This window comes from Dromiciops gliroides, chromosome 2 (genome assembly GCF_019393635.1).
Source record: "Dromiciops gliroides isolate mDroGli1 chromosome 2, mDroGli1.pri, whole genome shotgun sequence".
Classification (NCBI taxonomy): Eukaryota; Metazoa; Chordata; class Mammalia; order Microbiotheria; family Microbiotheriidae; genus Dromiciops; species Dromiciops gliroides.
In genome coordinates, this window is record NC_057862.1 from 654,920,608 (window position 1) to 654,983,727 (window position 63,120).

The 63,120-nt window shown below is 39.8% G+C and overlaps 1 protein-coding gene and 2 pseudogenes across 1 annotated transcript; 1 reads left to right on the forward strand and 2 right to left on the reverse strand.

Moving 5' to 3' along the window:
• Positions 1-5,381: 5,381 nt before the first annotated feature.
• Positions 5,382-6,438, reverse strand: LOC122742172 (annotated as a pseudogene).
• A 13,781-nt stretch (positions 6,439-20,219) lies between these two features.
• Positions 20,220-35,158, reverse strand: CHST4 (carbohydrate sulfotransferase 4). The gene is made up of 3 exons (XM_043989129.1): positions 35,095-35,158; positions 26,301-26,307; positions 20,220-21,384 (listed from the first exon to the last, which is right to left on the reverse strand). The coding sequence occupies exons 1-3, from the start codon at positions 35,156-35,158 to the stop codon at positions 20,220-20,222; spliced, it is 1,236 nt and encodes a 411-aa protein (XP_043845064.1).
• Positions 35,159-38,309: 3,151 nt separating this feature from the next.
• On the forward strand, positions 38,310-42,920 carry LOC122739478 (annotated as a pseudogene).
• Positions 42,921-63,120: the final 20,200 nt, after the last annotated feature.

Genomic DNA, 63,120 nt, shown 5'->3' on the forward strand with positions numbered 1-63,120 from the left:
AAGTGGTATAGCATCCAAATTCTTAGGGGAGAAGTTAAATGAATTACAAGACGAAATAGACAGCAAAACTATAATAGTGGGGGATCTGAACCTTCCCCTCTCAGAATTAGTTAAATTCAACCACAAAAAAAATAAGAAAGAAGTTAAAGAGGTGAATAGAATATTAGAAAAGTTAGATATGATAGCTATCTGGAGAAAACTGAATGGATATAGAAAGGAATATACCTTTTTTCTCAGCAGTACATGGCACATATTCAAAAATTGATCATATATTAGGGGACAAAAACCTCATAGTCAAATGTAGAAAGGCAGAAATAGTAAATACATCCTTTTCAGATCATGATGCAATAAAAATTACATATAATAAAGAGCTATGGAAAGGAAGACTGAAAATTAATTGGAAACTAAATAATCTCATCCTAAAGAATGAGTGGGTCAAACAACAAATCATAGAAACAATCAATAACTTCATCCAAGAGTGACAATAATGAGACAACATACCAAAACCTATGGGATGCAGCCAAAGCAGTGCTTAGGGGAAATTTTATATCTCTAAATGCTTACATCAATTAAAAGAGAAAGGGGAGATCAATGAATTGGGCATGCAACTACAAAAGCTAGAAAAAGAACAAATTAAAAATCCCCAACTAAATACTAAATTAGAAATCCTGAAAATCAAAGGAGAAATTAATAAAATTGAAAGCAAGAAAACTATAAAATTAATCAATAAAACTAAGAGCTAGTTTTATGAAAAAAAAACAATAAAATAGATAAACCTTTGCTTAATTTGATTAAAAAAAAGAAAGAAGAAAACCAAATTACCAGTATCAAAAACGAAAGGGGTGATTTCACCACCAATGAAATGGAAATTAAGGCAATAATCCGAGCTATTTTGCTCAACTGTATACCAATAAATTTGACAATCTAAATGAAATGGATGAATGTTTCCAAAATACAAATTGCCCAGGTTAACTGAAGAGGAAATAAAATCCTTAAATAGCCCCATTTTAGAAAAAGAAATTTAACAAGCCATTAATGAACTCCCTAAGAAAAAATCTCCAGGGCCAGATGGGTTTACAAGTGAATTCTAACAAACATTTAAAGACCAATTAATTCCAATACTATATAAACTGTTTGGAAAAATAGGTGACAGAGTTCTACCAAATTCCTTTTATGACCCACATATGATGTTGATACCTAAATCAGGCAGAGCCAAAACAGAGAAAGAAAATTACAGAGCAATTTCCCTAATGAGTATCGATGCAAAAATCTTAAATAAAATATTAGCAAGGAGATTACAGCAAGTGATTATGACCAGGTGGGATTTATATCAGGAATGCAAGACTGGTTCAACATTAGAAAAACTATTAATATAATCAACCAAATCAATAACAAAACTAACCCAAATCATGTGATTACCTCAATAGATGCAGAGAAAGCATTTGACAAACCATAACACTCATTCCTGTTAAAAACACTAGATAACATGGGGCAGCTAGGTGGTGCAGTGGATAAAGCACCAGCCCTGGATTCAGGAGTACCTGAGTTCAAATCCGGCCTCAGATACTTGACATGTACTAGATGTGTAACTCTGGGCAAGTCACTTAACCCCCATTGCTCTGCAAAAAAAAAAAAAAAAAGAAAAGAAAAGAAAAAGAAAAACACTAGAGAGCATAGGAATAGGTGGAGCTTTCCTTAAAATAATAAGCAGTATCTACCTAAAACCATCAGCAAACATTATATGTGACAGGGATAAGCTGGAGGCATTCCCAATAAGATCAGGGGTGAAACAGGAATGTCCATTATCACCTCTATTATTTAATATTGTACTAGAGATGTTAGCTATAGCAATAAGAGAAGAAAAGGTAATTAAAGGAATTAGAATAGGCAAGGAAACAAAACTTTCACTATTTGCAGATGATATGATGGTATACTTAGAGAATCCTAAAGAATCAACTAAAAAACTGCTTGAAACAATTAACAACTTTAGCAAAGTTGGAGGATATAAAATAAACCCACATAAAAAGAAAGAAAGAAAGAAAGTCTTTAATCTTTGGACCACACTGTCCAAAAACTTTCTATAGCTTTGGCTTTAGTCCAATACAGTAAGTTTTAGACCACCATCTGGCAGTCCTGTTCACACCTTTCAGGATAGGCTGTAGGAAAGTCCATGTTATAAATCTAACACTATGTAAATATTGGTTATGGTAAAAAAAAAATTGGATATTGTTATCTCCGACTATTATATAGGACCATAAGTGTTTCCTTGTATTGTTTAAATTGAAAATTATTTAACTTCTTCTGTAAAAACTTTTGAAGGTTTCTGTCTGAGGAAAACTAACCACACCCTGACTACATCTACATCAGATTTTGTCTGAACCAAAAACCAGTCCTTCAACTAGAATCTGATAATATATTTTTTTAGAATCTGATAATATTTCAGCCCACCACACTATACTAACCTGATGATAACAGGTGTGAATTTGAAATGGGAACCTTTATATGTATTTCCTAGTATGGTTAAAATATGTGTCTATATTGTAAAACTTGGTAATGCCAATATAGTTAGAAAAATCAATTCTCTTTTAATTTGGATATTGTTACATCATACTTCCAATGTAAAGAGTATTTTATTTTATACAGATTATAATAATGAAAAAATTGTCCTTGTTGTTTTTATCTGTTTTTGATATGGTTATAAGTTTGTCTCAACTCTCCTGGTGAAATAGTATAGATTCCATAAAGCTTGAATCTAAGAGCCACCAAAGTGTAAATACCTAGTACACCTAATTAGAACTGGGGAATTTCATACATCAGCTTTATGTAAGTTCCACTTAAATTTTTTTCAGAGTGATTTTCTGTAAAAAGTAATTTAGGAATGCAATTGACTGAATTGAAGTACCTTTGCTAGAAGTGGGTTTTGTTTCATGTTTCAAATCCATAACACTGTTTATGATATACTGTTAGAAACATAGTGTGGTGGGGTGTTTTTTTCTAATCTGGATAATGCTACATTATGAGTTTAACTGCTAAAAGAAAAAGAAAATCAGGGGAAGCTAGGTGGCACAGTGGATAAAGCACCAGTCTTGGATTCAGGAGGACTTGAGTTCAAATCTGGCCTCAGACACTTGAAACTTACTAGCTGTGTGACCCTCATTGCCTGCAAAAAAGAGAAGAAAATGCTAGAAAATTGTTTACATTTTGAAGTACCTGCCTATAGCAAAAAGGAAGTTTTATCTAAAATCATCTATCACTTATGAAAATCATAAGATTACTGGTTAATATGATAATACCAATCTAATTGAGTATATCTTTGGCAATGCTTCACTTTCAAAACTGAGTCTTCTCCCCCACTGCAAATATATATATATATATATATATATATATTTTATGTATTTTTAATTTTTTCCAATTTCATGCTTTTTTGAGTTTCAAATTTTTCTCCCACCCTCCCTTCCAACCCCATCCTGAGGCCAACAAACAATCTGATATAGGTTACACATTACAATCATGTTAAACATATTTCTACATTAGTCGTGTTGTAAGAGAAGGATCAAAACAAAAAGAAGAAAAAATACAAGAAAGAATAAAAAAGAACAATGACAAAAATGCAACAACAAAAGTGAAAATAGTATGCTTCAATCTGCATTCATATTTCACAGTTCTTTTTCTAGATGAAGAGGGCATTTTCCACCATAAGTCTTTTGGCATTGTCTTGTATTGCTGAGAAGAGTTAAGTCTATCACAGTTGATCATCCCACAATGTTGTTGATATTGTGTACAATGTTCTCTTGATTCTGCTCATTTCACTCAACATCAATTCATGTAAGTCTTTCCAGGTTTTTTCTGAAATCCATCTGCTTATCATTTTATAATGTGGCAAGTAAAACTCTATGTGGTCGCCCTATTTCTGTCCCAAGTGTAGGGAAAATTAGCTGGGGTTTATTATATATTTGTTGCTTAGAAATTAGAAACTACTGCACCAGTTTGGGGTATCAAGCATTTATTAAAGCATATTAAATATTAATAAAGAGAGTATACATGACTCTGAAAGATAGGAAAGCCTAGCCAGGAAAGGGAAGAGAGAGAAAAGAGAAAATGGGGATCCCTAGTGGACTGCATCTGCTCTTACTAAGTTCCCGGGCCAAAAAGAGAGATCAGCAAGTGTAAGTTGAGGGAAGGGGCAGAGCCCACCCTTACACACTGCTTAAAGCTAATTGGCTAGCATCATTCAAATCTATTGGTTCACTGGATTTGAGGGTGATTCGGTACAGTCGTGCTGATGTCAGAGCCCAGAGAACCGATCCTCTTGCAAGAACAAGGCTTTCAAGTGGTTTTGAGTGAGTGAACTTACTGACTCTGGGCTGGCCTTAAGAAGGGTCAGGCCAGGCTCTCTCAGCAGGGGCCTCTGAGAGTCCCAAAACCCCATTATTTTCTCACAACAATAGTATTCCATTACATTCGTATACCACAGTTTGTTTAGCCATTCCCCAGTTGATGGGCATCCCCTCAATTTCCAATTCTTTGCTACCACAAAAAGAGCCGCTATAAATATTTTTGTACATGTGGGTCCTTTTCCTTTTTTTATGATCTCTTTGGGATATAGATCTAGTAGCGGTATTGCTGGGTCAAAGGGTATGACAGTTTTATAGCCTTTGGGGCATAGTTCCAAATTGATCTCCAGAATGGAGAGCAACACCAACATATAGTGTTCCAATTTTCCCACATTTTCTCCAACATTTATAATCTTCCTTTTTTGTCATATTACCCAATCGGATAGGTGTTAGGTGGTGCCTCAGAGTAGTTTTAATTTACATTTCTTTAATCAGTAGTGATTAGAACATTTTTTCATACGGCTGTAGATAGCTTTAATTTCATCATCTGAAACTGCCTTTTCATATCCTTGCAAATACTTTTTTTAGAGTCTTCTGTGTATTTATTGTTTTACAGCAGAATGCCCAACACAGATCATCATGACTGCCAAATAGTCAGGTGTGCAAAATATATATAGTGCTTAAGTATAAATGGGAGACATGATTTTTTTAAAAAAAATACTTAAACAAAAATTTATGGTCCTACAAAAAGATCATTTAAACTAGATGGTCCAAGTTGATCTGCCTCCTGGGACCCACAATAACTGTTATTTTCCCCAAAACTAATAGAATCAATATACTGAATCATCATCAGTTCCACTGTGTGAATAATGGATCACAATAAATAAGTCCCTTTTTCTAAGAACTTTCCTGGGCTCCTCTACAAACATGATCTGGCCTGGATAAAAAGACAACAGGAATTTCTTGAAGGTCAGTGGTCCAAAATGCTAAGTATGGTTAATTCTACATGATCTATAGTCACTGGTTCCATTTTTAGTTATGGTGTACTTAGATTACTTTCTTCAATTCATCACACAGGACAAGCTCGAAAGCTCCACCCATGCCTCTAAGAACATTGGACCAGGCACCCTTGTAGAAAGCTTTGCCACCCTCATCTTTAGCAATCTCCTTCCAGCAATCAATCATCCCCGAGTACGTGATATCAGCTCCTTTACGACCAGACTGCATCATCATTCACCGCCTTACTGTATCAAAGGGATAAGAAACATACCTGCTACAGCAGTCACTGTTTGTGCAATCATTCACCTTATCACAACATGAGTGTTCTTCGGATCTGGGAGCATACCTTTTTTTTTTTTTGGTGAGGTAATTGGGGTTAAGTGACTTGCCCAGGGCCACACAGCTAGTAAGTGTCAACTGTCTGAGGCCAGATTTGAATTCAGGTCCTCCTGAATCCAGGGCCAGTGCTCTATCCACTGTGCCACCTAGCTGCCCCCGGGAGCATACCTTTTGCTGTATTATAGATTCCAAAGTAGGCTGCTCTTTAGATAATGATACCCTGCACTGAGACATTGAAACCTTGATACAAGCCACGGATTCCATCAGACTTGTTGATTTTCACAAGGCACTCTCCCAGGCCTTTAAATTCTCTTTCAGTGCCAGATTTCCCAACATCAGCTGCCAAGTGAGTTCTTGCAAAATCCAAGAGGTAGACAAAGCAGAGAGAAGTGGCTCCAGCTGCACCACCAGAGGCAAAATTGCCAGCAAAATACCTCCAAAATTGTGTGTGCTTGTCCTCTCCTCCCTAAAACACCTGCTTATACTTATCCTTAAAGGCAAAGTTAAGGGCCTGGGTGGGGAAATATCTGATGACATTTGCTAAATTACCCCTCCAGAAGGAAAGCATCTCTTGTTCCTTTGGAATTCGGACTATACAATCCATTATGCCTTTATACTGCTTATCTGTAGCAATTTGTTTACTTGCATGCTGCACCTGCAATAGTAGCTTGACTCTCTCGATGGGGGCCACCTCATTCTTGAAGATAGCAGCAGCGGTGCCACCAGCCAGAAAGTCCTTGGTGAAGGAGATGGCCTGTTCCATCATGGTTACGGATGGGGAAAGTGTTGGAGTTGGAAAAAGAAAGCCGGTGAGAGAGGGCCAAAAGCTGAGGAACTCGTTGCTGTCTGCACAGCCATTTGCTACAGCTCTGACCAAAAGGCCTTGCAAATACTTTTTGATAAAAGGGGGTAGTAATTAGGAATTTATCATATGACTATTGTGAATTATGAAGTGATATCTGGAAAGGTCAATACTGAAGTTTCATTTTGTTCAACTTAGTCTTAAACATTAAGGGTTGAATAAGAGGTAGATATCTATTGGTTTAGAGGCTTCCAGTTATATTACTTCATGAAAGTCATGATTATCTTTTTATATTAAGGATATATTTTAGCCTGTTTGGGAGTAAGGGAAATACTAGTAGAAAGGAATTTTTTTTAAAAAGAAAGGAATATTAAGTAAAAATCTTTTGTGTGGTTTTTTAGAAGGCCTGATAAAGTTTATTAGTTAGCCAATTTATTGCAACAACTTGAGAGTATTGATAATAATTGTGTCCTGCCCCACTGTGATTAGTGAGACTTTACTGTTTGAGGTGAAACTTTTTTGGGAACCTGAATATTCTTTCCGACCTTCACTCTTTGGTTTTGTAATGATTGGAATGACGCCAGATAATCCATGATTTTTTTTTTTATGATGAATCTCTGTTTTCATTCTGAGACTATGGTCACTGCTTGTTCTCAACGATATATGATCCTTAATAACAGAATTCATCCAAAGCTATGATTATTGAAACATAACTGATTCTGATTCCAGGTATGATCATCAAGAAATGCTACTAAGTCAATAAAATTTTCAAAACAGTATATATCAAATAAGTTATTTACAATAAAACTTGTTTGCACTTCAAGATATATACTGTTTTGAAATTGATTACTCAATGGGTTTATATATCCTATTCCAGAACCTTTTGTTAAAATTGAAGCTAATTGGGGCAGCTAAGTGGCGCAGTGGATAGAGCACCGGCCCTGGAGTCAGGAGGACCTGAGTTCAAATCCAGCCTCAGACACTTAACACTTACTAGCTGTGTGACCCTGGGCAAGTCACTTAACCCTAATTGCCTTGCTAAAAAAAAAAATTGAAGCTAATTTGGCAACTTTTAAATGAATTCATTTTTGTATCAGAGGTCATCTTCTTATAAAAAATGCTCCTTTATTCCCTTAGCAAAATCTCATCCTCTTGAGGGGCAATGATCAGCTGAAAGTAAATAACTAGAGTAAATAAGATTTTGTTTTTGGTGAAAATTTTATTTTCAAAATAATAATAACAAGATCAGATAATTATATATGCCAAATATAAGACTGGGGTTCAGAATTCTCGAATTTTTTGGTTTGTATTTGAATTTCCCAATGTATTAACATGGAAATTTGCTAAGCTATATCACAAGGCAAATATATGTGATGAACTAAAGTTCCTTTGTTTTCTGGAACTTTAATCTGAAGTTAAGAATGAAATAGATGGGGCAGCTAGGTGGCGCAATGGATAGAGCACTGGCCCTGGAGTCAGGAGTAGAGTACCTGAGTTCAAATCCGGCCTCAGACACTTAACAGCTGTGTGACCCTGGGCAAGTCACTTAACCCCAATTGCCTCACTAAAAAAAAAAGGAAAAAAAAGAATGAAATAGATGAATGTCAGAAGTGAAATGATGGCAGAGTCTATGCCAATTTAAAAGGCACCTTTTAGCTTTAACTATATTGTATATAGCCTTAACTATATTGGCAGATTCAAATTCATAATTAAAAGGGATCATTCTATAAGTCAGATTCTCATACATTCTTTTTAGATTCTCCCCTCAAACTTGAATCATATTAAGATCTATTTTGTAAGAGATTTTAACACAAAAAGGAATTCCCAGAGAAGCAAAGCTGCTAGAAGCTTCTCTGAAACCCCACCCATTCCAGAATGCCTGAGAGATTTCCAAAGGACCAACAGACTGCATTAAGAGATGTTCTTGGGGGGCAGCTAGATGGTGCGGTGGATAGAGCACCGGCCCTGGATTCAGGAGTACCTGAGTTCAAATCCGGCCTCAGACACTTAACACTTACTAGCTGTGTGACCCTGGGCAAGTCACTTAACCCCAATTGCCTTACTAAAAAAAATATGTTCTTGGGAGCAGTTAGGTGGCACAGTCCTGAATTCAGGAGCACCTGAATTCAAATCCAGTCTCAGACACTTGACACTAGCTGTGTGACCCTGGCCAAGTCACTTAACCCTCATTGGGCCCATCCCCCAAAAGAGATGTTCTCAGAAATCAGATGACTTTATGAGATGTCCAAGATATGATGGACTGATAAAATGGACCCTTCCCTTGTTACTTCTTGCCTATGTACCTCTGTTCTGTGTAATGTCTACCTGCTTAGTGGAGATTGCCCCCAACAAGTTCTTGTCAATGCATCTCTCTCCCCATTCCCTATGTTATTGAGTGTTATAGCAGTTAGTGATTTATTGAGAAGACTCCACCTTCTCAGAATTGGGTGGGGATGGAGGGAATGACAGAAAATTGTTAATACAATTGTCGGTATAATGATAGAAAATTGCTAATAGCACTGCCACTCTCTTAATTGATCCCAGTAATGTCAGACTTTCCATAATGACCTTACATTCCTACTTGTAAGATATTTATTCTTGATTAGGTTGAGCTGAACCACATCTTAAGTTCCCCCACTCTGGAATCTTACCCTGTAAACAAAGGTAGGCTTGAGCTGGACCAGTTTCCAAAGTGGCTCCTAATGTCTTTACCCCTTCTGTTCGGATTTATGGCATGAAGGGCAAAACAGCCAGAATGAAGTGTTTTTCCTTGCCCAGGTTGCCAGGGGTGACTGGGGTCTCATGACCAGACCGTGCTACCTCATAATACATCCTCCCCCTTTTCTCCTAAAAGTATAAGAACCTTTTTCTGTGAGTGTGATGGCGGAACATCCCCCAAGGTGGCAGGTTTGTTACCCTGTTATCTTTTTTTTTTTTGCAGGCAATGGTGGGTAAGTGACTTGCCCAGGGTCACACAGCTAGTAAGTATCAAGTGTCTGAAGTCAGATCTGAACTCAGGTACTCCTGAACCCAGGGCCAGTGCTTTAACCACTGCACCATCTAGCTGCCCTACCCTGTTATCTTGATTAAAGATACTTTAATCCTCCACTTAAGACTTTTATTTATTTCATGGCTTGACACTCCTTCTGCCTTCTCTATTCCTATTCCACCTATGAATGATTTCCCTAACTCTGTGATACTAGTGCGACTTGGGGTTTGCCCCTGTCATTCCTATGGTTCAGGGAGCTCCAGGTGAACTTGTCTCTACCTTCCATTTTCCCCACAACATATACTATATATACCTAGTGATTTATATGTTGTCTTCCCTAATAGAATGTAAGGTCAGGGACTTTTTAAAGCCTTATTTTGTATTTCCACTACTTTGCACAGTGCTTGGAGCCCTTAATAAATAAATTTTTATTGACTGACTAGACCAATGAAGATCAATACCTGTAGGAGTTGCCAGTGGGCACTTAGAAGTCACTTATATCTAGTGTGTATCAGAGACAGGTCTTGAATCTAAGTTTAATTGACTCAGAAGCCAGCAGTCTATGTACCACACACCATAGTAAACCTCTTGATAGCAAGAGAGAACAGAAAAAATGCCCAGACTGATACAGAAGGAACTAAAGCCACAGCTTTCTCAGCCCTCTGCTGGTAGTTTTCAGAAAGTGCTCCTTTTTTCCTTCATTTTCTAGAATGAGGTACTCCTGGGAGGGGGGTATTTGTGAAACACTGTTTGAGGTTCTTTACATAAGACAGCCAACATTTGAGAGGAGCATAACCTCCAATAAGTCATTATTAACCTCTTCAGGCTTCAGTTTCTTGTGAAAATCTGTGAAATAAGGGATTGGAACTATAGGGTAGCTTCCAATGGGATTCATTTCAACAATAAGCACTTATTAACTGCCTACTATGTGCAAAGCATTGTACTAGGTGAAGACAAGGACAAAACACAAACAATCCCTACAGGCATGGAACTTACATTCTTCTGGGAGATATATAGTAGGTACAGAGTTAAGTAAAAGCAAATCCAAGACTTTTTGAGAATGTAGGGAGTGGGGCAGCTAGATGGCACAATGGATAGAGCACTGGCCTTGGAGTCAGGAGTACCTGAGTTCAAATCCGGCCTCAGACACTTGATACTTACTGGCTGTGTGACCCTGGGCAAGTCACTTAACCCCAATTGCCTCACTAAAAAAAAAAAAAAAAAAGAGAATGTAGGGAGTGCTCAAAACTAGAAGGATCAGTTCAAGAACTTACTAGGAGTCAGGCATGGGCAGTATATGGCATTTGAGTAGGTACTCAGAGCATTTTTTTTTTTTACGGGGCAATGGGATGTTGGTTCAGCTGGTGAGGAACTCATTATGTAAGCAGTACCAACAAACCAGGAATGGAATACATCTTTATGGTCACTGGGTAAATGTTATAAAAGAGACGTTCTGAGTGTCAGATGCATCCTTGACCACTGAGGGGTCTTGGATCCAATTTATTAGTATTTGCTAGCCATGCTAATAAATTGACCATGCTTGGAACTTTGTGCCTTAGTTTCTCTTTATCACAGATTTTAGTATGCATATTGTCTGCTCCATTAGAATGTGAGCTCTTTGAGGACAGAGACTATTTCCATTTTAAAAAAATTCCCAGTCTTTTGTACAATACCGAGCACATTGTGTTTAATAAATACATTTAAATATTTGATGAATACATGAATGAAATAATTTTATAGACATACCTTAGTGATATAGTTTGGATATAGATAGGATCATAGAGTCAGAACTGGAAGAGACCTTGGAAGTTCCTTGGTGCTTCCTTTTCCAGATGCAATGAGGCCCAAGGAAGTTGTGACTTAAGTTTAAACAGGTGGCAAAGCCAGTGTCTTAAGTCAGGACCTCTGACTCCCAAGTGTTCTTCTCTGTAATGCTTGATTCTGTAGTGTGGATCATGGTTATATTGTGAGAAAGGAAAGATTGGGTTCTGGGGCCAAGGGAAGAAACAGATGGAAGGCATAGTTAGATAATAAAAATAACCAATTCTACAAAAGAAAGAACTAAGACATTGAATAGGGATAGATCATGTAATCAGGAATTTTGGAAAAACCATAGAGGAAAAACAATCTGGTGAATAATCAGGGAATGCTGGGTAATGTGAGGAATATGACTACTGTAGTTCTAATTCTTTTCATAGACACCTGCTCAGGTCTGTGGCTCTTACCTGGATGTGGAATATTGTCAATTCTAGAGCTAGACCGGATAGGGAATGAGCTCCATCATGTATGGTGCAGTCTTGGGACTAAACACCATACAACCAACATAGAACCCAAAGGCTGATAATATAGCTGGCCTGCCTGAAATTTTTAATGACTTTGTTGTCTTAGTAGTAGTATACACAAAGAAGTAGGCCACCAGAGCCTCAGCCCTTGTTCCAATGACCATTTAATAACTAATTTCAGTTAGTTGCCATACTAACAGGCTTGTTTTGATGAACAGTTCTAATTAAAGCTAAATATAATAAATTACATAATTAAATTTAAATAGTTCTCATATGTGGACATATAGGTGGCACAGTAGATAGAGAAATGGCCCTAGGGTCAGTAAGATTCATCTTCCTGAGTTCAGATCCACCTTCAGACATTTACTAGCTGTGTGACCCTGGGCAACTCACTTAACCCCGTTTACCTCAATTTTCTCATCTGTAAATAAAGTGGAGAAGAAAATGTCAAATCACTATCAATATCTTTGCCAAGAAAATCCCAAATGGGGTCATGAAGAATCAGACAACTGAAAAATGGCCAAAAAGTTCTCACATGTACATTTTTAAACATCTGGCCCACTACTGAAAAACTCGGATAGCTTTTTGACTAGAAAACCACTCACGTATGAGGCAGACAAACCAGGAAGGTCCCAGCCAGGTATAAAAAGTAGTTTAGATAGGTTGTGGAGCACCAAAGGAGTCTGGCAGCAGATAAATTGCAGAGGACCAGACAAGTACGTGACTGGCTTCAGGAAGGACCATGTTCCTGGTAGAGTGGAAAAATCATTTAATTCAGGGTAGTGTTTTGGAATTAATAGTTAAAGAATTACCAGTAAGAGTTTCTCATCTAGGTGTGACAGAGGACTTTAGACTAGAATATTGTTCTAGTATTATTTAATAATATGTAGCCTTATTATGTTGTAATATGCAAAGATGTGGGGGTAGGGGCTCAATATGCTTCCATAACACCACCTAATTTTTCAGGCTGGTGCTAAGGCTGGAGAGTTAAAAAGAATATGATATCTGCTCAAGAAAAGTATACTTGGCTTTAGTAAAGGTTAGGTAGGTTTTCTACCTTCATCTCAATTAATATCATTACAAAAGGTGGTTGGTTGTTGCCCCTTCGTGCTCAAAGAGGACCAAAATGAAATCACTATGTCGGGGTCAAGGTACTGTGTATCTGACTATAGCTAATCAGACCTAAATAAGCTTGGAAGGCTCTACCACAGATCAGGCACAAATAGTCCATGTGAACATTTGGAGTGGAGTTGTCTCTAAATTTTTGCATCTCATGTTTCTTTTGAGCTCCTGTAATTCTGATTTGTTTATAGAGCACAGAGCTTTCTTTGATGTGGATGCATCATGCTGGGCAGTCTTGTGCCCAAATTCCAAAGTTCTTCAGAGAAACCCAGAGAGTATCCTTATATCACTTCTGACCTCCATATGAGCACTTGCCTTGCATAAGTTCTCCATAAAATAGTCTTTTAGGTAAATGTACATTTGGCATTGGAACAACATGGCCAGCCCATTGGATTTGCACTCTCTGCAGTAGGGTTTGGATGCTTGGCAGTTCAGCTCAAGAAAGGACCTCAGGGTCCAGTACCTTATCTTGCCAGGTGACTTTCAGAAAGGTCTTCAGAATCTTCCTAAGACAATTCAAATGGAAGTGGTTCAGTTTTCTGACATGGCACTGGTAGATGATCTAGGTGTCACAGGCATATAACAATGAGGTCAGCATAATGGCTCTGTAGACCTTCAGTTGGGTAATCAGTCTAATACCTCTTCTCTTCCATACTTTCTTTTGGAATTTCCCAAAGACTGAGCTACTTCTGGCAATGCATGCATCAACTTCATCATCTATGTGTATATCCCTGGAAAGTATACTGCCAAGATAAGTGAACTTATCCAAAGCATTCACAATTCCTCCATTTGCTATAGCTGATGTTTCTCACACATGGATGGTGTGGTGCTGGCTGGTGGAGACCTATTATCTTGGTGTTAATTGTCAAAACAAAATTAGCAAAAGCAGCAGAGAATTAATCCATACCCTGTGGCATCTCAGCCTTAGAGGGTTTTGGGAAATGTGTCTCTCCACAATTAGCCATATTCCTTACATGTAGTAGCTGTTTGATTCATGTTTGTTAACATGCATTCATGTTAGAGTTTTCCTTTAATTCTCTTTGTAGATAATCTCCAAAATAGGATATTTAATTTCATAAATTTCTCTTTTATACTTCATACATAAAGAGGCGGTCATAGCATAGTGGATAGAGCTGGCCCAGGAGCCAGAAAGACCTGGGTTCAAGTCTTGGCTATGCGACCCTGAGGAAGTCATTTAATTCTTGGTTGTCTAGAGCAGTGGTGTCAAACTCAAATAGAAATGGGGCCACTGATCCATACACTAGGATCCCAATAGCCACATATTGACTTAGTTTTAAAATGTGATATCATCTATGTTTCATTGTGTTTTTATTTTGTTAAATATTTTCCAACTATGTGTGGGCAGAAAGTATTCTTCCTCACTTTTTCTTCCTGATTTCTCCATTTCTTTCGACTTCTCTTCCCGCCCCCTCACCCCCATATCTTCCATTGCTCTTTTCTCTTTCTCCTTCCCTGCAGTTTCCCCTCTCCACTGTCACTCCACATATCATACTTAGGCTTGCCTTCACCATCAAGAGCAGGTGCTTCATCTGTGAATTAGTCAGTGGGGAATTCCTTCTGCAGAAACTCCGTCTACCAAGTAGATTGCTACTTGCCTACAATTTAGTAACATACATGCGAGGGAATTACTGAGGCTCTGAAAAATTAAGCGATTTGCTCAGGGTCACACAGCTAGTAAAGATGAGAAGGAAAGTATGGACTTTAAAGTCTTTCTGGAAAAGTGTTGGATTTCAAGTTAGGAGAGGTAGATTAAAATTCAGCTTTTCTATTTACTACCTCTAGAAAGCTAGGTGGCACCATAATACATAGAGTGCTGGGCCTGGAGTCAGGAAGACTCAACTTCCCAAGTTCAAATCCTGTCTGAGACACATACTAGCTGTGTGACCCTGGGCAAGTCACCTGATCCTGTTTGCCTCCATCTTCTCATCTGTAAAATGAGCTGGAGAAGACAATGGCAAAACCCCTCAATATCTTTGCCAAGAGAACCCCAAATGGGGGTCATACAGAGAGAAACACAACTGAACAACAACCTACTACTGGTATAACCTTGGGCACCACACTTAATGATGATGAGGAGAGCTGAAGTCTATAGTCTTTTTAGGTTTACAAAGTACTTTATGGAATTTGGTTTTCACAACCTAATGAGGTAGGCGCTGTTATTTATTCCCAGCTCGTTGAGGAGGTTACTGAGCCTTTGAAGTTCAATGACTTTCCCAGAGTCACACAGCTGTTGTCTGAGGCAGAATTCAAACTCAGGGCTTCAGAGGGTTATAGGATCATGGACTTCAAGCTGGAAGCAATCTCAGAGGTCTCCTAACTCAACCCTCTAGGCTTAGAAAAAGGAGAAGTGACCTACCCAGCATCCAAAAGAGAATAAATATCAGAGCCAGGATTTATGCCTAGATCCTCTGGCACTGGTCTTCTCAATAGTCTTCACCAGTTTAGTATTCAAGTCTTTCCAGAAGCTCAAATGCCCTGAGCCCTTCTATTGACCTACTCAGAACTTACCCCTCCCTTCATAGCTCAGATGAAGATGTAAGAAATAAAATAAGGGAATGAGGTAGATGACTTTTTTTTTAGAAGCACTCGAGGTTAAGTGACTTGCCCAGGGTCATACAGCTAGTACGTATCTGAGGCAGGATTTGAACTCAGGTCCTGACTCCAAAATTGGTGCTCTATCCACTGTGCCACCCTGCTGCCTCTGATAGATGATTTATAAAGTCCCTTCTAGCTCTAATATTTTATGATTCCATGACTAGCCTCTAAGAACTGGAGATCTCAGAGCACATTCAGCTTCATTACCCTTTAAATGTTGTTTAGATATTTTTCTGGGCTGAAGAGCCCTGAATCTGCACCCAGTTTTCTTTTGGTTCCAAATGCTTCGCTTGCCAACTGCTGAACTGATGATGCTGCTAGAATACTAAATGGAAAATTGATGAAGATCTTCTTCAGTCCAAAGGGAGAGGAAGTGGACCAAGATTTGGGGCTCTATTTCTCGTCGCCTATTAAACCCTTCCCCCCAGTCAATTCCCTCTCAGGGAGTTAGCTAGATTGCTCTCTCTCCTCTCCAATTGTTTGAATCTTTTGGGTCTCAAGTAGTTTGATATTTTATAGACATGTGACCCACAGGACATTACCAAATATCCTCACCCAGCCAGAAAATTCTTTCTGTGCCATATCAGTCTAGTTGATATAAGACTTTTAATCTAAAGCTTATGTTTAGCAGATTAGCCAGAGACTTGTTCTCAACTAGTTATGGTGTCAGGGCTCAACATCTTGGGGTTCACTTCAAATGGAACTGGATGATTTGATTGATTTACTCAACTGAGACTCACTAGGACATGGTAATTAAGAGATTACTGGTAACTTTGGAGATAGAAGTTTCAGTGGAGTGATAAGGTTGGAAATCAAACTGCAGAGGGTCAAAGAAAGTGAAAGGAGAGAAGTGGAAGGCTAGTAACCATCATATAGTCGATACATAGTGGAATTGCTGGTGTTGCAACAGGAAAGTTAAAAGGCATATCCTCAATGGTGGCCTCAGGCAAAGGACGTTCAGTGGTTTAATTTTGAACAAGTTGGACATTTTCTTTTTGAATTTTACCTGTAAAAGGAGTTCAATACAGGTCTGATAGCATGACTCAATAAAGTTAGCTTTTATTACAACTAGAGAGAAAATGAATATATCACACAAACATTAAACCTATTTATTGAAACATATTACAAATACATAAAATTTTCACATCAAAATATTTTGGAGTCAACGGCCAACTCACCTGTGCCTATCTCAATAAATATTCACAAATATATCAAAATTTTTAGTAAAAATTTCAAAAAGAAATTATCAGTCTAATAATTCTCATCATAGAACCAAGTGACTTCCATGATGATATGTTGCAGCTATGGACGCATGGTAACAATTGTAGATAAAGGCATAATTATGGAAACCCTAACCACTTTTCCAAAAACCTTGTTGGATAGTTTTAGTGCAGACCTGGGGCAGATACCTATTTTGCCCTACCATAAAGACAACTATCACTTATCCTATAACTGAGCACCTCAGGTCACCACATTGCCTCTGGACATCAGGTAACTTACTCCCAAAGCCCTAATTTGTTTTTACTCCTGGAAACTGCAGATCTGTGTTGCCTTCTAGCCACATTTGGGTCTAACCCTTCTGGCTCTGTTCAAAGGAATAGAATAAGGAGAGAAAAGTGGTTGCAATTTTTCCAGGTGGTTCTTTCGCAATCATAAAGGAGACATTTATGTAGTTCTCTAGTAAGGGTTGAAGGTAAAAAGGGTTATTTTAGATCAATTAGAAAGGCACGAGTAGAACTTCAAATTCCACAAGCTTACCTCAAATGTCATTTGAGCATGAGTTCAATTGCTAATGGTATAGAGCTGCCATACCTATTTTCATCACCTCAGTCCCAGTAACAAGCTACCTGAACAAGTTGCTAAGTCCAATGCTGGGTGAGACATTGGGCAAAATTGAAGAAATGGATTTTTCACAGGCTTATGATATAAAATGTATTTACATTTTATTTTACAAGTGTTCACACTGTTATATTATGAACATTTTAAAGAGCATTTTCTTTTCTTAGTTTTTCTTTTATTATTATCTGTATTAAAAAGTTAGACATGAAATCTCATGGAACAATAGAGGAAGACTATCCCTTAAGGGGGTGACTGGGGGATGTCTTGATGTCTCAAAAGGATAAGGAGCAATTAGTTTTGCATTCTGGGAATTGGAATAGTTATCAGGAAAGGTTGTGGTTAGAATTTGAAGCTTTTCTGCAGATACGATATCTCCTGCCTCAGTTTCTGATAGAGTGTTTACTTTGAAATAAGACAAAGAGGAAAAAAAGAGAATCAACTACCAGCCTTGTATTTCTCCAGTATCATAGAGACCTGTTACTTCCAAAGGAAGGTGCTGCCTTTGGCCCAATTTGTGCAGCTGCAGGGATTTCCAGGGGAAGGAAAGTTTGTTTTTTCCCCCAGTTCCAACTCACCACTGTCCTCCACCCTGCTGGCACTGGCACATTGGACTCAGCCTTGTTTCTGGACACTAACTCCAGTGTCCTGGCCTTACCCCCCACCACCCAGATGACTATGAATCCTCACTTTCCCTTCTGTTTGGGAGGGGCTGTAGGAGAAAGGAAGATTTGACTGGGAAAAAAACAACTTTCTGAGGGATTTCCATGAAGGCTCATCTAAGTAAACTGACTCCTTCAACACCACAGGATCCATGTGAACCCCAAGAATTCTAGCTAGCAAAGGCCAGAATCTTAACTCTAAGCTTCCTGGGAAACTTCCACGAGCAAACTAAAGGGTCTTCATAACAAAAAGAAGTTTTAGGAGAAGAGTTGAACTCATAACCAAATGAAGTCATTGGGAGACATGTGACAGCAGGTCTTTTTTTTCTTTTTTTTGTGGGGCAATGGGGGTTAAGTGACTTGCCCAGGGTCACACAGCTAGTAAGTGTCAAGTGTCTGAGGCCAGATTTGAACTCAGGTACTCCTGAATCCTAGGCTGGTGCTTTATCCACTGTGCCACCTAGCCGCCCCTTACAGCAGGTCTTAATGACTATACCACACCGTATTTTCTCTGTCCTATCCAGAATCATCATAACTACAATTGTCCGTGGGAAAAAGAATCTTCTGGACAGAGTTAGGTGAGATGAGGAGGATTTGTCAGAGGTGGGAGGGGCAAGAAGGAAGAAACAATATTGCTCTTGCTGCTGTTTGGAATTCCATTTCTAGAAGAAGCAAGATTAAGATATGAGAACAAAGAGAGTCTTTAGCTCCACACACAGCACAGTCAAAGGATACTCTGAAGAAGTTGCCAGCATTCTGCAACTCTTCCTATCACCACAGTTCCAGTAACCAGCTACCTGAATGGGTCACTGAGTCCAATGCTGGGGAAGACATTGGGATAGATTCAAGAAATGGATTTTTGGCAGGCTTATGATGTAAAACATGGTTCTAATCTATTTTTTAAAGTGTTCACATTATCCTGAAGGGGTATTCTATTGCTGGGCAGAGAGGTGGCTGGAGCTTTTGCCAAGATGCCATTGAGAGCAATGATGGGGACAGAGTTTATCTACATGATCAGGTTGGAACAAATAGAAGACTCTTATCGCTGAAGCACTCTGACATAGGGGTCAAATCAGACTAGAATCCTTTCAAGGAAAGCCCACTTCTCCCTCCCACGAAGTGCAGTATCATTGGCTGGCTTTCCAATTCATTCTCCACCAAGGATTCAAGAGAGGAAAGGGGCCATCACTTTGGTTTAGTCAATCCTAGAGTGGCTAATCTCATCCTTGGAAATGCACAGATGTATTTAGATGAGGTAACAATATGGAAACAGTATGAGCAATGGCAATCTGCATAAAGGGGTTAGTCATTGAGAGACGAAAGGTGGGAAACCCTAAGAATCTATTCCTAGTCATAATCAGATAACAAGGGATATTTGGACCATGGAACACAATAAAATATGAGGCCCTGCTTTGAAAATATCAGCTGCCCCAGATGCATTTGGGTTTTTTTGTTTTGTTTTGGTTTTGGTGAGGCAATTGGGGTTAAGTGACTTGCCCAGGGTCACACAGCTAGCGTCAAGTGTCTGAGGCCAGGTTTGAACTCAGGTCTTCCTGACTCCAGGGCCAGTGCTCTATCCACTGTGCCACCTAGCTGCGCCGCTCCCCCCACCCCAGATGCATTTGTTCACCTACATGGCCCTGACCTGTGAGAAAAAGAAAACTAAAAAAAAAATCAGGTCTCATGGAAATCAGAAATTTCTCTTATTTTAAAGATATTTCTTTCTCGAAGTCATGGTTATTCAGCTCCCTGACATAAATGTAGCACTAATTTGTGCTTTTATCCAAGGAAAAAACTAGGTGCCCTGAGAGACTGAGTAATAGGGGTATAAATACTTGAATTCATATCTATAACATGTCCTGTTCTTGGTTGTCTTTGCTAAGCCTTGTCTCTCCTCCTTCCCATTAGACAAGGTCTGGCAGGACAGGTTTGTGGGATTAATCCATAGTCTATGATATAGGAGCTGAGAATGAACAGGAGAGGGGGAAGGGCTAAACACAAAGGAAAAGTAATTCCATTTTTGGTTCTATCTGGCTTTCACAAGGCACTAGAAACTTTTTTTGTTAATGTTTAGACATAAATGTATATGTGGAGCTTCATTTAAGCATATGTAGTCACATTCAACAGCAGGCTCACAAGTATGCCCATAGGGAAACATATTTAGACCCAGAAACATTCAGGTAACCATAGCCTTTGTACAAAACCAGACCATCACTCGATTCATTTGGTTGCCTAGCTTTAGGGGATCTCAAGAGTAGACAGAAGATCCAATGACAAATTTCTCTGCTCTTTCTCAGACAATACAGGAAGGTAGCCCAGCAGCTTCATGGTATCTTTACAAACTTTCTGTATTCTGATTACCTTGTCATGTGGCAAGGACCGACGCCAGGCCTGGGCCACATCTTGGGCATTCCTGGAGTTTGTGTAGAAGGCATGTCCTCCCATGCCCTTGCCCTGTGTAATGTTATGCACCCAGGTTTGAAGCTGAGGCAAGAAGGGCAACCCTGCAAATTCATACAGGTTGGAAGTTTGGGTCAGTGGGTCCTTTACCAAGTCTTCATAACGTATTAGCCGGTAGCGTTCTCGTAGGGAGTCTGGTAGCACCTGTGCTGCCTTATAGATCTCTTCTTGGCTTTGGCAGATAGTTTTCATCAAGTGATAGGGCTGGTCCTCTCTCGTTATTCTATCCCATTGGTTCCCCAGGACAATATGGCTGTCCCGCATCAACTCCTGTTCTGTGTGTTGGCGGGAGCGGAACACAGCCCGGGGATCACGTACAAGGTGAATGATGTGCAGGTTGAGGGAAGGGTCAGTCAGCAGTGGGTGGAGGGTCTTCAGATTGAAGAAGCGCACCTCCTTGAGCACTACATGACTATAGGACTTACAGGCTTCTTCTACCACAGTGAAGGGCTGCTTGCCACATAGGATCTTGCAGTCAGTCTGAGGGATGATGGACTCTCTATTAAAGAACTGGCATGCAGGTGGGGAACACAGTGCCCGACTAGTCTCCCACTGGAAAATTCTAGACTGTTTCCTTGGACCCTGGGCCATGTAGGCATCAAAGACAGTCATGTCACAAAGGAAGACAGAGCGCACCAGGTCACGCACAGCCATCTGTAACTGTCCAGCATTGGCAGAGGAGAGAGTTGTCCACACATGCCAGGCTGGCTCCATCAGGTAGAAGACATCTGGGTGCTGGCTGAAGAGCTGGCCCACAAAGGAGGAGCCCGAGCGCCAGGAGGACAGGATCAGCACATGCACAGGGCTTGACTTCTCTGTTAGACCAGGGCTGTGACTGGGGCTGTACAACTGCTGGAAGAGGAGGAGGAATACTAAAGATTGGAGGGCCAAGAGGACCAATAGCCTTGTTTTCTTTACCCAGAACATTGTGCAGGAAGCAAGCCTGTCGGGGGCAAGAAAAATGGACTGTATGAGACTGTTAGATATCCATCAACTTCCACATCTCCCTTCTAGGCAACCAATCCTAACCAACGGGCTACCAACTCCTATTCCGCCATGACTCAGCCCAACAATACCTGAACACGGCTCCATCTCCCCTTCTCCCCCATTTCCCAATCACCTCCTATCTCCTACAAAATGTCAATAAGTACCAGGGTGCGGTCCCTTTTACCTCATCACTTAGAGTAGGAATTCTTAACTTGGAGTCCACATGCCCTCAAATGGTTTAGGAGTAGATTTTAGAGGATCCAGGAACTTGGATGGTTTATATATATATATATATATATATATATATATATATATATATATATATATATATATATATATATGTCATATCTTTATTTCAAGATAATTGGTCTTCTTTGTAATCTTATGTATTTTACTTTATGTATTTAAAAATGTTATTCTGCCCATCCATTGCGGAATGGCTAAACAAGCTGTGGTTTATGATAGTGATGGAATATTATTGTGCTATAAGAAATGACAAGCAGGATGATTTCAGAAAGGCCTGGAAAGACTTGTGTGAACTGATGTATAGTTAAGTGAGTGGAACCAAGAGAATATTGTGCATGGAGACAGCAATACTGTTTGATGAAGAACTGTCAATGACTTAACTATTTTCAACAATACAATGATCCAAGACAATCCCAAAGGACTATCAATGAAACATACTATCCACCCCCAAAGAAAAACTGATATTGATGGAACACAGACTGAAGCAAGCTGTTTTTCACTTTCACTTTTTTCTTTTATTCAAGTTTTCATATACAAAATGACTAATATGGTAATGTTGTACATAATCATACATGTTTAACCTACATATGATTGCTTAAAGTCTCAGGGAAGGGACAGGGGAGGAGGGATAAAAATTGGAACCTAAAACTAAAGAATATTATTCTGAGAAGGGGTCCATAGGCTTCCCCAGACTGCCAAAGAGATCCAGAATCCAAAAAAAAAAAAAGGTTAACAATCTCTGAGTTAGAATTTTATATAGCAAAGTCAATCCTGACCCCATTTTTCACTGAAATTCTCGATAATTACTATAACCTAACCAGTCATCAGAACATTTTAGATCTGATCTACTCACTATTTTTTCCCACATAGTGAAAAAACAAAGAAGCAAGGTGCCTTCATAAATACCAAATCGCAACCAAATAATTCCCTGCCACAAACCCGATTTTAAGAAATTGTTCTTCTTGGAACGGTCTGGAATTTGTGAATTCCAAAGGCCATTTCTTGATGACTACTGTCTTAACATCAGGTTTTTCCTTCATTCCTTTTTCTTTTAAGAATATTCAAAACAATTAAACTAGGGGCAGCTAGGTGGCGCAGTGGATAGAGCACCGGCCCTGGAGTCAGGAGGACCTGAGTTCAAATCGGGCCCCAGACACTTAACACTTACTAGGTGTGTGGCCCTGGGCAAGTCACTTAACCCCAATTGCCTCACCCCCCCCCAAATATATATATATATATATATATATATATATATATATATATATATATATATATATAAAACTAGATATGGTATCCATTTCCATGTAGAGTTTTCCAATTCAGCTTGTTTGTATTTTTATGAGAAAAATTTGAATTATATAAATTAAGACAAAATGTGAGCAATAATGATGGCCTCTATTTTTGTCCCTTTCCAAATCGTGCTATATGAGTTGTAGTGTGTAAGCTGTTCTCTTTCTGCTAACCTCACTTTGTAAGCATTTCATAGGAGTCTTTCCATTGTTCTTCACCTTCTTTCTATTTTTTCTTTTTTAAATTTATACCTGCTTTTATTTCTTTCATACTGTCAAAGGTTTTTAATGAAACTGGCTAACCATGCATCTAAAGTCAGGAAACAGAAATCTAGCAATATGAAAGAATGGATTTTAGAAGAACAGACAGGAAGCAGTAGACAAAAGAAAATCTAATAACTGGCAAATTCAGGGACACAAAATGAGGTAGCGACAAGAATTTGACTTTGGTTATGACATGAGAGGTTGTGGTCTGGGTCCTAAAAAGGATGATTTATGATTAGTCTCTTCCCAGGTTTCCCTTGGAAAGCCCCCTGTCCACTCCCATCCTGAAGAAATGGAAAAGTTGTCATCTTGCTCAGCTCAGAAGGAATATTATAATGATACTCTACATCCCATTAATTCTGGTATTTTTCACCTATCTGCTTCAGAGAAATAGAGGGAGGCCAATCAATACCTCATTTTTTTTTTTAAAAAGTGAACAGAAACAACCCTTAACTTAGTTCCCATATTCTTCAGAACCTGAGCCCAACATAAAAGTCATGGAGAATCTTTTCAAGGGTGTGAAATCACTGGCAATGATAGAATAAGGAAGGGCTCTCCTAAGACCAGAAGTAGTCAAGGGTCTTTCCTCGGGGAAATACAAGAAGCAAGATTAAGGACAGAAAACAATCAAGAAAAAGGACTAGAAGGGGTGAGGGAAGAAGGAGGTTAACCTATAACCCTCTGCAATAAACCTATGAAAGACAGTAACTGGGACCTGTAATTATCTTCAGATGACTAAAGCACTCACAAGTACCTCAGAGCAAAAAGACCCCCTTTAACCTCCCAGATCCTAGCCCTGAGTCTTTTTCTTTTTCAGATTCTACTCATAGGCATTCTTGCTTGCAGATTTTTCCTAGCCTCAAACTCTCCCTGTCCTGGGACCAAGTCTCCCTAACTATGTTTTTGGATTCATCTCAGTTGCCTAAGACGTCTGACTCTGAAGATTTGCTCCTCTGTTTCTTCCTTTCCACAGACAGGTTCCCTAACTCCAGTGAGAGAAGACAAGGTTCTCTTGATAAGTGAGCCCTCTTCCTTGTCCCTGGCTTCTGAGAAACATGCTGGTTCCAGATGTTTCATGGGAGGGTTTCTCATAGCCACATTCCAGGGAAGTAATTCCAGGCTTCCCTCTGAGCCTTTCAGTAATCCATCATCGCCCCCAAGGGATGGCCTAGTATGGCCGCAGGAGAACCTTTGTAAGCCGACAAGGACCACCTTCTAAAAGCAGAGCCTTCCCATGAAGGCTTCAGACTAGATCTCTTACCGGGAGAAAGGCCACAAGGAATAGGTGGTCAAATAACCAGTGGGGTGTGTGTGTCTGTGTGTGTGTGTGTGTGTGTGTGTGTGTAAAAGTAATCAGCTGTGTAAGGGATATATTTAGGAGCAAGAAACAGAAGAGGAGGGATACAGGAGAGGTAAGGAGCCAGGAAGATAAGTGAGTCTCTGGTTGTCCCCAATTGAGTTAATTCCCAGTTTGTGGGAGTCCAGTCTAGGTGCTTGAGGAAGGAACACAGTGGGGAGAGATTAGAAAGACTTTGTTGCTGGTCAGTTGTTTTCAGTTGTGTCTGACTCTTTGTGACCCCATTTGGGGTTTTCTTTTTTTTTTTTTTTTTTTTTTGCGGGGCAATGGGGGTTAAGTGACTTGCCCAGGGTCACACAGCTAGTAAGTGTCAAGTGTCTGAGGCCGGATTTGAACTCAGGTACTCCTGAATCCAGGGCCAGTGCTTTATCCACTGCGCCACCTAGCCACCCCCTGGGGTTTTCTTGATAGAGATACTGGAGTGGTTTGCCATTTCCTTCTCCAGCTCATTTGACATATGAGGAAACTGAGGCAAACAGGGTAAAGTGATTTGCCCAGGGTCACATAGCTAGTAAGCATCTGAGGCCAGATTTGAACTCAGGAAAATGAAGTTTGCTGACTCCATGGAGGCCCAGCACTCTATCCATGGCTCCACCTAGCTGCCCCCAAAAGACCAGCCATGTCTAAATAACAACCAAGTCAGGAAAAGAGCCACAGAAGCCAGAAAGAAATGCTTTCCTGTTGTTATACAATTACTTCTCTGCTCTGTTCACAGTTTTCCATTGAAGTCACATTCTCCACTGAATTAAATGAATGAAAAGGCATTTATTAAGTCCCTGCTGTATACCAAGGATTGTGCTGGGCACCAGGGATACAAATCTAAAAATGAGACAGGCATAATAATACAGAATTTATAGGGGAGTGGACTCATAGGGATTTTGAGGAAAGCCCTATGGCAGTTGGGGGGAGAGGAAAAGAGGAGGAGGCAAAAATTATCTCTGGAGGTCCAAAATATCATACGGAAACTGCTCCCTGTAGTTTCCTACCTTTAATAGGGATATATAGATATATCTATCTATATAAATGGAACACAGGTTCTCTCTGCCCCCCGCCCCCAGCTTACTGCATATGCTCAGAGAGAATCCCCATTTTTACTTGGATTTTTAAAAGACAAAAAGGAAGGTGCTCTTGTTTCTGCCATGTACCGTGTGAACTAGAAAGACAACTCTTTTCTGGGAAGAAAGGAAGAAAATAGGCATTTATTAAGCACTTACCATGTGCCAAGAACTATGCTAAGTACTGGGAATAAAAATACAAGGAAAAATCTGGTCCCTTGTGGCCAGGAGGAGATTCCAAAGTTAGCAAAATTGGTTCTTTTGGAAGGGGTTGGGTGGGGTGGTTGATTTGGGGTCTACTTGCAGCACAGATACTTTGAAAATCAAAATTGTTTTATATAAGAATGACATGGGGCTTAGGATAAATCAAAAGAAGTTTCTCCTGTGAGAAGCAAACCCAAAGATGACCAGATAACAGGACAGACATATCAAGGAATCAAGGGACTATTAAAGCTTAGATTGACCCACTAGATATCAGGACAGACACACCTAAGAAGTAAGGGGAGATAAAATTCCATGGCAGGAAAATCAATCAGGTGAGGCTACTACCTGACTGGAGCTGGGAGATAGAGATAACCCCAAAAGTCAGGACCATCATTTACCAAAAAAAAAAAAAAAGTTAAAATTAAAATAAATCCCCCTAGACTCTCAGGAATATGACAAACATCTGGGCTCTCCCCATCTCACCCCAAAAAGGAACTTTCCATTTTCAGGTGGTCACCCCATCTACCCTCTATAAAAGTGTTGTCCTTAGTCTGGTTTGGGAAAGCTAAAATTCTAGGCTTTCCTCCCGGACATATTCCCTTGTGCTAAATAAAAACCATTTTAATTCTAATTGAACTGTGTGCAAGAGTGTGTTTATTGAGGAATACCTAAGGACCCCCACCACCTTTCCCCTGTGACAATAAGAAAGCCATGACCACTTTTCTACCTCAAACCCATCTTTAGTCATAGTATTGGAAATAGCTTTATGTTACTGTATTCTACAAAGTCTACAGCATACTGCAGTAAAAAAAAGAAAAAGAAAAACACCCCTTTTTCATTAAGGAAAAAGAAATATCCCTGCATGAAGTCCACAGTTGTAGATCTGGTGCCTTTCTTGTTATTGTTTTGAGAGATGATTAAATTGGACTTCTGCTTGTATTTGCATGCAAAGTGTGTCCTCTGCTACCAAGTAAAAGTTACTTAAAACACTGTAACATTCCTCCTCTGAGTAATAATAAATTATAACATTCCTCCTCTGAGCAATAATAAATAGAAAGGGAATTTATTGCAGCAATTAACAGGAGAAAAAAGATGGTCCCTCGTTGCAAATATCTAGTTTGCTTTGTCAACAAAGAACTAAGAAAGTTTATAGCCTCCAATCTACTTATAAAACACTCAGTGAGACAGCACATTGAGCATTTTCTGGTAAAGTTAGCACATTTTTCTTTCTTTCTTTCTTTTTTAGTGAGGCAATTGGGGTTAAGTGACTTGCCCAGGGTCACACAGCTAGTAAGTGTCAAGTGTCTGAGGCTGGATTTGAACTCAGGTCCTCCTGAATCCAGGGCTGGTGCTCTATCCACTGCACCACCTAGCTGCCCCAAGTTAGCACTTTTTTTTTTTTTTTAGTGAGGCAATTGGGGTTAAGTGACTTGACCAGGGTCACACAGCTAGTAAGTGTTAAGTGTCTGAGGCCGGATTTGAACCCAGGTCCTCCTGACTCCAGGGCCGGTGCTCTATCCACTGCGCCACCTAGCTGCCCCAAGTTAGCACATTTTAAACCTGAAGAATGTCTTTTTAATTATCGATAAAGGACAGAGAGAAGAAATTATGAGGCAATGCTGAACTGGGAGTTTAGAGACTTTAGTTTAAAATCTCACCTATGATACCAGGTATGTGACCTTTGGGGAAATCCTTTAACTTTTCTGAGGCTTAAATCTCCTGTGTGAAATGGAGAAATACTTGCATAACACCTACCTCATGGGATTGTTACAAAGAAACTCTTTGTGCAAATCTAAGAGCTCTACATAATTTAATATTAATACTACTGTGTTAATGGAGTTACTATTATTGTGTAAATGTTAATGGAAGTTAATATTGTTGAATAAATGTCCCCCTGGTACTAGCATCTGATCAGGAAAAAAGGATGTATTAGCATGGAATTCTCAGTAAATGCCACTAGACATCACTCACCAGTCCGGTTTAATAAGGAGCCACCAAACATCTCTAATGTACAGTGTCAATTTAATTTGGAAAGCATTTATTGAGTGCCTACTATATGCAGGTTGGGGTCTATTTGCAGCATAGATACTTTGAAAAGAAAAAATGTTTTATATAAGAAGAATGATGTACTAGCTACTGAAAGGGATACAATCCCAGCCCAAAAGGAACCTCTAGTAGAGGATATAAAAAATTTACAGTGACATCAATACTTCAACATCTATAATTTTCATTTCAAGTCAACAAGCATTTATTTATTTGTTTGGGGGTTTTTTTGTGGGACAATGAGGGTTAAGTGACTTGCCCAGGGTCACACAGTTAGTAAATAGCAAGTTGTCTGATGCCAGATTTGAACTCAGGTCCTCCCGAATCCAGGACTGGTGCTTTATCCACTGTGCCACCTAGCTGCCCCCATCAACAAGCATTTATTAAGCACCTACTATGTGCCAAGCACTATGGGGAAGGAAAAAGGAAGGGAATAAGCATTTATAATGGTACACACTATGTGCCAGGCACTGTGCTAACCCTTTGCAAATATCATCTCATTTGATCTTTCTAACAACCCTGGAAGGGAAGTGCTCTAATTATCTCCATTTTACAGTTGAAGAAGCTGAGGAAGAGGTTTGGTAGCCTGCCCAGGGACACAGAGCTATTAAGTATCTGAAGCCAAATTTGAACTCAGCTTTTCCTGACTCCAGACCCACCTCTCTTTCCCGTATCACCTAGCTGTCCCATATAGATAACAATGAGTCATCATATATTGCAGAACTAATGATAAGTGCTTGCAAAAAGCAAATAACTGTAGCTTCTGCGGTATCATTGGTTTCTAGGATGAAATGGTAGAAAAATTCTGACGTACTTGGTGCCCCACCTCCCCCAAATCAAATCAATATACACTCTGACCCATGGCAACAAATGGGGGGGGAGTGAGAAAGGGGAAAATATATGAGAGAGTATGGTTAAAGAGAAAACTCAGAGAAGCCAAAAGCTTTATGAGGTATGAGGTTTTTGTATGATCTACAGCATACTATCTTTCCAGAAAGAACTGGTAGGTGCTAGGCATGGTGGGCATCTAAGCAATCATCCCAAGGGTTCGAGAATAAAAATGAATAAAGAAATACCACCAGAAGAAAAAATTTTTAAAGATCCTTTAAAAACCCACCCAACATTTCAACACTGTTTCTCTCTCAAGGATGGTGGAACTGCCACCTTTGGACCCTAACTTCAGAGACAGGAAGTCTGTGGTGCTTATGGAAGAGACAAATGATGAGAAAAATATTAAAAAGAAGAAAGATGGGGGTAATGGCCCGACTAGACCAAGTGCATATAGAAAGGAGATTGCTGCTGGAGGAAATTCAATCGGGAGGGCACTTAGGGATCAATATTCTGAAGGAGGCAAAGATACAGAAGACGTGGTGGGGGGTAATCTTGAACCTTCTTAATACCCAGAAAAGGTCACTGTGAATACCAATAACTGTCAACTTAAATGCCTCTTCTCCCATCTAAATAAAATCTTTATGAGGGTCATCTACACATGACTTGACCACAACACAGTAGTAGGGGACAAGCAGGCTTTTGCAAACTAAGCCTTATCTTTACCATCTCATAATTGGCTGAAACATGTAGAGAATCTAAGATCCTATCAAGTTTTCATTTGTCAACTACTCCCCCTCCCCAAACAAACCCCCAAACTATTAGATTTCGAGAACACAAAACACTGCCCCACAGGGTCTTTTTGTTTTGTTTTGTTGGGTTTTTGTTGGTTTTTTTTTTTTTTTAGTGAGGTAATGGGGGGTTAAGTGATTTGCCCAGGGTCACACAGCTAGTAAGTATTAAGTGTCTGAGGTCGGATTTGAACTCAGGTCCTCCTGACTCCAGGGCTGGTGCTCTATCCACTGCACCACCTAACTGCCCCTGCCCCACAGGGTCTTAAAAGTGATGAGGTGTTTTCCACCCATATATAAAATAATTCAGGACTCCTTGGAACATGTAAGGACAGAAATAATCTTGTTCAATAACCTTCTGCTGATGAACAGTTGTTGTTGAGTCATTTCAGTCATGTCTAACTCTTTGAGACTCCATTTGGCATTTTCATGGCAAAGATACATGGCAAAGTGGTTTGCCATTTCCTTTTCCAGTTCATTTTTCTGATGAGGAAACTGAAGCCAACGGGGTTAAGTGACTTGCCCAACCACACAGCTAGTTAGAGTCTGAGGTTGGATTTGAACTCAAGGAGTTTAAGGAGCCCAGCACTCCATTCACTGTGCCACCTAGCTGTTCCAATAAACATCAGACGATGCACATAATCAGGAGATGTGTGCTTCCCACAAGTATTCAGCACTATGATGGAGGAGATCCAATGGCATCCAGGTTGAGAAGGGATTCCCTAAGCTCCAAGACATTTCAGAGTTTCTTGGAAAAGATCTGTGATCATTTAAAGGCATTTAGCATGTCCATCCACACGGGGAGCACCAAATGGATGAATGAAAAGCCATTTATTAAGCACTCACTATTTGCAAAGTGCTGTAGATACAAAAGAAAAGTAAGACAGTGTTTGCTCTCAAAGTGACCACATTCTAACAGGGGAGACAACACATATGGATAGTATAATTCAAATGGAATCGTCCTTAGGGTGTAATGTTAAGGTAAATGGTAATGTATCTTCCTTAGTGCCATTTTCATTCATAAAACCATATCTATTTTTGATATTTAACCACTGACAGTGTCTAGGACTTTGTGGGCAACAGCTCTCTTTTCCAAGTCTTCAGTAATTTTGACCATTGAGGAGACAGGGGTTACAGTCACCTATAAAGGCAGCTGATGGGTCACATCTCCACAAGGGCTGCTCCCAGAGATGATGGGTACTAAGGTCTGACCAGTACTATGATCGGTGAGTGGAGGGAACTCTTATTCCCAGGACTCTTGGGCTTACCTGCCTGTTGGTGGCAATTGACTGGCAGAGGTGGTTGCTGTCACTGGTGGTGAAGACAACCCTTCTCTGCAAGGATTGCTGAGGACAGTGAAGCACAGGTTGGAAACACAGCCCACCTGCCCTTACCCCACCCAGGAATATAGAATAATTGAACATAGCTGCCTGTATTTTTTGTAAAGTCATTATAGTAATAATTACGAACCAACAAATCAATAAATAAAACAAAAAATAGCCTTGGAGATACTGCAGTTCCTGGGGCTATTGGTCTCTGGTCTTGGGATATCTCTACCAGGGTTTAAGAGATGGTGGTGGTTCGACCTTTGTGGCACCTGTTATCTCCTGTCTCTACTTCAATCCTTCTACTGCTTCATCTAAGCTGTTGTTCAGTCAACTTCAGTCACATCTGACTCTTTGTGATCCCATTTGGGGTGTCATTGACAAAGATACTGGAGTGGTTTGCCATTTCCTTCTCCAACTCCTTTTACAATCAGGAAAACTGAGGCAAACAAGGTTAAGTGACTTGCCCAGGGTCACACAGCCAGATCTGAACTCAGGAAGATGAGTCTTCTCAACCCCAGGCCCAGGACTCCGTCCACTATGACACCATCTAATTGCCTAACAACAACAACAGAACCCCTTTGATGGGCTTTAGGGAGAACCTGGACAGAAGCCACATAAGATAGGCAGGTGTGGGATGGGTGATGTTTCTCTTCATTGAAGGAATTCTCAAATTAATGACCAACAGAACTTTTTGTGTAATAGATAAATGACAATAAATTGTATGGTGATAAATACTGCTGTGGTGTACATAAAGACACCACTGAAATTGTAATTTGCCCTCAAATCTCTGCTGTTGGGTTCTGACTGCCACTTTAGGGCAGGGTCACTACAAGGTCAGAGGTAATGGTGGAGTCACGTAGCTTCATAAGAAGAAAAACTACTGGGGGGCAGCTAGGTGGCACAGTGGATAAAGCACTGGCCCTGGATTCAGGAGGACCTGAGTTCAAATCTGGCCTCAGACACTTGGCACTTACTAGCTGTGTGACCCTGGGCAAGTCACTTAACCCCTATTGCCCCACCAAAACAAACAAACCAAAAAAAGAAGAAGAAGAAGAAAAACTACTGTTGAATCTCAGACTATGCCCCTAACTCAAGCTAGCCTGACCTGGTAAATAGCTAGCAATGACTCCCTCTGCTGATTGGATTAAATCTGTATACCTTGGCCTAGAATTCAAGGTACTCCATTGTTTGATTCCAACTTACCTTTCCAACTTTTTCTCTTATGACTTTTCTTAAAATATGGAACTATTTGCCATTATGTGAGCAGACAGACTTTGCTGCTTCCTTCCCTTTGTTTATACCATTCCATATATCTGGAATGCTCTCCCCCTTCCCAGAATCCCTGCTTCTTCCTTCTGCCACACCGTCCCCCCAAAGGAACATCTGACTATTCTTAAGGCCTACTTCTTTCAAAAAACTTTCCCTGATCTTCTGAGCCCAAAATGATTATTCCTCCCCCCCCCCCGGGAAAAAAAACAACATAATTATATCCACTGATATTTATATAGCACATTCATTTTAGAAAAACACTTTACATATATTATAATTCATCCTACTCTGTGAGGGAGGTACTATTATTCCATATTTTATAACTGAGGAAGCTGAGGCTGAGAAATGTTAAGTGACTTGTCTCAAGTCACATAGCTAGGGGCAGCTGGGTATTGCAGTTGATAAAACACCGCCCTGGATTCAGGAGGACCTGAGTTCAAATCCGGCCTCAAGACACTTGACACTTACTAGCTGTGTGACCCTGGGCAAGTCACTTAACCCTCATTGCCCCACCCACCCCCCCCAAAAATCAAGTCACATAGCTAGCCAGTTAACATCCGAGCCAGAATGTAAACCCAGGACTTTGTGATTCCAAGTCCTCTCCATAAACCATGATGTTTCAGTATTGCATTTTATAGTGCCCTAATACAAACTTTAGAAAGACTCATCTTCCCAAGTTCAAATCTGGCCAAACACAACTGAAATGACTGAACAATAACAACAAAATATGTACTTTTCATTTTCTAATTTGCATAGCTCTTTATATTTTGGTTTTTATCTATTTAGCTATTATTACTTTAGCTATCATTATACTAGCCTATATGCTGCTGGAAAGTGGAAACTAGTTATGACTATAGAATTTAAAATTAAATTGAATTAAGAAATGAATGGGAAATTTTATAAGAAACATATAACCAATTTGGGAATTTTAGATCCCAGGCCCCAAAGCATAGCTTCAACTCATTATTGCCAGAACTCCTGGATTTTCCAATGGGATTGCCATCAAACCAAGAAATTCAATGAGAGGTACAGTGAGAAGCATACTTAGGAAGATGGACAATAATAGAACTTCATAGTCTCATTATTTTGTTTGCTTGTTTTTGTGGGGCAATGAGGGTTAAGTGACTTGCCCAAGGTCACACAGGTAGTAAGTGTCAAGTGTCTGAAACCGGATTTGAACTCAGGTCCTCCTGAATCCAGGACCAGTGCTTTATCCGCTGTGCCATCTAACTGTCCCCCCCCCCAATAGTCTTATTATTGATTCTTTTTTTTTTTTTGGTGAGGCAATTGGGGTTAAGTGACTTGCCCAGGGTCACACAGCTAGTAAGTATCAAGTATCTGAGGCCAGATTTGAACTCAGGTCCTCCTGACTCCAGGGCCGGTACTCTAACCACTGTGCCATCTAGCTGCCCATTAGTCTCATTATTGAAATGATTAGGAGAAGGGAGAGAAATATTTATCACTGTAGATGTGACATGGTGTCACTTTGACAGTCCCTGGGAACCAGTAGGAGAGATAAGCACCTCTATAACAGAACTCCAAAGAACAATCTCTGACATTTGTACGGCCCTTTTAGACACCTCTTATTTCATTTTCTCAGTGTCTCTCTGAGGTGGTCGGGTTAGATACATGTTTTTTAAAAAAATTATTAAGCTGAAACTGTGCTTTATGAATGAATTGCTATTGACCAGTTTTGACAGTAAGCATTTATTATTAATGTTAACGTTATACATACAGAGATAGCGCTATAGAGATTTGTCAATCAGTAAAGGATTGACCACGTGGTAGAGAAAGCAGGGAGAGAGCTTTAGCATGGCAGTTAATATGAGCAGGTGAAAAGCCCTAGGAGACCCATTCTGTGTATGTGGTCTTAAGGAGAATTCAGAAGACCTACAATACCTACTGCTGTCCTAAGAGGGAGAGCTAAGCCAAAAAAAAGTCCAGAGAGGGAGCTGGTGGTCTCTTCCAATTTTTATCCTCTTTTGATAGAGGCAGGTCATTTTATACATTGAACAAAGCTAATAGGTTAGCATCATTCAATTCCAATGGTTGACATGACTTGAGAGTGGTCTAAATTAAAAATGAATCCTACAGATGACAGGGAGAAGAATGTAAAAGACCCACTGAAGGTGTTGAAAGCAGAATCTATTATCTAGATGTGCTTTGATCCCATCAGTCCTTCACAGAGCTAAACAAAAGAATCTATCATCATTTCTTTTGTTCCCTTGGGTTTGTCCCAAATAAAATCAAGAACAGGACTTCCTGGAGTGGGGAGAGAAGGGACTTTGAGGGCAGCTAAGTGGCACAGTGGATAGAGCACTGGCCCTGTAGTCAGGAGGACCTGAGTTCAAATCCAGCCTCAGACACTTAACACTTACTAGCTGTGTGACCCTGGGCAAGTCACTTAACCCCAATTGCCACACACACACACATACACAAAGGGACTGTGAAACTGATCCCTGGGTCCCCCAAGAATTCCATTATTAATAATTATTTTCTCACAATTCTTAATTGGTGATTGGAATATAAAAAGGTCCAAGGATTTAGAAATTGGAAATCACAGAACTTTAGGGGGTAGGAAGCATCTCAGAGATCACATTTTGCAGATAAGGAAACTGAGGCCCCAGGGCGGCTCCAGAGTGGACCCACTGCAACCCTGGCCAAGTCTCTTCCTTTCTCTGGGTCTCTGTAAAGGACCCCTGCCAGCTCTGACATTCCAGGATCCCAAGTGCTCTTCTTGCTGAGTTTAGAATCAGCGCTGCCCAGCTCACCCACACTCTGGGCACTGGCCAAGGGGACTGACTGCCCTGCGGGAGATGCGCAGGGGAACTGTGTTCTTACCGTCTCCCCCAATTTGGCTCCTTCCCCTGCTTGGCAGTCCTGGCAGCTCTCTTCCGTTGCCTCAGGATCTCCTCTCCTCCAGCCTCTAGTCTCCCGCTACATTTTGCATAACTTCCTAAGCGAGCCTCTTTTCTGGGAGCAGTTTTAATATCTTCTTGTAGCCAGGAAATGACCCCACCTTCCAAGACTGGTGTGGGGCAGATGGCAGAGCCCATCAGGGAGTGGTGCTAGGGACAGCTCTGAGAGCCACACAGCAAGTGGTGTGTGAAGATGACCACGAGGACTAGAGCCCCTGGGGGAATGTTTCCAGCACGGAAGCTTCACTCCTACTGGGCAGGGAGGAGCAGAGGAGGAGGAAGCAGGACGCCTCTGGAATGTGGCTCCTCCTAGGTCAGGAGCTTGCTGCCCGCCTCAGGAATGGGGGAGAACAGAAGGCATATGGGCAGAAAAGCCACAGACCCACCAAGGATCATTAGGCTGCCCCCACCTCCACCCTACCCTGATAACAGGAAGCTTTGGTTTCCCTGTGATCTTCCCAGAAGAGCACAGAAGGTGAACACTGGGCTCCCACTCTTTTGAGTCTACAATCTCTGATGTTGGAGGCAGGGGAAATGGAGAGGTCGGTTAAAAATGTGCTGCTCTTGGCAGAGAGGGGAATGAAGTCTTTGCTTTCATCTTATTATCTTTTCTCACTCTTTTCTGCAGCCGTTGTCTGATGTCATTGGGCCTAGTGAGTTGTATTTCACATCTCCATCTGCCTACATAGCTCTTAGACAAGTCCTGGGACTTGGGAAAACTAATTCCTGGGCTCTCCTTAAAAACCCTTTTCTTCTGTCCCTATGGAAGATTTAGTTCACCTATCAATCAGTACAAGTGCCTAAACCACATCACTACCACAAATCACCAGAAGCTAGAGACATAATCCCAGTTGTGTTGATTTATTTTTTCCCCCTCTATAATTCTTTTTTCTTTTTTCTTTTTTGGCAGGGCAATGGGGGTTAAGTGACTTGCTCAGGGTCACACAGTTAGTAAGTGTCAAGTGTCAGCCTGGATTTGAACTCAGGTCCTCCTGAATCCAGGGCTGGTGCTTTATCCACTGTGCCACCTAGCTGCCCCCCCCAATAATTCTTGTTGGTTAGGCTACCTTAAGGATGGGAGATGCCTGGAAATACTTCCCCTTCCCTCCCCTTCAAGCTAATAAACATTTAACCTCCTAGAGTAGGTTACCTGGTTCCCATTTTCCCTAAAGAGAAAGATTTCAAAATAAAACAAAACACCTGGTCCCATTCAAGTTTACAATTCCAAGGGGAGATAGACTGCAACTCAAATAACTACATAGAGTAAAGGACACCATGAAGGAGCAGAAAAGATACCAGCGTCAAATGTCATTCAAGGTCTGAAGAAGATCGTTTCTGACTCACCCTTTTCCAAATAACTTACCCCAAAGTGGGTTATAAAGATTAACCTTAATGTTCTGTGACACCTGCAATTTGTCAGCTTCCTCTAGTCCTTCCTTTAGAAACTGCATTAGCTTCATACCAGGGACTCAAGAATAGTTCAGTAGGAAAAAAAATTGTAAGAGTTTTTTTGGGGGGCGGGGACAATGAGGGTTGAGTGACTTGCCCAGGGTCACACAGCTAGTGTCAACTGTCTGAGGTCAGATTCGAACTCAGGTCCTCCTGAATTCAAGGCTGGTGCTTTATCAACTGTGCCACCTAGCTGCCCCCAATTATAAAAGTTTTGATGTTTTTTGAAAGGTACTAACTAAGCTTTGTTAATCCTATGCTTTCTGGTGTTTGAAATTGGAATGTGTGTTTTATAGTGGGAAAAGTTTTTTCTGCATCTATTGATATAATTTTGTGATTTTTGTCTTTTTGTTATTAAAACGGTCAATTACATTTATAATTTTCCTAATACTGAACAAGCTCTGAATTCCTGGTATAAACCCAGCACAGTCATACTGTGTAATATTTATGATATATTGCAGTGGTCTCCTTATTAATATTTTGTTTAAAAATTTGAATATCAATATTCATTAAAGCTATTAGTCTATAGTTTTCTTTCTCTGTTTTGACTCTCCCTAGTTGTATCAAAACCTCATTTGTGTCATAGAAGGAATTTGGTAGGACCTCTTTCCTTTCAAATAGTTTGTTTAGTATTGAAATTAATTGGTCTTTGGGGCAGCTAGGTGGCGCAGTGGATAAAGCACTGGCCCTGGATTCAGGAGTACCTGAGTTCAAATCTGGCCTCAGACACTTGACACTTACTAGCTTTGTGACCCTGGGCAAGTCACTTAACCCCCCATTGCCCCGCCAAAACAAACAAACAAACAAAACGAAATTAATTGGTCTTTAAAGGTTTGATGGTATTCACCTATAAATCCATCTGGTCCAGGGTTGGGCTTTTTTTTTCCTTTGGGAGTTCATTTATTATTTTTTCAATTTCTTTTTTTGAGATAGACTTATTTAACTAGTCTATATTCTGTTCTGTTAATCTGGGCAATTTATTTTTTTTTGTAAATATTCATTCATTTCATTTAGACAGTCAGTTTTATTAGCATATGATTGAACAAAATAACTCCTAGTTGTTGCTTATATTTCTTCATTGTTAGTTGTCAATTCACCTTTTAAATTTTTGATTCTGGTAATTTGGCCTTCTTTTAAAAAAAACACTAGCTTTAGGAGAGAAAGAAATAGTTCACCTCTCAGACCTATGGAGAGGAGAGCAAGAGAAAGAGAATATTATGAAATGCAAAACAGATAATTTTGATTACATTAAATTTTAAAAGTTTTGTACAAACAGAAACAATGCAGTCAAAATTAGAAGGGAAGCAGAAAGATGGGAAACGATTTTTATATCCATTGTTTCTGATAAAAGGCTAAGTTCTAAAATGTATAGGGAAATAAATCAAATTTATAAGAATTCAAGTCATTCCCCAATTGAGAAATGGTCAAAGGATATGAACAGGCAGTTCTCAGATGAAGAAATCAGTTATCTATTGCCATATGAAAAAAATGTTCTAAATTACTATTGATTAGAGAAATACAAATTAAAACAACTGTTACCACCTCACACCTATCAAATTGGCTAATATGACAAAAAAGGAAAATAGTAAATGTTGGAGAAGCTGTGGAAAAATTGGAACACTAATGCATTGTTGGTGGAGTTGTACATTGATCCAACCATTCTGGAGAGCAATTTGGAATTATGCCCAATGAGCTATGGACTGTGCATACCCTTTGACCCCGTAATACCACTACTAGTTCTGTATTCCAAATAGATCATAGAAAAGGGGAAAGTACCCATATGTACAAAAATATTTTTAGCAGCTCTCTTTGTGGTGGCAAAGAATTGGAAATTGAGCGGATGCTTATCAATTCAGGTATGGTTGAACAAGTTGTGCTGTAAGAAATGATAAGCAGGCAGATGTCAGAGAAACTGGAAAGACTTAAGTGAACTGATGCTGAGTGAAGTGAGCAGAACCAGGAGAACATTGTACATAGTAACAGCAACATTGTATAATGATCGACTGTTATAGACTTGGCTCCTCTCAGCAGTGCAATGATCAAAGACAATTCCAAAGAACTCATGATGGAAAATGTTCTCCACATCCAGGAAAAAAAAAAAGCAACACTGGGGGCAGCTAGGTGGCACAGTGGATAGAGCACCGGCCCTGGAGTCAGGAGTACCTGAGTTCTAATCCGGCCTCAGACACTTGACACTTACTAGCTGTGTGACCGTGGGCAAGTCACTTGACCCCAATTGCCTCACCAAAAAAAAAAAAAAAAAAAACACGGAAAAAAAGAGAGAAAAAAAAAGCAACACTGTGGATTCTGAATGTAGATTGAACCATACTATTTCTACTTTTTGGCTGTTTTTTTCTTTTTTGAGATTTTTCCCTTGTGTTCTGATTCTTCTTTTATAGCATAACTAATGCAAAAATATGTTTAATGTGATTATACATACATAACCTATATCAGATTGCTTTCTGTCTTGGGGGAGGGAAAGGAGGGAAGGGAAAAAATTTGCAACTAAAAATCTTATGAAAATAAATGTTGAAAACTATCTTTGCATGTAACTGGAAAATAATAAAAATACTTTTATGATTAAAAAAATCACTAGCTAATGACATCTATTTTTTAAAAACCCAGATTCTTATTTTATTTGTTAATTCAATATTTTGGTTTTACTGTCAATTTTATTGATCTTTCCTTTGATTTTCAGGATTTCTATTTTGGTGTTTAATTGGGAGAAGTTTAATTTGTTGGTTTTCTAGTGGGGTTTTTTTTAGTTGCATGCCAAATTCATCAATCTATTCTTTCTTTTTTCATTGATGAAAATATTTAGAGATATAAAATTTCCCCTAAGTACTGTTTTGGCTAAATTTTTTAAAATGTTGGTATGTTGTCTCATTTTTGCTAATATCTTTAATTAAATTTTTATTGTTTTTATGATTTTTCTTTGACCTATTCATTCTTTTTTTTTTTTTAGGCAATTGGGGTTAAGTGACTTGCCCAGGGTCACACAGCTAGTAAGTGTCAAGTGTCTGAGATAAGATTTGAACTCAGGTACCCCTGACTCCAGGGCCGGTGCTCTATCCACTGCACCACCTAGCTGCCCCCGACCTATTTATTCTTTAGGATTAAGTTATTTAGTTTCCAATTATATCTTAATCTTTACTTCAGAGGCCCTTTATTGAATATAATTTTATAGCATAATAATCCACTAAATATTCATTTAATACTACCAGGTTGGTATTCTAAAAGATATATATATTTTTTAAAGTTGAGTCCGAAACTGGGGAGATGCCCATCAATTGAAGAATAGCTAAACAAATTGTGGGATGAGATTATGGTAGAACACTATTGTGCTATAAGAAACAATGAGCAGGATGCTATCAAAAAACCTGGAAAGACATACATGAGCTGATGCAAAGTGAAATGTGCTATATACAAAATAACAGCAATAATTGTAAGATGATCTGCTGTGAATGACTTAGTTATTTTCAGCAATACAATGATCCAAGACAACTCTGAAGGACTTATGAAAAATTCAGTTCATCTACAGAGAAAGAACTGATAGTTTCTGAATAAAGAATGAAGCATAATTTTTTGTTAGTTCCTTTTTCTAAAGTTTTTTGGTCTGTTGTTTTTTTCACAAGCTGACTATTGTGGAAATGTTTTGTGTGACTACACATCCATAACTTATATTGAATTGCTTGAGTTATTAAGGGGGGTTGGGGAGGGAGGAAGAAAATTATGAACAGAAAGTTTCAAAAATCGATGTTAAAATTTGTTTTTACATGTAATTTGGGGGGAAAATAAAAATTCTAAACAAAAACATAAAACAATTTATAAAAATAAACAAAATCTTATATAAACTTTTAGCACTTAAGGTAGAACCAAATAAATTTCATCAATCAAAAATACAAATCCAGCCTCAGACACTTGACACTTATTAGCTGTGTGACCCAGGGCAAGTCACTTAATCCCAATTGCCTCACCAAAAAAAAAAAAAAATACAAACAATGAAATAGTCTACACTTTTTTTTGGTGAGGCTATTGGGTTTACACCTTGTAAGTGTCAAGTGAACTCAGGTCCTCCTGACTCCAGGGCCAGTGCTCGATCTACTGTGCCACCTAGCTGCCCCATAATCTACACTTTCAAAGCACATCTAACAAAAAAGAAACAAAATGCTTTTGCTCAGTGTTCCTTCAAAAACAACTGATGGTGCAGTAGATAGATCTAGTCATGGAGTCAGGAAGAAATCCAGACCTATCTACTAAATATCTGTGATCCTGGGGAAGTAATTTAACCTGTTTACCTCAGTTTCCTCAATTGTAAAATGGGGATGAGCACCACAGCTGTGAGAATCAAATGAGATAATGCTTGTTAAAAGTATTTAGCACCTCCTAGGCACTATAAATTGGGGGGTGGGGGGACAGGGCAATGAGGGCTAAGTGACTTGCCCAGGGTCACACAGCTAGTGAGTGTCAAGTGTCTGAGGCTGGATTTTAACTCAGGTCCTCCTGAATCCAGGGCCAATGCTTTATCTACTGCGCCACCTAGCTGCCCCCTATAAAAATTCTTATTCCCTTTCTTCTTTCCCATCCAGGTAGCTTAGTTTCTGTTATCTCTATATTTATTTTTTAAAAATAGTTGTAGTTGGGGCAGCTAGGTGGCACAGTGGATAAAGCACCAGCCCTGGATTCAGGAATACCTGAGTTCAAATCCAGCCTCAGATATTTGACATTTACTAGCTGTGTGACCCTGGGCAAGTCACTTAACCCCCATTGCCCTGCAAAAAAAAAAAAAAAAACAGTTGTAGTTGTACAGTTCTGGTTTTGCTAATCTCATTGCATCACTTTGTATAGATATTTCTATACTTCCTGGTATGCTTCATATTTTTATTTTTATACTACCATAATAAACCATTATATTAATGTCATAATTTATTCAGCCATCTCTACTTGTTGGTTTTTTTTTTCTAAATTTTTGTAACTATAGAAGTGTGAATATTTTATACAAATGAGTCCTTTTTATGGTGCTTTTGGAATAAAATTGGAATAGTTGGGTCCAAATGTGTTATTAATTTTAGGACTTAAATGAATTTTGTTTTCCAAAGTGTATTTTTGTGCCAGGCTAGTCATCAATGTATTGGTATGCCTACTTCCCCAGAATCCCACCAATACTAGATTTGATAATTTTTTTGTTATTTTTTCCTATTCAAATGAATGGATATTTGTATATTAAGCTTTTCTTGATTTCAATTTCTCTAATAAATATTTACATATCTTTTCATGTTTGTATTTCCTCATTCACATGAGTTTATCCATCCCTTTGGCCATTTTCCCAATAGGCAGAGTCAATTTTATAGATATGTATCACTTCCTTACAGATTCTAAGTGTAATACCTGTATCTAATATACTTACTGCAATTACTGTTCCCAACCTGGCTCTTTTCATTTTAGAGATTACTTTTTTTTACTGTGTAAAATCCTTTCTTTGTATAATAAAAGCCATTAAATTTTTAAAAATTCAACACTATGCCATTTGGTGCATATTTGTTTAATATTGATATTAATTCATTAGCTTTAGTGGTTTTCAGCAAGCTGTAGTTTCCTTGTTTATCTCTTTTAATTAGGTCTATTCTTGCTGTTGCTTTGATTTTATATAAAGCACAATGGATTTTTCTGCTTATGTCTCCTCAAGGGCAGGTGCTAAGCGCTCGGATGTGAGGCTGGGTGGTGATGAAGAGCTATCTAAGTGGCATGTCCGAGTGCAAGTTCAGGATGAATGACAAGATTGTCATTGAGAAACAGGGCAAGGGCATGGCTGATGAGACTGGCACGAGTAGGAAGCAGTCCATCACCATTGATGACCACACCTTCCACCAGTGAATGCGGCTCAACAAGTTTGACTCTGAATGAAGCATCAGTTTCCTCCCTCCCAATGGAGAGTTTGAGTTTATGAGGTGGCAGACCACCAAGGACATCATCTTTCCTTTCCCAGTGATCCCTCTGGTGCATGAGGTGGGACAAACCAAACTAGAGGTCAAAATTGTCATTAAGTCCAACTTCAAGCCTTCTTTGCTGGCCCAGAAAATTGAGGCCTGGATCCCAAAGCCAGCTGAACACAAGTGAAGTTCAAGTGATCTGCATGAAGGGACAAGCCAAGTATAAGGACAGCGAAAATGTCATCGTGTGGAAAATCAAGCACATGGCAGGAATGAAGTAATCCCAGCTTAGTGCGGAAATTGAGCTGCTACCAACCAATGACAAGAAGAAGTGGGCCTAGCCTCCTATCTTCATGAACTTTGAGGTACCATTTGTACCCTCTGGCCTGAAGGTGCGATACTTAAAGGTGTTTGAACCCAAGCTGAACTACAGCAACCACGATGTCGTCAAATGGGTGCACTACATTGGCCACAGTGGCATCTATGAAACCCGCTGCTACCTGCTGTCTAAAGTTATTTAATTTTATTTTTTTGCTTGGGGTTTTGGGGAGGGGGGGCAATGAGGGTTTAAGTGACTTGCCCAGGGTCACACAGCTAGTAAGTGTCATATGTCTGAGGCTGGATTTGAACTCAGGTCCTCCTGAATCCAGGGCCAGTGCTCTATCTACTGCGCCATCTAGCTTCCCTGTTAGAGTTATTTTAAATGGATTTTTTCTTTCTGTATCTTCCTGCTAGATTTTGTTGGTTGAATATAGAAATGTTAATGATTTATGTGGGTTTATTTTATATCCTACAATTTTGCTGAAGTTGTTCATTGTTTCAACTAGCTTTTTAGTTGACACCATCATATTCTCTCTCTTTTTTTTTTTTAGTGAGGCAATTGGGGTTAAGTGACTTGCCCAGGGTCACACAGCTAGTAAGTGTTAAGTGTCTGAGGCTGGATTTGAACTCAGGTACTCCTGACTCCAGGGCCGGTGCTCTATCCACTGCGCCACCTAGCTGCCCCCCATATTCTCTTCAAAGAGTGATAGTTTTGTTTCCTCCTTGCCTATTTTTATTCTTTCAATTTCTTTTTCTTGTCTTATTGCTATAGCTAGCATATATAGCTATGGTGAATCTGAACAACATCCTAAAAAAACAGAGACATCACCTTGCCAACAAAATTCTGTATAGTCAAAGCTATGTTTTTTTTTCCAGTAGTAATGTATGGCTGTGAGAGTTGGACTATAAGAAAAGCCAAGTGTCTGCAAATGGACACTTTCAAATTGTGGTGCTAGTGAAGACTTTGGAGAGTCCCTTGAGCAGCAAGGAGATCAAATCAGTCAGTACTTAAAGAAATTAATTCAGGCCATTCACTGGAAGGTCAAATACTAAAGCCAAGCCTTAAATGCTTTGGCCACATAATGAGAAGATGGGATTCATTGGAAAAGCCCCTGATGTTGGGAAAGATTGAAAGCAAAAAGAGAAGGGGATGACAGAGGATGAGATGGATATATCGTGTCATGGAAACAACAAATACGAACTTGGACAGACTTTGAGAGATAGTGGTGGAGAGTAGGTCCATGGGATCATGAAGAATCAGACCTGACAGAATGAACAACAAATCACTTCAAACTCATTTCCTGCTTCTAATTTCACCTATTTATTTTGCTGAAAGGTCCTTGACCATTGAAATCCAAATGCTTCTGGAACTAAAGATTAGACCCAAATTGTTTATCTAAATCCCTTGGGAATGTCTAGGATTATGATATTTTTCAAGTTTTAAATTATTTCCTGAAAAAATGTTTGTTCTCTAAGAACTTCCTCCTTAGTGAGTCAACCTTCACTGTCAAGGCAGGATTCATTTGCCTTTAGGAAGATGTGTCACAGCCACCTAAATAAAGGAAGATTATCTAGCTCGTACAGATATTCACCTTGAGGTTTTGTTTTTTTTATATAAGTTTTGTTTTAAATTAGAATCAGGGGCAGCTAAATGGCGCAGTGGATAGAGCACCGGCCCTGGAGTCAGGAGTACCTGAGTTCAAATCCAGCCTTAGACACTTAACACTTACTAGCTGTGTGACCCTGGGCAAATCACTTAACCCCAATTGCCTCACTAAAAAAACAAAACAAAACAAAAAATTAGAATCAAACTATTGCATTTATATGTAATACTGTGAATAACACCATTTAGGGATCACCTCTTTTCTGGATATAGGGAAAGAACATCTAGTCTACCATCTTTATTTGACATATGATGAAACTGAAGTTCAGTGTGGGATTTAAACCTAGGTTTTCTAACTCCAACTCCAAATCTAGTGTTCTTTTCACTATATAATGTCATCTCCCTGCTTTAGAATTTCTCGCTCTTGGAGTTTATTTTTTGTTTTTTGTTTTTGTTTTTGCAGGGCAATGAGGGTTAAGTGACTTGTCCAGGATCACACAGCTAGTTAAGTATCAAGTGTCTGAGGCTGGATTTGAACTCAGGTCCTCCTGAATCCAAGGCCAGTGCTTTATCCCCTAGCTGCCCTGGAGTTTATTTTTAATAATGAATTTCTTTCTCTTTGAGGATTTTTGTTTGTGTCAACAGAGTTTTAAACATAGTAGTCTTGTCCTCAGTAGGTGGTTAAGAGAAATCTTTGTTGAATCTAATCAAGAATCGGGAGTCCTTGGTTCAAATTCTAGCTCTGATAATTATTGTGTGACCATGGGCAAATCCCTTTACCTCTCTGATACTGAGTTTTATAATCAATGAAATGAGAAAAAATACTTCAACTTACATCATTCCCCCTCCCCACCCTGACACCCCCACCACAAAAATCATATAATACATGATATGTAATGTTGTTGTGAGGAAAGTAATTTATACTACACTTTTCCAAGAGATATATTCTCATTGATATGGGTATTCCCTCCAGTGATGCAAATTGCAAGCCATTCATGCCTGCATGATAATGTGTGACTTTCATTCATATCTTCTCATAACATCTAATGGAGAGTTATACTCAACATACTGGAGACTTTCCTCAAGTTCTTCAGATATCAAAAGGATGCCAATGGAATTTGTGATCTGTCCATCATTTATGCCTCATTTTCATAACATAACTAGCTCTTCTTCTCTTGATGACACCTTTTACTTTGTTGCTTCTTCCTAATTTCTTGTTGTGATATGCACAATCAGGGATCAAAAGAAGAAAACTAATAATGAGAAGATGTTCCAAACCATTAATAAGATAGATGCAAAATTTAAAACTCTGAGGTTCTGCCTCTCACCCATCATGTTGGCAAAAATGACAGAAGAGGAAAATGATAATTGTTTGAGGGGTTTTGAGAGCACAGGCCACACATTTGTGGAGCTGTGAACTCATGCAGCCACTCTCAAAAGCAATTTGGAATTATACCCAAAAGTTACTGCATTGTGTCAGCAACACTAAAAAAAAAAAAGAAAAGAAAAGAAAAAAGAAGGAAAGAGGGAAAAGTCCCATAAGTAGAAAAATATCCATGTCAGCACTTTTCGTAGAGGTAAAGACCTGGAAACCAAGAGAGTGTCCATCAGTTGAAAAACGTCTAAATAAATTATAATTGAGAAACTGTCAAAGATGGGAGAGTAGGAAAGAATACAGCCCAGCTCTTTCTGCAAATGACTCCAACAAAGATCAAGGAAGAATACAAGACCAAGTGGTAACTGAGAAATCCAAGGAACAACCATGGTGGGTCATTTTCCAGCCTAAGTAAGCATAGGAAGGCAGCCAGCAGTATGAGGTCTAACCAGGAAGGCACAACTAGAACTGTCAGGTATGGGAAATGTAACTGTGCATGGGCAGGGACCTAGATGAGGAGTTAAAAGGCAGTTATATTGCTCTGAACCCAGTGGAGCTGTATGTCCAATATGGACTGAAGCTGGAGTCTGAAGACAGGGAAGTGTAGACCAGGGGCCTACAGTTCAGTTGCTCTGTCCCGAGAGCAAGATTGCTGATTCAGCCTAGAGACATAGGCTGGTACTAACATTTGAGGAACCAAGGTAGGGATTGTAGACCAGGGTGAGCCTATACCTCTATTGCCCTAAGTCTGCAAAGCCTTCCAATTTGTTGTTTGAAGATAGGACCAGCAATTATCTACTGGAGTTCCAACCAGGGGCAAACCTGTAGTCATATTGCCTGGACACAACCTGATGTTGAGAATCTTGCAAAGCTTGGCTCAACAGGACAGCAATTAGACTATGCCCTAGTTTATACTACCTAAGGCACCATAAAACATTGCAGATTCCTGGCTTAATAATGCCCCTGAGATCCATGAAAAACACAGCGCTCAAGACTTGGCAAAAACTACTTGTAGAAACCCAGATAATATAGATCGGATCCATACAAGGACTCAACATTCCCTCCAGAAGTTCCCTCAAAGCCCTAACACAAAATCCAAAGTTAGGAAATAAAGGTAGAAGAATAAGATTTTTTTAAAAGACAATGATAAAGAGCTACTATGAAGGCAGGGAAACCCAAGACACAAAACCAGAAGGAATACCCCCACAGTGTATATGTACAAGCAATTGAACATAGTACAAATTTATTAAATGCTTGTTTAATTGTTTGAACCCAAAGTGTATAATCTAGTCTTAACTTTGCTCTTGAAGTCCATTGTGGCTTTCCCAATGACCTGCAGGACATCTGTTCATCAAATGCTGGCCTGATTTGCAGAGGACCCCAAGCTAGGAGGGAGGGCTAACACACTCTCTATCAAGATTCAGGTTGCTAAAGGATCTTCACGGGCTCAAGCACTGGGATGAAGAGAATAAGATGGAATTCAACAGGAATAAATGTAAAGCCTTGTGCTTGAGTTCAACCTCACTTGAAGCACTGTGTTCAGTTCTGGGCACTACCATTAAACAAGGAGACTGAAAAGGGGGAATAAAGGGGAAAGAAAAAAGGGAATAAGCATTTTAAAGCACCTACTATGTGCCAGGCACTGTGCTAAGTACTTTATAAATATTATCTTATTTGATCCTCAAGATAACTGTCAAGTAGGTATTATTATCCTCATTTTACAATTGAGAAAACTGAGGCAGATAGAGGTTAAGTGATTTGCTCAGGGTCACACACCTAATATATGTCTGCGGATGAATTTTCAGGTCTTCCTGACTTCAAATCTGCCCTCAGACACTTACTAGCTCTGTGACCCTGGGCAATTCACTTTACCCTGTTTGCTTTAGTTTCCTCGTCCATAAAATGAGCTGGAGAAGAAAATGGCACTATGGGAACCTTGACTGAAAGACAAATGGTCTTTTCTCTTCCCCTCTTGTATCCCCTTTCTCCTCTGGTTCTCTCCCCTCATTTCATCTCCTTCCCTGACACACACTTCCTTCCTCTAGATCCTGGGGAGAGGGGAAATGGTTTGCTTCAGAGACCTGCCAGGCTCTTCCATGGAGCCACAACTTGTGATTATAACCAATAAAAATAAAAGACAGTCTCATGGTCTGAGGGTCAGAGAGAAAGAAAGCTCCAAATGTTACCCTTGGGAGTTTAGCTATGAAATATATTTAGAGGGGGCAGCTAGGTGGCACAGTGGTTAAAGCAGCAGCCCAAGATTCAGGAATACCTGAGTTCAAATCCAGCCTCAGACACTTAAGACTTACTAGCTGCGGGACCCTGGGCAAGTCACTTAACCCCAATTGCCTCACTAAAAAATTAAAAAACAAACAAACAAAAAAAACCATATCACTTCCTGACCTGGGCACAGTGCCAATTTAGAGAACCCACCCAACGCTGATCTGTGGCTCAGTGACAGGCTAGAAAACAGCCAGGTTCAGAGACGTTCAAGAGGAGGTTTGGTTTCAGAGTGTTGGATTTTTTGACCATAGTAGGTCCTGTAGACCATCTAAATTTCAGACTGGTTTTGATTTCTATTAGTGGAAGAAGTGACTACACTAGTTAAACTGATACCCAAATGATTGAAGTATAACAACAGTTTTAAATACTTACCTACTCTACCCCCGTGCCAAATAGATATATGCCCTTTGAGCCATAAGTCAAAGAGGATAGGAAAAGACCAGCTGTGTCACAGCACTCATCAAAACGAAAGCTAGCATTGAGTAAGCCCTCAGTGTGGTGATTTGAAGACAACAAACATCTTTGAAGAATGGTGGTAATCTCCTTTTTGTTTTCTACAAGGGTAAGCATGTAGATGGTAAGTAGAGCTGTCATCTTAATAAATCTACTTCCTGATGACCAATTTTATTACAGACCAGAGTAAGACCCAGAGTAGTCAACCTTTTGAACATGGCATAAGACTTTGAGCTTTTAATAATCACTTCCTCACTTGTGTGAAGGTTTCAGAGAGCTGACATCATGACTTTGAAATTGTTTTTCTTGGCAGCTCCCTTTCTCAGTCCAACAGGTCTTTGATATATGGCCTCTGAGATTCAAAATCCCCTTGGGGGGGCGGCTAGGTGGCACAGTGGATAAAGCACCGGCCCTGGATTCAGAAGGACCTGAGTTCAAATCCAGCCTCAGACACTTGACACTTACCAGCTGTGTGACCCTGGGCAAGTCACTTAATCCCCATTGCCCCGCAAAAAACCCAAAAAAACCAAAAAACCAAAAACCAAAAAAAAAAATCCCCTTGGGTTTCTCAAGTTCTACATCTAGCTGAAAGAGTTGGTTGATTTGGAATTCAACTCCTCACACCATTTTAAAGCATGCTCCTTTATGGCATGTACACGATTCCCATGTATTGTCAGTTTCTGAGCAAAAACTAATCAGATCCTAACTAATTTTTTGTGACATCTCATTGAATTTCAGACTCAGTATCTTTTGGGAGACAAGAGAAAACTTGGTTTCACCAGAAGGGCATCTGGGACCTTTTTCTATTATATGTCATCCATAATGACTAATCATTTTAGACCCAAATGAAAATTGGCATAATTTTTCTAGAAAGTAACCTGACAATATATTACAAGAGTCCTAAGATTGGTTAAAACCTTTAACTCAACAATCTCACTAATGAGAATACACACATACACACACACACACACACATCCATCCGTTGATCTGTTGTTGTCTTTTGTTCTCAAAAAGGACCAAAATGACATTATGATTTCAGGGTCGATATACAGTGTGTTCAACTATGGCTGATCAGACCAAAATAAGCTTGGAAGGCCCTACAACAGGTCAGGCCAAGTGGGAACACTTGGGATAAAGATGTCTCTAAATTTGTGGATCTCACATTTCTTTTAAACTGCTACAATTCTACTTTTCTCTTGGAGCATAGTGCCTTCTTCGATGTAGGCATGCCATGCTGTGTGGTCCTGTACCAGTATCTTCATGTTTCACAAGCAATACCAAAGTTATTCAGAGAAACCTTGAGAATATCCTTATATAGCTCCTTCTGACCTCCGTGTGAGCATTTGCCTTGTTCTCTGACATTTTTTTTTTTTGGTGAGGCAATTGGGGTTAAGTGACTTGCCCAGGGTCACACAGCTAGTGTCAAGTGTCTGAGGACAGATTTGAACTCAGGTCCTCCTGACTCCAGGGCTGGTGCTCTATCCACTGCGCCACCTAGCTGCCCCTTGTCTTGTTCTCTGATAAAAAGTCATTTGGCATTTGAACAATGTGGCCAGTCCATTGGAGTTGTGCTTGCTGCAGAAGAGTATGAATGCTGGCAGTTCAGTTCACTTAGTGTCCACTACCTTATCTTGCCAGGAATCTTCCTAAGAATTCAAACAGAAGTCCAGTTTTCTGGCATGGTGCTAGCATGCTGTCCAGGTTTCCTAGACCTATAATAATGAAGTCAGCACAACAGCTCTGTAGACCTTCAGTTTGGTAAGCAATCTAATACCACTTCTCTCCCACACTTTCCTTCAGAGCCTCCCAAATGCTGAGCTAACTCTAGCAATGCATGTGTCAACCTCATCATCTATGTGGACCTCCCCGGAAAGTATATTGTCAAGGTAAGTGAACTTACCCACGGTATTCAAAATTTCTCCATTTCCTGTAACCAATGACTCCACATATAGATGGTACAGTGCTGGTTGGTGGAGAACCTCTGTTGTCTTGATCTTGATTGCCACGCCAAAATTAGTACAAGCAGCAGAGACTCAATCCATATTCTGTGGCATCTCAGCCTCAGAGGCTGCACTGAGTGCACAATTATCTGCAAACACAAAATAGCACACCAACTCTTCCTCCATTTTAGTCTCAGCTTGTAACCTTTTCAAGTTAAATAATTCACCATCAGTGAAGTAAATGACCTTGATACCGTTTTCAGCTCACTGAAGGTTATCTGACAACATTGCCCAAAATGTCACACTAAAAAGTATGGGAGCAAACACACAGGCCTGCTTCATGCCACTAGTGACTGGGAAAGTATGAGAGCACTGTCCATCATCCAGAATCCATGTAAACATGCTATTATGAAATTGGCATCCAATACTGACGAACTTCTCCAGGCAGCCAAAGTTCACCATGATTATCCACAAGACCTCATGACTGACAGTCTCAAAGGCTTTGGTTAGATTGATAAACATTGTGCTCCTGGCATTTCTCCTGGAGTTGTTGGGCAGCAAACACCATGTTGACCACTCCTTGGCCCTTTCTGAAGCCTCATTGGCTCTCAAGTAGATAATGTAAAGAATTGTGATTTGAGGTTTCTATGACCCCATCTTTTGGCTGAAATTGGAAGCCCCAGCCAGGGCTCAGGCGCCTCGCCTCCATGCCGGCACAGTGCTCCACCCACCTCATGCCGCCTACATGGTCCTGGCCAAATTATAATGATGGGAAGCCTGGTGAGGGCAGTCAGGTGACCTTCAGCATGTGGAAGCTGAGGGGCTGGCCATTCTACAAGCCAATTATCCTGGGGCTGTGTGTATGTGACCGCCTTATTTCCTGGGGAGGAGAAGGGAGGAGATTCACCATTCTGGTGTGTGAGAGGGAGATAGACTGGGCGCAGCCATTTTGTTCTTTGGGAACAGCTGAAGTCCGGTTAGTGTGATTCAGGTCATATTATTTTCCTTCTCCCATTACCTTTTTCCCTTGTCCTTAATTCTACTTCTCTTACTTGTGTTTTAAGTTCGTTCTTATTAATAAACCCTGTTTCATGGGTTTTTTTGAGAGGCTGTTAATCTCCTTCCTTACCCCAATATTATAGCGAGCCGCCTAACTAACACTCCCCAATTAAAATTTGAGCCTTACAATAACCATATTTCAGGTGAAGGAACAGACTATTAAAGAGAACTCTAGCAAGAATCTTGTGGGCAGTGACTAAGAGAGATAGTCTTGGTGATCAAAGGTCAAGAGATATACAAGTCTTCAATAGAAAGTTACTGTTGAGGGGGCAGTTAGATGGCACAGTGGACAAAGCACTGGACCTGGATTCAGGAGGACCTGAGTTCAAATCTGGCCTCAGACACTTGACACTTACTAGCTGTGTGACCTTGGGCAAGTTACTTAACCCTCATTGCCCCGCAAAAAAGAAAGAAAGAAAGAAAGTAGCTGTTACTAGTGCTGTTTCTGACTCCATTCCTCACAAGGACTCCCTGTCATGTTAGTGTGTGTCTACTCAAGCCACCAAGAATTACAAGTGTGTCCTCTTTCAGTACATTGATAATGAAAACTTCCAAGTCTTCATAAAATTTTTCTTTAATCTCATCAGGGTTCATCACGGTAGGAGCATAGGCAATGATGACAGTGGCATGGTACTTTCCTGCAAATGGTGATCACAAGGATGAGTCATTCACTTTTTTGGGAAGGCATATAAGCTTGTTTTCTAGATTAGTTTTTGGTTTTGGTTTTTTTGCAGGGCTATGAGGGTTAAGTGACTTGCCTAGGGTCACACAGTTAGTAAGTGTCAAGTGTCTGAGGCTGGATTTGAACTTAGGTCCTCCTGAATCCAAGACCGGTGCTTTATCCACTGAACCACCTAGCTGCCCCCAACTAGATTAGTTTTTATTGTAAAATCCATGCCAGCTTCATAGCATTCCCCTTCACTGCAGCCACTCTGGAAAAATGTGTATCCAGCTTTAACTTTGGTAAGCTGACCTTTATTTGCCAGCCTTGTTTCACTCAGGGCTGCTATTTGGATGTGATACCTGCTAAGTTCTCACAAAACAAGAGATGTTTGCCTTTCAGGTCTACTGGATTTCTTGTTGTCCCTAACCATGCTCAAAAGTGGAACAATTCAAATTCAATAACTCCATAAAATGCTGAAAATATTAGACCAAAGTTGAAACATGGAAAAAAATAGAAGAAAATCTCAGGATCTACTATAAGAAATAACTGATTCTTCCTCCAGAAAAAAAAAAAACTGATGGTGTCTGAATACAGATTGATGCATGTTCTTTTTCCTTATTATTTCTTCCTTCCTTTCATTCTTCCTTCCTTTCTTCTTTCTTTTTCAACTTTTTCCTACAAAATGACTAATATTGAAATATATTTTACATGATTGCGCATCAATAACATATCAGATTGCTTAATATTTCAGGGAAGGTGGAGAGAAGGGAGGGAAGGATAGAATTTGGAACTCAAATTTTTTTTAAAGAATGTTAAATATTGTTTTTACATGTCATTGGGGAATATTAAAAAAGAAAAGAATTGGGGCAGCTAGGTGGCACAGTGGATAGAGCACCGGCCCTGGATTCAGGAGTACCTGAGTTCAAATCCGGCCTCAGACACTTAACACTTACTAGCTGTGTGACCCTGGGCAAGTCACTTAACCCCAATTGCCTCACTAAAAAAAAAAAAGAAAGAAAGAAAAGAAAAGAATCACAAGTACCTAAGGGACATGGGACAAATTATATTCTGCTCCCCCTTGGAATTTCCTAAGTTTTGGTTTCAAGTGTTGTAGGGTCAAAATTTAATATGGGGAGAGTTAATTGGGTGGTTCACCATAATATTGGGGTTCAGAAAATAATGAGGGACCTCTAGGTCCAAAGTTTCCTCCCCTCTGAACTGCCTTTTTAGTTATTTCTCCCAGGCCATTAATAAAGGAGATTAACAACCTCTTTTCCACAAACAAATCAGGTTTTATTAATGGAAATAAAATACACAGCAAAGGTGAAATTAATAAGGTCAAGGATAAGGGAATAGGGAAAGAGGAAAATGGATAATCTTCCTGGCTCTAGCAAAGACTATCTCAAAACCCAAACTCGCTTTCAGCTCAGCTAATTCAAAGAGCTGGATTTTATTAACTCACCACCTGGGGTCCATAGTTCCAAGAGGAAACAGCTGTGCAGCCAGCACCAACAGCAAAAGCCTGTAGGAAAGCCAACTAGCAAGGCCCACAGGAGAAACTGACAGGAAAACCCCTCTCTAGTCTGCTCCTCAGAAGCACACCGACAGGAAAGATGATCTCCCCTCAGTGAACATTCCTTTTTCTACTTTTACTCTCCCGCCCCCAAAAGGGAGGTCCTTCGAGCTGGATTGGATAGTGGTTCCCCTGCTGACATCAGCAGCATACGTCACTCAGGACAGGCCAGGTGTGGCCCATATCCAATCATCCCTAGCCAGTTTCCCAACAGTACTAGGTCATTCAAGTGGGACCCCTAGGCATCTGCCAAATTCCATTATTTTACCACAGTGTGAAGGAAGGGGATGGACTTGAGTACTGTGAGTTTTGGGAAAACCTCTACTGATCCCCAAATAAAGTAAGCTTTGAGGCTAAGGAAACAGCTGTGAGGTTTCTACTTCACAGTGATGAGAAAGATGAACAAGAATGATTCTATTTTTTGAAAATTCATTTATTTGGGAATCCCCCCCCAATTACATGTAAAAACAATTGGGGGGGGGCCAGGGCAATGAGGGTTAAGTGACTTGCCCAGGGTCATACAGCTAGTAATTGTCAAGTGTCTGGGGCTGGATCTGAACTCAGGTCCTCCTGAATCCAGGGCTGGTGCTTTATCCACTGCACCATCTAGCTGCCCCCATAAAACATTTTTAATGTCCATTTTAAAAAACTTTGTGTTCCAAATTCTCTTCCTCCCTTAATCCCTGCCCCCTTAAGAACTTAAGCAATTCAATATAAGTTATACATGTGTAGTCATGCAAAACATCTCCACATTAAACAGGTTGTGAAAGAAAACAGACAAAAAAACTTAAGAAAAAACCTTTTTTTAAAATTATGCTTCAATCTGTATTCAGGCACCATCAGTTCTTTCTCTGGAGATAGATTGCTCCTTCAGAGTTGTCTTGGATCATTGTATTGCTGAAAATAGCTAAGTCATTCACAGCTGATCTTCTTAAAATATTGGTGTTACTTTGTATATAGTACATTTCACTTTGCATCAGCTCATGTATGTCTTTCCAGGTTTTTCCGATAGCATCCTGCTCATCATTTCTTATAACACAATAGTGTTCCACCATAATCTCATCCCACAATTTGTTCAGCCATTCCTCAATTGATGGACATCTCCTCAATTTTGAATTCAACTTTTTGTTTTTTATCTCTTTTTAGATACCAACCTAGTAGTGGTATTACTAGGTCAAAGAGTATGCATGGTTTTATAACCCTTTAGGCATAGTTCCAAATTGCTTTGCAGAATATTTGAATCAGTTTACAACTCCACCAACAGTGCATTAATGTCATATTTTCCTCATATCTCCTACATTTGTAATTTTCCTCTGCTGTCCTATTATCCAATCCAATAGGTATGAGGTAGCACGCCAGAATTATTTTGACTTGCATCTTTCTAATCAATAGTGAGTTAGAGCGTTTTTTTTTCATATGGTTATAGGTAGCTTTGATTGTTTCATCTGAAAACTCTTCATATACTTTGATCATTTATCAGTTGGGGAATGACTCTTATTTCAATAAATTTGACTCAGTTCTCTATGTGTTTGAGAAATGAGGCCTTTGTCAGACAACCTTGCTTCAAAATTTTTTCACAATTACTCTTGCTAACTGTATTTCCTCCTCATGACATTTACTCTATTTTCTATCTCCTTTCACTCTGTCCTTCCTCAAAAGTGTTTTGCTTCTGACTATCCCCTTCCCCAATCTGCCCTTCCTTCTATCACCCCTCACCCCCTTATCCCCTTGCTCTCCTACTTTCCTGTAGGGTAAGACAGATTACTATACCCAAATGAGTGTGTATGTTATTCCCTCTTTGAGCCACTCCTGATGAGAGTAAGGTTCACTCACTCCCCAGCACTTCCCCCATAATCCTCTCCACTGTATAAGCTTTTTAAAAAATTATTATTGTTATTGTGGGCAATGAGAGTTAAGTTGCCCAAGGTCACACAGCTAGTAAGAGTCAAGTGTCTGAGACTGGATTTGAACTCAGGTCCTCCTGAATCCAGGGCCAGTGCTTTATTCACTCTTCCCCCTGTATAAGCTTTTTCTTTCTTCTTTTATGTGAGATACTGTGCCCCATTCCATCTCTCCCTTTCCCTGTCTCCCAGTGCATTCCTCTCTCACCCCTTAATTTTATTTTTTTAAAGCTATCCCTTCATATCCAACTCACACCTGTGTCCTCTGTCTAAATATACTCCATCCAGCTGCCCTAATAATGGGAAAGTTCTTATGAGTTACAAGTATCATCTTTCCATGTAGACTTGTAAACAGTTTAACCTTTTAATATCCTTTATGATTTCTTTTTCATGTTTACCTTTTTATGCTTCTCTAGAGTCTTGTCTTTGAAAGTCAAATTTTCTATTCAGCTCAGGTCTTTTCATCAAGAATGCCCGAAAGGGGCAGCTAGGTGGCGCAGTGGATAAAGCACCGGCCCTGGAGTCAGGAGTACCTGAGTTCAAATCTGGCCTCAGACACTTAACACTTCCTAGCTGTGTGACCCTGGGCAAGTCATTTAACCCCAATTGCCTCACTAAAAAAAAAAAAAAAAAAAAAAAAAAAAAAAAAGAATGCCCGAAAGTCCTCTCTTTCATTGAATTCCCATTTTTCCCCTGAAGGATTATAATCAGTTTTGCAGGGTAAGTTATTCTTGGTTGAAATTCCAGTTCCTTTGCCCTCTGGAATATCATATTCCAAGCCTTCCCATCTTTTAATGTAAAAACTGCTAGATCTTGTGTTATCCTGACTGTGGCTCCATAATACTTGAATTGTTTCTTTCCAGCTGCATGCAATATTTTCTCCTTGACCTGGGAGCTCTGGAATTTGGCTATAATACTCCTGGGAGTTTTCATTTTAGGATTTCTTTCAGGAGGTGATCATTGGATTCTTTCAATTTCTATTTTACCTTCTGCTTCTAAAATATCAGGACAATTTTCCCTGTCAATTTCTTAGAAGATGATGTCTAGACTCTTTCTTTTGATTATGGCTTTCAGGTAGTCCAGTAATTTTCAAATTTTCAAATTATCTCAGATGATTCTATTTTTAAATTTATTCTGATTTTAAAATCTCGGAGAAATACTGACAATGCAGGATATTCTGATGACTTACCACTGAAAAATGCAAAGGAACAAACCTGACTTTTAGCAACTCCAGTGACCTCAAGTCTTGGACTTTCCTCATTTTTTTCTGTCATAGAATGCTGCTGATTATTTACTGAAAGTGAACCTAAAAACCCTATCTATACCCCCAAGAGGCTGATGCTACTACTGGGGAGCAGTCTTCCTTAGGGCACACAAATTTTTTTCCTTTCAATATGGCTACTCACTTGTTGATCCCTCAGTCTAATGGTGGATGAGATTTTGGGGGGTGGGGTTCTGTAGGAACCCGGGCTTGGAAATCCCCATACCACAAGCCAGCTCTACACTTGGTTCCCTGAAGAAAAAGAATGTTTTCCATGGAATGTTTCCCCTGGCTACCAGCATAAAGAAGATAAAGCAGAGGGGCAGCTAGGTGGTACATTGGATAAAGCACGGGCCCTGGATTCAGGAGGACCTGAGTTCAAATCCAGCCTCAGACACTTGACACTTACTAACTGTGTGACCCTGGGCAAGGCACTTAACCCTCATTGCCCTAACCCCCCAAAAACAAACAAACAAAAACAAAGAAATATAAAGCAGAAGCTTTCTGGAAATATATATATAAATTTTTCTTATAAATAAAGCTGATATGAATCACAGAAATTTCTGCCAGAGTCATAGAAAATCAATTTTGGTCTTCACTATAAAATCTGCTACATCCCCAGAACCTCCATTAAATAATAGCCAACCAAATGTTCAATTAGGTGATGGATAGAGTATCAGGGCTTGAGAAAGGAAGACATCTTCCTGAGTTCAAATCTGGCCTCAGACACTTACTCTGTGACCCTGGACAAGTCATATAAACTCTGTTTGCCTCAGTTTCCCCATCTATAAAATGAGCTGGAGAAGGAAATGGCAAATCATTTCAGTATCTTTGCCAAGAAAACCTCAAATGGGGTCACAAAGAATTGGATACAACTTAGACAACAACAAAGCTACTACAAGCCTTTTCTTTACAAGGCATCTATCTCATGACCTCCCCTACTGCCTCTTAGCTGAAAACCTTTCCTCTAACTTAACTAAAGTAAATGAAGATTCTCTGTCCTAAGGTCTCTCTCCTCCCCTGTTCCACATTTCATATCAATGCAACATCATCCCTGATCTTTATTGTTGCTCCACTCTCAGATCAGACTTTCTCCTTGCCAACACCAGTCCTTCTATATGTGACTTTGATACTATTCTTTTTCTTTTCCAAAAGCTGGTCCCTTTGATCATCACCTCTTTCTTCATCATTTTTTAAAAAATAAAAGTATTTTATTATTTTCCAGTTGCATGTAGAGACAGTTTTCAACATTTGTTTTTATAAAATTTCCAATTTCAATTTTTCTCCCTCCCCCTGTCCCCAAGACAGCAGGTAATCTGATATAGGTTATATATGTACAATAACATTAAGCATATTTCTGCTTTAGTCTTGTTATAAGAGAACAATCAGAGCAAAAAGTAAAAACTGCAAAAAAGAAAAACAACAGCACCAAAAAAGAGAAGAAGTAGTATGGTTCAATCAGCATCCATATTCCGCAGTTCTTTTTTTTTTCTGGATTTGGAGAGCCTTTTCCATCTCTTCATCATTTTAAATCTCTATCTACTGGTTCCTTTTATGCTACTTATACCCATTCCCAGATCTCCTCCATCTTTAAAGAACCTTCTTTTGACCCCACCATCCCTTAAAGCTATCATTTGTTCTGTTTCTCCTCCCTTTCAAAGCCAAACTGGAAGAAAAAGCTATCTATGGTGTTGCCTCCACTTTTCCACTTCCTACTCATTTCTCAATCCTTTGCAATCTGGCTTCCAGTTTCATCTAGGCCAATACTGCTTTAAGATCACCAGTGATCTCTTTACTTCTAAATCCAATAGACTTTTCTAGCTCTTATCTTTTTGGCTTCTCTGCAGTGTTAAACAGATCTGATAAACACCTCACCTTCTCCTTTTATAGCTAGAGCTAGCTAACATTTATATAGCAACTTTAAGGTTTGCAAAGGGCTTTTCAAGTGTTATCTCAGCTTATCCTCACAACTACCCTAGGAGGTAGGTATTATTATTGTTTTACATTTTACAGAGAAGAAAACAGGTAATCAAAGGTCAAATGACTTGGTAGGGCCACACAGGGGTCTGAAGTTGCATTTCAACTCAGGTCTGCCTGATTCCAAATGCAGGATTTATCTACTGCCGCACCACCTAGCTGCTTCAGGTAGATGAAATCTATGGGCCAGGAAAAACAACAAGAAGTAATGGAACTATTTTGATAGTGATCTGCCAGTACTGACAATGCCTGTAACCTTAGAAGGGCTGTCTCAGAAAAAGCTGAGTTAGCTTGGGAACCTTTTCCTACATCAAAACAAAGAGGCAAGTTGTCAAGATGTATGTTGAGCTTAGCATTTCCCAGTCGTTCCTTTCCACACACCCTCCTGCAATTCCCTAACAAAGGAACTGTGTGTGGTGAGGAAGGCTGGCTAGGAGAAACATACCATGGGATTTGTGGTTGTTCAGTCCTGTCCAACTTTACCTCCATGGGTATCGTCTGTGGGGTTCTCCTGGCAAAGATACTGAAGTGATTTGGCATTGTCTTCTCTGGCATGTTCCCATTTTACAGATAAGTAACTGAGGCAAACAGGTATTGTGACTTGCTCAGAGTCCCACCATTAGTAAATGTCTGAGGTCAGGTTTGAACTCAGATGCTCCTGACTCTAGGACTTGCCCTCTATCCATGGTACCACCTAACTGCTCCTTACCATATGATGTCCATGAACAAAAATAGCCCAGAATGGATATGCTATATGCTCCAGAACATGTGCCAGGGCTTACTAATCTCTGCATTAATACAAAGATAAGGGCAGAGCCAAGATAGTGGGGGAAAGGCAGTAACCTCTTGGAGCTCCCCACACATTCACTACAAAAACCTCCAAATAAGGCCATAAGACAATTTCTGGAGCAGCAGAACCCACAAAAAGACAGGCTGAGATCATTTTCCAGTCAAAGATAGCTTAGAAAGTCAGCAGGAAAGGTCTGCTGTACCGTTGTGGAAGTGGAGTCCAGCCCTACTGCTGCACTGACACATATCCAGCCTCAGGCAGGCTACACCAGAGAAAGAGACTTCTGGAGCCTCTGAATCAGCTGCTACAGCAGCTTCTTCTGAAATTTAGCTCATGGTCTGGTGAGAGGGTTGAGTTGTTGGCTTCCGGGCGGGGCGGGAGGGGGTGGGTAGAGATTACAATGGTCTCTGCTGGTGCTGAGGTGAAACTGTTGTTTTGCCCATGCTGGAAATTAGGAAGCAGTCTTGAGTGGTAGGCTCAGGTGGAGTAGGAGTACAGGCTCACCTGGAGCTTGCAACCACAGTAAAACAGAATTTTGTTTCCGGGTTAAAGAGCAAGTAGGCCTAGGGCTATTTATAGACCAGAGCACAGGCCAGGGAAATGGAGAACCTACCTCTCTTTAAGTCATACCACCTGGGACCCCCTGAAGCTTGGGGCAATGCATCCTGGAATCAGTGTTCCACTTTCAGAAGGAGTTAAAAGCCAAGATATAGGCTAGCAAAATGAACAGACAGAAAAAAATGTGGACCATAGAAAGTTTCTTTGGTGACAAGGAAGATCAAAATATACCCTCAGAAGATAACAAAGTTAAAGCTCCTATATCCAAAGCTTCCAAGAACAATATGAATTGGCCTCAGGCCATAGAGGCACTAAAAAAGGACTTTAAAGATAAAGTGAGAGAGGTAGAGGAAAAACTGGAAAGAGAAATGAGAGTGATGCAGGAAAGTCATGAAAAAAGTCAACAGCTTGAAAAGTCAAATGAAAAAGCTCTCTGAAGAAAATAATTGCTTAAGAATTAGGATTGAACAATTGGAAGCTAATGCCTTATAAGAAATCAAGACACAATAAAACAAATCCAAACGAATGAAAAAATAGAGGACAATGTGAAATATCTCCTTGGAAAAACAGCTGACCTAGAAAATAGATCCAGGAGAGATCATTTGAAAATTGTTGAACTACCTGAAAACCATGATCAAAAAAAAGACATTAGACATCATCTTCCAAGATATTGTCAGGGAGAATTGCCCTGATATTCTAGAAGCAGAAGGTAAAATAGAAATTAAAAGCATCCACTGATCACCTCCTGAAAGAGATCCTAAAATGAAAACTCCCAGGAGTATCATAGCCAAATTCCAGAGCTCCCAGGTCAAGGAGAAAATATCGCAAGCAGCCAGAAACACACAATTCAAGTACTGTGGAGCCATTGTCAGGATAACAAAAGATCTAGCAGCTTCTACATTAAAGGATTGGAGGGTATAGAATATGATATTCCAGAGAGCAAAGGAATTAGGATTACAACCAATAAATATATTATTAAATAAATTATGCCCAGCAAAACTGCATATAATCTTTCAGGGGATAAAATGGGAATTCAGTGAAAGAGAGGACTTTCAGGCATTCTTTATGAAAAGACCTGAGCTGAATTGAAAATTTGACTTTCAAAGACAAGACTCTAGAGAAGAATAAAAAGGTAAACATGAAAAAGAAATCATGAGGGATGTTAAAAAATTAAACTGTTTACATTCCTACTGGGAAGATGATACTTCTAACTCATAAAAACTTTCTCGGTATTAGGGCAGCTTAAAGGAATAAATTTAGACAGAAGGCATAGGGGGAATTGATTATGAAAGGATGATATCTGTAAAGCATTTATTTTTTATCGTTTTTTGTTTGTTTGTTTTTTGGGGCTTTTTGGTGAAGCAGTCAGGGGTGAGTGGTATTCCCAGGGTTGTGCAGCTGGAGAGTGACTTATGTCTGAGACTAGATCCAGGCTTGGGTCCCCCTGGGTCCAGGAGAAGTGCTTTGTCCACTGTGTCACCTAGTTGCCCCATGATGACATCTTTAAAATAAAATTAAGGGGTGAGAGGATTGCACTGGGAAAAATGGAAAGGGAGAGGTGGAATGGGGTAAAGTCTCTCACATAAAAGAAGCAAGAAAAAGCTTATGGATTAGAGGGGAAGATGGGGGGAGGAGCAGGGGAGTGAATGAGCCTTACTCTCATCAGAATTGGCTCAAAGAGGGAACATACAAACTCAAGTGGGTACAGTAATATATTCTGCCCTGAGGGTAAGTGGGAGTGGACGAGGATAAGGAGGGAGGGGTGAAGGAAAGGCAGATGGGGGAGGGGCAGTCAGAAGCGAAACACTTTTGAGGAGGGATAGGGTAAAAGAAGATAGAAAATAGAGTAAATATCATGGGGAGTGAATAGGATGGAGGGAAACACAGCAATAGTAACTGGGGTTGAAGCAGAGGCAAGAGCAATGTAAGATGAGGAAGATTATGATGTTGACTATGATGGTGGTACTTACTTTGCTGAGCTATTGTGAAGAAAATTCTTTGTCAGGTATAAGGTACTATATAAATGTTAGCTATTATTGTTGTTGCAATAATCAACCTCGTGGGTGTTTTGTAAGTAAATCTCCCTTTAAAGTACTATATAAATGTAGTTTACTATCAGAAAAACCTGGACTTACATAAGCTGATGCAAAGTGAAATGTACTGTATACGAAATAACAGTATTGTGAGATGATCTGCTGTGAATGACTTAGTTACTATTTTCAGCGATGCAATGATCCAAAACAACTCTGAAGGACTTATGATGAATGCAGTCCATCTAAAGAGAAAGAACAATGGTACCTGAATACAGATGGAAGTATATTTTGTTGTTGTTAGTTCCTTTTTCTAAAGATTTTTTGTCTTCTGTATTTTGCACAACTGCACATATATAACTTTTATTGAATTACTTGAGTTCTTAAAGGGAGGATAGGGAGGAAGGAAGAGAATTTGGAACACAAAGCTTTAAAAATCGATGTTACAATTTGTTTTTACATGTAAGGTGGAGGGGCAGCTAGGTGGTGCAGTGAATAAAACACTGGCCTTGGATTCAGGAGTACCTGAGTTCAAATCCAGCCTCAGACACTTGACACTTAATATCTGTGTGACCCTGGGCAAGTCACTTAACCCCCACTGCCCCACAAAAAAATAAAATAGGGGCAGCTAGGTGGCGCAGTGGATAGAGCACTGGCTCTGGAGTCAGGAGTACCTGAGTTCAAATCCGGCCTCAGACACTTGACACTTACTAGCTGTGTGACCCTGGGCAAGTCACTTAACCCCAATTGCCTCACTAAAACTAAAACTAAATAAATAAATAAAAAATACTTGTAAGGTGGGGAAAATTTAAAATAAATAAATAAAAATACAAAGATAACGCTAAATTATTATCAATTTACAGGGAATGAAAGTAAAAACCACAAACCTTAATTCTGACTACTCTTTCTTGTCTGGGTTTTTGTGACACTGCT

Excerpts from the sequence above, each read along its gene's own strand:
- CHST4 (XM_043989129.1), bottom strand. The coding sequence starts at position 35,158 with ATGGGCTCTGCCATCTGCCCCACACCAGTCTTGGAAGGTGGGGTCATT.